Here is a 72,089-nt window from a genome sequence, read left to right as displayed (position 1 = left end):
AGCACATTTAATCAACAAATATAATTCAATATGGTGCCACTAATACATATATCGAGACACACATCAATTGGGAACAACACATCATCGTGATGAGCCAACTAAGCTACATCAAGCCTCAACAACATACTAGAGGTAAGCGACCTCAAGAGTAGAGCACGTTGACTAGAACGTCAACCATAGATAAGGTAGGTCTATTAAGGTCAACAACCTCAGGTTATTCAATCCGGAAGATCTGCACATTGGATTTCCAATCTATAAGTTCTCAAAGGTCTAACAACTGATAACTAGGGTGTTCACAAAATTGTATGACGAACCAACGATCGGATTGTTATCAATCACACAAACAAGTGGTGGTCCAATTTGATCACCACACCAAAAAATTGAATTTCGGGAAACCGAGCTAGACATAGGTTCACAGGGTCACTAGAAGGTATTTGGTACTTAGACAACACTCGTGGATGGTCCCACGCACCGCCACACACGGTGGTAGCCAAGGTGGAGGGTTTAGAAACCCCAAATTTTCAACATTACCTAAATGAGCTCAAATTTACATGGTAGCTAGAGCTCAACAAGGGAAACACTTTTCAAAACTAGGCCGACAATAAATTCTAACCGGAAATCGTCCAAATTCACCGGAGAAAACCGGATTTCTAGGGTTCTAAACACCCAACTCTAAAATGAATACAAAATCACAAACCAAGCATATCAACTTGAAGATAATGAAGAGTAGATGAAGTTTCATACCTTACTCGAAGGAAATGGTTGCCGGAATCACTGGAAAAATGACAAAATCGCCGGAAACCCACGGAACTTTGCTGCCTCGAACTAGAAAAATGGATAAGAAAATGGAAAATCTAAAACTACAGAGATGTAGGGCTCATCAAGAGCTTTCCATGAAATCGCCCCAAAAAGGGGTCAAAATCAGACCCCTCCTTCTTTTTTTTTTTTTCAAAAACCTTCCCCCTGCCCCCCTTTTATTTGATTGGTCATTCTCCATCTAGCTAATTGGTCCTCTTATTTTTGCTTAAATCTGATTAAGCTTCTTCCTTGTGGAAGTTTAATCGATTTAAAATCTATAGTTCAATAACACAACTTCAAATATCCGTAATTATACCGTTATAATCTGGACTCACAAATGGTTTTCGCCAATACGTTCGTGGTTTCGAGATCTATTCGAAAATGCTACTTGTGACCTCGAAAGGTCAACCAGTAAATAATAATTTTCCAAACTTCACTCTTCGTAACTAGTTTAATTGAAATCTAAATTCAAATAAATTAATATAAATTCTCAAAAATAATATAAAATCTCAATAATACAAATACGTAGATTATAACAATGAAATCCAGGAACGGGATTTCACACTCTCCCTCCTGAAAATCACATATCACCACCACTCGGTCCCAAATTGGTACGAATATGTTCTCCTCATTTTGAGCTTCATTTCCATATAAAGATCGTCAATTTTGATTAAGAATTGAAGAAGTTATGAATGTTTAAAGTTTTTCAGCGACCTCCGCGGCTTTCAAGCCATTTTTCGTCCATCTCTGGCCACTTTTTGAACTCCAAACATGCACAATCTTGTTCTACACTTTCCTAGCATCATTTTGACATATTATGGGACAATTTTGGTTGAGAAATGAGTGAGATATCGATGTTTAAAGTTTACCCAGAAAATCTGGCCATTTCTGCAGTTTCTGACAAGCGACCGAAAACAAAAAAGAAAAAAAAAGCCAAACCCTGATCCAAACCCATGACCCGTTGAAATTTGGAGGGAATATTCTATTAACTTTCCAATTAACTTTAACAGAATATTTCGTCTGATGATGGAATATTCCGTTAAAGTTAACTGTTGACCGTTAGTTGACTTTTTTGAAATTTTCTTGAAAACCCTCCTGGGCTAATTTCGAAGCTCCGAGTCCATTTTTGGCATCTATTTAGTGAAATTCTAAAGTTATACCGTAGTTTACTGCCGGGGTGGCTCAATTGACTTTTTAGGGTTAACCGTTGACTTTTTACAAAATTTGTCCAGGACCCTTCTTAGCGTATTTCAATGCCCTGATTCCAAATTCGGACTCCGTTTCCCCAAATTTAATTGTCTTAGTGAAGTTTTACTAATGGGTCCTATTATTATGCTTAAGTGCTATTACTATCGGAGACTTCGGCTACCCTAGTTCGAACGGCTGTGACCTCACAAGTATCTATGAGTGAGTCTTTGCTTTTAATTATTATATATTTATTTCGTTTCCATTTACACATTTGAAAAAGAATTTCCTACATATGCCTAGATTAGACTAATGGTTATAAGAATTAGCGAAATTATGAAATTTACGAAATTGTTCTAAATCCTGCGGGATGCACATGTATGCATATTATCATGGGATGCTATAATTATATTTGAGACCATGAATAGTGTTATGGTTGATTAGAATTATCGATTTACCATTATATGGTCATCATTATATTATCTGTTCATCGTCTGCTACACTGATATTGTACTCCCAAATGTATGTCTTATTCTAATTTTACTGTATTTTACTTATGCTCTAACATTACATGTGAAATGGGTTTATTCCCGCTCACAAGCACACTCTTCCATTTAGGCACTTTTAGGTTTAAATTTACTCACATATTCCACACCAGTACACTTTATGGCTTCGTCACCCTCCAAGTGTCGGCCAGAACAGCTCGATTCAGAGTCCAAGAAGACATTTTGGGTCAGGGTCAGTTTGGTATCAAAGGATAAGTTTGGGCAGTATTGCGTTCATCACACGCATGATGTAAGCATTATTGGTTTTTGAACTTAATGTCGAATCTTGCCACCTCGTCGAGCATGAAAAATGTATTTGCTTTTCTATGTTTTGGGTGACTTGAATGACTTATTAGCCATCTAGAAGAACATCTTGGCGACCGCCTCTAGACTTAAACAAAGAACCTCCCTGCCAAGGAAAAATCCCGATTTGGAATGAATTGTTGGCCCTGACACAAGGTTAATGTATCAATAGTTATGTACCATCGAAGATTTACCCATTAATTACTATCCAGTCATCATTACTATCCCTTATATGATAGGAAATCATAAATAGTTTTTATTCCTTGGCAGTACCCATTAGAATACCACCTATTTGAATTCCTACGAAGTTTTACTTTTGTCGAGATTTCAACAATGTCTTGAGCGACCATCTAGTGCTAAAGTTGTATCACTCGACGAAAGGACATCTGGGGGACAATCACGTTTGGTCCCTGATAGGGATTTTACTACTCATGTGAATGGGCTAAAAACTCCTATTATACTTGCAAGAATCACAAGGTTGTTGTAGTATAAACGGATCTCGTAAGGTCATTCTTCACAGGGATTATTAAATAATTCGAAGCAAACCAAATTCCAATTAGTTATTGTAAAGTAGAAATTGAGGTGATTGATTTTATAACCTACTTAAAATAAAAAACGAAATTAATTAATTAAAATAAGCAATTTGCAATATTGAAAACTAGAAGGAAAAGAAAACAGTTTTGGGAGAAATCAAATTAAGAAAGCACTAGGGTTTCACCATCACCTAGCAATCCTATGAACTTTTACCAATTACTTATGATCTACACATGCCACTTTGAAGATTAGATTTTCCTAATTCATATTCTACTTGGAACCTCCATAGAACGTATATCTAACATGCAACCCGTCCGGACGTTCGGATCAAATCTGAACATGAAAGACTCATTATGCTTTATGAAAATCCTTTGAAAAACCATGCAACCCTTAAGACATGGTGTTCATCCTAAGTGAAATTACAATTATTAATCATAAGAAGCCAGCTTCAATTTCTGGGAACCTTCCAACCAAAATTGCATCAAATTACTTTTCTAAAGATCCTAATGGTGATCGGGCATTAAGACAATTAGATAGTTTTTATCCTGGTGATTAACAATTCAAAGTATGCATGCAATCAATCATAAGCAATTAAATAAAAATCACATATTCATGCTAAGGCTCAAGGCTTCGCCCTAGCAAAAGGAAGTAGTTATGCATATTCATAATTGAAATCATAAAAAATATTATTAAGAAAAGGATTGAAAACACATTCAAGTAGAAAATCTCCAAAACCCTAGCAATTCTCTCTGTCTTCAAAATTGCATAAAATAAAGCGTAGAGAAAAACGGTAGACGACCAAGCAATATATCTGCTAAGCCCCCAACACAAACCCTAAAAACAGGTCCTTTATTCCCCCTAGGATAACTAAAATTAATAATAAAATAAAAATAAGAAACATAACCCTAAATTAAACGGTAAAATTCGTCTAAAATCTGAACAGCCACGTTTTGGACCCATAAGCTGATCCAAAACTGGCCCAATATAGCTGGATTTAATGTTTGGAATATTCTGAACACTTCTCCAAAAGGCCACGAACTCATCCGAGGTCATCTTAGGCTCCAAAAACACAATTTAAGCCCAAAAACGTCATTTTCCAGCACTGCGCATCGCTCCTTTATTTTATCGCCAGAAAATAACCGCTTTGTGGAAAAATCCCAAATTTTGATACAATCAAGCTAAGTGACTCACGAACGTCCTCCAACTAGAATTACTCCAAAATTCGTCCATTTGGTTCTGTTTTTCTCTAGAGGAAGTCAAAAGTCCTATATTGAAAATACAATTCAAAGTATCAAAATTCTTCCAAAATATTAACCACAATATACTAAGAATAGGGTAAAATATATAATATAAAATCTACTCATCAAAATACCCCCAAACTTAGCTTTTTGCTTGTCCTCAAGCAAAACAAGACTCAAACAAAAATAAAAACTAACAAACTAAAGACTTAACTGAACTAACTAACAAAAAAATTCACCTTCGAAGTTGCAATCCATAGAACATGTTAAAAATCAGAACATCTTTTCAAAAGTTCCAACTAATCCCACCACATAGTCTAAGCCATTTAGAATCAATTAGAAAAGAATTCACAAACTTCCTTTGGTGTAAAGTGAACCAACATAGCTAAGGAGACTCGACTAAAACCATCACCTCTCGTCTTCTTTATTCATACTCCACACATACTAACTTCACATATATCTAATTTTCTTTTTCTTTTTTCTTTTTCATTTTTTTTTTCAATAACAGTAGCGGTCGTGCAATGTCGGTTCACTTAAGCTTTCGATCCAACCCATGTAGCGAGCTTTAGGTCAATGACTCCCAAACCACTAGGGTTTTAGGGCACTAGGTGTAGAACACCCCTAAGGACTTATTAACCCGAGCTGAAAAGGCTACAAAAGCAACTAACCACCCTGCCCCATGCCAAAAATCTACCGTTTGACGCGAGAATCACTGCTGATTAGGCAGGACTGGCCCGGTTACTAGGCAAAACCTCGGGTGAGACAATTATTACTTTATTAATAATAAATGACTTGACTTAAAACAAAAATTAAAAATAAACTTAGACTAAAAGTAAGTGTTTCAATCTCACTCCCCACAAACCATGTTGGTGTGATGTGCAAAGTTCAAAGTATAATTCATGAATTAGTGTCTAAGCAACGATAAATAGAAAAGACTCTACTGTGGGATTAATCTTCACCATGTCCATTTGTTCTAACGTTTAAAATAATCTATGGATATTAACTTACAAAGAATAAAAATTCTTAACTGACACAAAAATTAAAATCCTAAAAGTTTACTTTCCCACCCCCAAACTGATTTCACACTTTGTCCTCAAGGTGTGGAAAATAAAACAAAAGCACAATAAATTAAAAAAAAAACACAAGCAACCTAATATCGAAGTCTAACAAACTCCCCTAAAAAACAAAATTATAAGAAAGCAAACATAAAATAAAAACAAAAAAAAAAACTCAAAAGAAACCAAAAACGGAAATAAAAGAAATTGACACACCTAGGTTGGAATTTAAATCCATTGGGCAAGACAAACCTTGGCCTGGTCAAGATGACACACGGGGCCAATTATGTAGCAATCGGAATTGAGCCCATCCTACAAAACAAAGGCCAAGAGTAACATTGGATTCCATGAGATGGTTGAATGGCATGCAGTTGGCATGCGAATTTGAAAATGACGTTTGCGAGTTCTCATGTCAGAAGAAAAAAAAAATCTCTATCAGTCCTCAGTCTTTGTCAGTCATTACCCCAGGGCCAACGGCTCTCTACCTCGCCAATGCAAAACTATCCTTCTCGGGTAGCACGTGAAGCTGAAGATGGGCACACGTGTCGCGCATCCGTTTCACCACTCCTTAAGATTCCAAATAAAAGGTAAAAGATCTCCCATTTCTGATTGTGTGTTGTGAGAAACCCTACGTCCCTCTCTTTAATATCAAAAAGAACGCTCACTCTCTCTCTTGCTCTCAGACCTCATCTCTTTAAAATGAAAAATAGTTCTCATTCTCTCATTTCCTCCCCTCTCTTCACCCTCAGCCGTTCAACCACACACACGTGCGAGGCCTTCTCTCACACAGCAGCACGACCACACGCATCTCCTCCGTAAGAACCCCAAAACCAACGCCTCTGCCATGGCAATGGTAGCACGTTTAAAGCTCAAAGCTTCCCACAAAGGTAATCTTCGTTCATGTCCTAATATTCTCAAAAGCACTAGTTATAATTTCAGATCTTTAGGAGAAAGATTGAATCTCATTAAACCTGTTGGGAAGTATGTTATTAGCAAATTCCTTTATTCGACTTTAGAACACTCCAACCAATACTAGTTTCCAAAATTTCTTTTGGTGTTGTACTTGTCATTTCGATGAGTATAGGCACCAAAGTACGAGTTGTTATAATTATGAAACCACCTCTTAAGACCAATTCCTAACCAATCGTGCAAAACCATCCACCCGAGCTGACTCTAACATCTAATCAGCCTACGATGGCGCTACTAATTAATGATATTGTCAGATATCCAGAAGCTGTCAACCAGAATTCAGGATGTATGATTTCTGATACCAGACACATGCTAGTATCTGAGAGTGATACCTTTGTGCCAGAACACTGATTCACAGGTTCAGGGTAATGAACAATATCAAAATATCTTAAATGTGTTAATTAGCGGCGCGACTGATAGACTGATTAATAGTGATTACCTAAGCCAAAGAAATTAAAATCATGGAAACTTAGGAGCAAGCCTTTTAGGAGGACAGTAAATTCGCAATTGTGTTAATTGTTTTACCCATCTAGGTAATCAATACATTCTCAACCATTCATCCTTGTGGTCACTTCCATCGACAAACATTAGAATTGAAGCACAAGTGAATTTCCCGTTGTAAGAGCAATTTGAGTATCGAGAAAGCCATGAAAACCTATTAGTATGTGTCGTAAGGAAATGAAGTGGTATGGTACGTTTCAAGGACGAATATCTTTGGCTTCATTTCCCAAAATTTTACTGGGGATATCACCAAATTGTGAAGTGAAGTACACCATCGACCCACTTTCTAGTATTACACCAGTTTTCCTTGCCTCATATTGAACAATTTTGACGTCATTGAGAAGCTTAATTACAAAGTTTACTGATTAGGAATTTGCCCAACCAAGAACCAAACACTTTATCTTGGGAACCTCAAACCTATCCACGAAGGTGAAAGACTAAACCTTAGGATCGTACCTAGATTTTAGCAACTCAATCGGGTAACGAAATTGATATGAACTGAAACAATCTACCAATTGCACAAATCCTTATATGAAGTGAAACAATCCCCCAAAGCTTGATAAATTACATGGTGCTTTATTATCACTTGGTTTTATTGGATCTCAATCTGATCACTCTTTGTTGTAAAAAGTGATACTACCTTGGTATTCATTATTGTCTATGTTGATGACATTCTTGTCACTGAGAATGTCACTGACCCTTCATCTCAAGCTTGCGGACAAGTCATTTATCAACTAAATACTCTATTTCCTATTAACACCTTGGGTCCCTGCATTATTTCCTTGGTATTGAAGACAAGAGATCTTTAAAAGGTACTTTCAACTCTCAAACCAAGTATACTCCATATTTATTAAAGAAGGCAGACATGGATGGTGCAAAATATTGTGTCACTCCTATTTTGGAAAATCTTGTCAAGTACAGATCATTAGTAGGTGCTTTACAGCACCTAACTTGGACTAGACCAAATTTATCATTTTTTGTAAATCTTGTCTGCCAATTTATGCATAGTCCAAGACAATCTCATTTTCAAACAGTCAAGATAATACTAAGGTATCTCAGAGGGTCTATTGATCTTGGTCTCTAGTTTTCAGAATGTTCCACAACTCCTTGCATCAAAGCATTTTCAGATGCAGACTGGGTAGACTGCTCTATTGACAAAAGTCCACCGGAGGCTTCTGCATATTTCTGAGAAATTCCACAATCAGTTGAAGTGCTAAAAATCAACCAACAATGGCAAGAGCATCAACATAAGCCAAATATAGATCATTGGCTAACATTGGTGCAAAAATCTCATGGATTTGTAAGTTGTTGGTGGATATTGGCTTCAAACTTCCATATTCTCTTCAATTATGGTGTGACAATGTATCATCAATTTCTTTGGATAAAATTCCTCTCTTTCATGCTTGAACCAAACATGTCAAAATTGATCACCATTACACAAAAAGGTTTTAGCCAAAGAAGTCTCAATTCATTTTGTCTGTACACAAAATCAGATTGTTGATGTATGTACTAAAGCTCTGTCCAAGCTCAAATTCCATTTCCTGCAAGACAAACTTTCTTTTCAAAGACCTCAGTCAGTTATTAAGGGTAGTATTATAAATCATTATTGTGAACACGGAAAATTCCTGAAACGAAAGAGACAAGAACAACGTGCACAAACAAAATATTTGTATTTGATGATTTCGGGTTACAATCTCTCTTAAATTTGATCCTCTGATTCGATCTCCGTAAGGTGTGTTTTTGTGGATGTGTGATTGATCCAAAGGGCCGTTGGGCTTGATCTACGGATGAACGTTCTTCAAGGGCCGTGGACTTGATCTTGAAGGTGGATTTGAGCGGATCTTTAAATGGGCTTTTGGGCTTGATCTTTGAAGAATAGTGATGAACGGATCTTCAAGGGCTTTTGGGCTTGATCTTGAAGAACGGTTGGATGTGTGGATTTGTCGACGTTTTTTATCCAAAGGGTCGTTGGGGCTTGATCTTGGATGAACGGATGATGAACGATGGTGCTTTCTTCAAGGGCTGTCGGGGCTTGATCTTGAATTGGTGGATGGTTGATCCAAGGGCCGTTGGGGCTTGATCTTGGAATAACGATGAACGAAGAACGAAGAACACTTTCTTCAAGGGCCGTCGGGGCTTGATCTTGAATTGGTGTATGATTGTTAATCCAAAGGGCCGTTGGGGCTTGATCTTGGAAGAACGATGAACGAAGAACACTTTCTTCAAGGGCTGTCGGGGCTTGATCTTGGAAGAACGATGAACGAAGAACGAAAAAGGCTTTCTTGATTCTTCGGGAACCTGGATGCTTGAGAGCTTCAGAGTTTCAGAGCTTCAAAGCTTCAAGGTGTAATATGAATTGGTTCCCCCGAATGAATGAAATGGGCTTGTATTTATAGAATTTTCCAAGGCCTAATTTTGAATATAATATCCCAGATGAAATAGGTCGTTTCTGCCAGGTGTTGACACATGTCCTATTTGATGACTTTTCCAACTCATTTCAATTTTCGTTGAGTCGCACACTACGTGTAAAATTTATGTAATACATGAGCGTTGACACTTTGATTTATCGGTCAACATTTATTTACCGAAATTTCGATGTCTACAAATGCCCCCACTTCAAGGCGCGTTGTGTACATGTGCTTGTCGCGTGTAGGAGATGCGTTTTGAAGTCCCTTACTGTAGACGTCGATCCAAGGGCCGTCGAGGCTTGATCTTGAATTGGGCTGGAAATTTCTTCAAGGGCCGTTGAGGCTTAATCTTGAATTGGGCTTGAGATTTCTTCAAGGGCCGTTGAGGCTTGTTCTTGAACTTTTGTTCGAAATTTCTTCAAGGGTCGTCGAGGCTTGATCTTGAAGGTTGAAATTGGACCACAAGGAGCTTCATGTGGTAGATGATCTTTGGCTTGGGTAGTGGGTGAATCGGCACATATTTGTTGCGCTTGTTGACTTTCCACAGCTTTGATCTTGAACTGGGTTGGAGGATTTTCTGGATTCCTCCAATTGTTGATTTTCCACAGCTTATTCTTGAACTAGGTTTTGATTCAAGGGTGGTAGACACTTAATTTTGAATCAGACTTGTGATTTCCTCAAGGGCCGTCGAGGCTTGATCTTGAATTTGGCTGGAAACTTCTTCAAAGGCCTTTGAGGCTTGATTCTTGAAGGTTGACTCGAACACATGACAAGCAGGCACGAGGTGAAGGTGACGACTTGTTGCTCTGTTCAATCTTTCTAATTCACACCTGAGCAGTTTGGTCAACGGTATGATCTTCAAGATTGATGAACTCTTCTTCCAGTTGGGGACTTGATCTTTAAGGATTTGATTCAAGGGTAGTGAAACGGCATATGCAGCTCACAACGCCTAGCAAGTCGACCAAGAATTTGAGGGTCAAAACGAGTCCACCGTCCAGAGTGATTGCACCCTGATGATATGAGATAATTTTGATTTTGACGAAGTAGCGGATGAATCAGCACGTGCTTGGTTGCACTTGTCTCCACATGCTTCAAGGTATCATTTTCATTTCCTTTATCTGTTCCTCAGGCAGATGCGGCATCTTTTCGAGTTCTTCATCTCAGACTCTTTCTGCTGAGTTAACTGTGCAGGCTGCATTCTTCTCTGCTTGTTTCTTCAGGCAGATGTGGCAGCTTCTCGAGTTCTTCAGCTCGGACTCCTTCTGCTGAGTTGACTGTACAGACCGCATTCTTCTCTGCTTGTTCCTTCTGCACGTTGTCTTCACATGCTGCAAGGTATCATTTTCACTTGCCTTATCTGTTCTCCAGGCAGATGTGGCAACTTCTTTGGAAATACAGCAGCAGTGGGAGACGAGTACTCGAGAGCAGTGCTAGGTAGGCAATCAGGGAAGGGTTCCAAGCAGTCGGTTCCTTACCCGAGTTTGAGTGGAGGTTCCGGCATATTGTTTTCTTTATCCTTGTTTTTGCAGGTAAGAACAAGGACAAAGGAAAGGACAGAAAGAGTGCATGATATGAGATACTCTTGCTTTCTACCCTGGTGATATGAGATACTTTTGCTTTGGAGTCATTGGCTTGCAGAGGTACCCCAAGGAATAAGGAACACTGAATGACTCGAGAGGTTTCGTTGGGAAAACATTTTTGGAGATGAAGAAAGGCTCTGTATGTATGCCTTGCTATGGAAGGTGAAGGTGAACAGTTATAGGAGGTACCTTAATACCTGTAGAGGTACTATTCTTTCACTCGTGTCGGCAACCGTTGGATGATTGAACAGTAAACTTCACGTGCTTTCTCCTTCACCGAAAATCCTCGACAAATTGTCCGTGATTTGCGCAAAGTTGAGTGTGCATATGACAAGTGTTGACGAGGCTGAAAAAAAACTGGCACTTCTTCGATATCTGGGATCGGCGCTTCGACAAATTACCCGTGATTTCCGCAAAGCTGAGTTTACGTGTGATAGGTGCTGACGCGTCTGGAAAAGCAAGATGCCTCTCCGATTTCTAAGCTTGCCTCTTCGATTTTTAAATGGCCTCTTCGAATTCTGAGCTCGCCTCTTCGATCTCTGAAATGCCGTCGAGTGCTGATTTTATAGAGGCACGCAGTTCGTTTCAAAGCACACTTCGCTTGTGAAAACTCCTTTCTTGCACTTCTAAGATCTTGGTTCGTCCAACCTCTTATTTCTTCAACACTTTGAAAATGTCTGGACCCTCCGACCGTCGTTTTAACTTGAATCTTGGTGAGGAGGCAGTCCCGCCTTCTCCAGACAACATATGGCGCCCATCCTTCATATCCCCTACTGGTCCTCTTACCGTTGGGGATTCGGTGATGACGAATGATATGACCGCTGCGGTGGTGGCCCGGAACCTTGTCACTCCCAAAGATAACAGACTGTTTGCCAAACGATCTGATGAGTTGGCTGTTAAGGATTCTTTGGCTCTCAGTGTGCAATGCGCAGGTTCCGTGTCTAATATGGCCCAACGCCTATTTGCCCGCACCCGTCAAGTTGAATCATTGGCGGCCGAAGTGACGAGTCTCAAACAGGAGATCAGAGGGCTCAAGCAGGAGAATAAACAATTGCATAAACTCGCACATAGCTATGCGACAAACATGAAGAGGAAGATTGACCAGATGCAGGAATCTGATGGTCAGATTTTACTTGATCATCAGAGGTTTGTGGGTTTGTTCCAGCAGCATTTGCCTTCGTCTTCTGGGGCTGTACCGCGTAATGAAGCCTCAAATGATCAACTTTCGGTGCCTCCTCCTCCTGGGGTTCTGCCTAGTACTGAGGCTCTGAATAATCACCCTATGGTGCCTCTTCGATCTGGGGCTCCGCCGAGTATTGAGGCGCCATTTGATCAACCTTGAAAATCCCCTCCTGTAAATTTTTTTTTTTTTTTTTTAAGTATGTATAATGCAAATTTATGTAAAATTTCCAGAAATAAATAAAAACGGACTTTATTTCTCTCGATGCATTGGTTTGTTTTTTTTTTTTTTTTTTTTTTTTTTTGTAAACATACATATATTATGCACACATACATACATATTAATTTTTCATGTGGACTGATCCACCATTCTTTTTTTTTTTTTCACATGGTGCCAGGGGCACCAAGACTCCACCAAATTTTTTTTTTTTATATTATTTCTCCTTCTTTCCAGCTTGACTTTAAAACAATCAAAACACGCTAAGTGGAGCACCCAAAACCTTTACAATTATTATATATATATATATTTTTTTTTATTCTTTTATTTTTTCTTTGCACATGGTGCCTGATGCACCCCCTTTTTCACGTGGTGACAGCACCACTTTGCTTTGCTCCACCACTTTTTTTTTATTTTTTTTTTTTTATTTTTTTTATTTTTTTGTATAAATTAGGATGCTTGGCTGAGGGATTTTGTAGGGAAGGACGAAGACGGACGGAGAGCTGGAGTTTGAGGAAGAGCTTCTCGGCCGGCTAGTCGTTTGACAGCGGTCTTTGAAGTTGGTGGCAGCTGCGAGGCAAGAGACGGAGGAGGAGGCAAGAGAAGAGCGGTGCAACCTTGATGTCGGAGACTTTGCCGTCGCCGTTGCTGCTTGGAACTGATGGGCAGAAGGGGAGAGCTAACGGTGGTGAAGAAGAGCAGGCTGCCAGAGATTGCTGCACACCGCCGCTCATTGCGCTGCTGCTGTGGTTGCGACTGAACCATCTGACCATTCCATGCAAGAGCTGAGAGATTGAACCCCTGCAGCAGGCTCATGTTCGAGGCAGGATCATGACCACCCCCAACATTGAACGGCTGAGATTGATTCAGAGATTGAAGCCCTGCAAGAGATGACAAGTACCCATGAGAAGCACCAAGGTAGTACTGATGGTGAACAGCCAAACCACCGCTCGGGTTTTCCGTGGATATCCCAATGGAGTCGCCGCCAATTCCCAGAGTGTTTTGCATGTCCTGCCCTTTCTGTGGTGGCATCTCAGTGTCGTCCAGCTTCATCATTTTATAATACTTGTCATCAGTCCTCTCATTGTTTGCAAGATTCAATATCTGCGAGAACGACATCAAGCCATCCAAGCTCCCTCTGTCGATACCCTCGCTTTCAATCCAAATATGACCTCCCATGGTGTTTACAAACCGTTTGCAAATGGCAAGTCCAAGTCCTGCATCGTTGTTAATTTGATTGGATCCATTTCGGGGCTGAGAAAACTTGGTGAAAAGATGAGGAATATCTTCTGGGAGAACCCCACAGCCAGAATCCTTGACCTGAACTCGTAGGTAGAAGTAACCATCAGTTGAAGCTGGATAAAACTCCGGTGGTTGCCAGTCTCTTGAAGATTCTGATTTTTTTTTTTCGCAACAGATGCTGTAATTGAAATACAGCCCTGCTTTGTGAACTTCACAGCATTACCGGCAACGTCGAGAATAGTTTGCAACAGCCGATTCTCATCTCCAACGGCATACACAGGTAAGTCTGGGGATTGAATCAAAGTCATAGACAACTTCTTCACAGATGCGACGGGCTTGTTCATGAGATCCGAGTAGTTCCGTGAGAGATCGACGAAGACCCGAACCAGCTTCGATTTCTCGAGCTTCAGCTTCCGCGCACAGCTTGCGTACGCTAGGGCTAGGGTCCGATGATCGTCCGCCTGCTTCCGGATCTGGTCTAGTCGGGGTTTCAGTGGATCCGATTTTAGAGCCAGCACGGTCCTTCTCGTCGATCCAAATTCACCAAATGAACCAGAATCGAAACCCGAGTCGCCGAGATCGGAGGAGAATAAGGGTTTTGATAGGCGGGTTAGGGCCGCCATGGACGAGAAGTAGGAAGATCGCCAAGAAGTAGGAAGATCACCAGGACTACCGGGGATCTACGAGACGCCATGGCCTCCAACTGAGGGAGAGAGATAGCAGAGGAGATGGTGTGTAGATCTGGAGGTGCTTGAAGGTCAAGATTGGGTTGGTACCTTTTGTTATCAGTCTAAATCGACGGCGGCTTCACCAGTGGGCTCGCCGACCGACTCGGTCTTGTACATTTTGCACTCGTTCAAGTTGATCGAGCTCCATGTACTCCTGTGACGGCATGGCTGCTACTTCTTCAATTGAGGGGAGGAAGATCCGATTGGGTGTTGAGGGAGAGACGAGTGAAGATGGGCTTTGAGAACCGGGCCCGGATTTGGTCTATGGTTTTGAAGGGCCTGGGCTGCATCTAATGGCATCAACCGGTTCTGGGCTCCTGGGCCTATGCTCGATGACGAACCTGTTGTTCGTCTACATGTCCTTCTGCTGCTAGGCCGAGACAGACATATATATGTTTCCTTTTTTTTTTTTCTTTTTTTTTTTTTTTTTTTTTTTTTTTGTAAATACATAATAACATATGTATTCATTTTTTTTTCTTTTTGTAATAAAATTGACTCTATTTAATAAAACACATTTTTTTTTTAGTTTTGATGTGACTGAACTTGAAAAATTGAACATTCGAGCTGCCTACGTACCCCTCCAAAGAAGAGATCAAGTCGTAACGTAGTTCAAATACATACATATTTTTGGTATTTTCTTTTTGTGCCGTTTGCAGTTTTAACTCATGCAGGCAAGGAGTGTTGGTGTCGTTTGCAGTTTCAACTCGTGCAGACAAGGAGCGTTGGTGTTGCCTTTTATGCTCGTGCAGACCAGGAGCGTTGGTGTCGCCTTTTATGCTCGTGCGGATCAGGAGCGTTGGTGTCGCCTTTTATGCTCGTGCGGATCAGGAGCGTTGTGCCATGCAGTTTAGGCTCGTGCAGGCGAGGAGCCTTGGTTCGTGCAGTTTAGGCTCGTGAGAACAAGGAGCATTGGTGAATTTGTCAAGCAATTTTGGAGAGGCGTTCCTCACAATCTTCATAGCAAGGAGCCTTGACCGAGTGATTGAAGAAGTCTTCGGGCAAGAAATCACGCATCGTGATGGCAACAGACGATCTTTGTGTCGTAATTTCATCATCTTCAACACGTTCACGTTGCTTTAAAGGTTGACAAGAGCTGTTTTGCCCCCTTTCCGATTGGCGAACTTGTGGAGGAGACGTATGCTTCTTGTGCAACTTCTTAGGAGTGACTTGAGTCCATCCTTCAACTTTGCTTGTCTTGGAGTATGCCCCCAGCGGTTGAGGTGAAAACTTTGAGTCGGAAGAGCCAGAAGTGAAGGTGGTGTAGTTTGACTTCACCACATCGTCAAGATCTAGCTCGATGATTCCTTTTTTAGCCAGCTTCATGATGAGATCTTTCAGCACGAAACATTTTTCTGTCAGATGACTGATGAAGCGGTGGAATTTACAGTACCTTGGACTGTCAGTGCGATTCATCTCTTCTGGCCGTTTGCACTCAGGCAAACCAATCACCTTTTTTTTCCAACAAGTCTTCTAACATGGCAACCACATCAGAGTCGGGGAATGGATAAATCTTATCCTCAAGCTCCTTCAAAGTGCGTCTACGCATCTCTTGATCACGAAAAGCTTCGGTTTGAATCGCCTTGCCTCGTGTGGAGATTTTGACGGGAGCTGTGTTGACCGTCATCGCTTCCTTGGTGGGTTTCCATGCAGCCTTTTCCACCTTTGTCCCAAGAACTTTGTCGTTCTTGTAGTCGGCGATCGGTTCTTTCTTCCCATGATGGGCGATGCTCAACTCCATGTCATGGGCGCGAGTGGCTAATTCCTCGAAGGTCCGTGGTTTAATGCCTTGAAGGATGTATTGCAAACCCCATTGCATGCCTTGGATGCACATCTCGATTGAAGAGGTTTCCGAGAGCCTGTCTTTACAGTCGAGGCTTAGAGTGCGCCATCTGTTGATGTAGTCAATGACTGGCTTGTCCTTCCACTGCTTTGTGCTCGTTAGCTCTAGCATGCTCACAGTGCGGCGGGTGCTATAGAAGCGGTTGAGGAATTCCCGCTCTAATTGCTCCCAGCTGTTGATGGACTCAGGCTCTAGGTCCGTGTACCACTCAAAGGCATTTCCTTTCAGCGAGCGCACAAACTGCTTGGCGAGGTAGTCTCCCTCCGTCCCCGCGTTGTTGCAAGTTTCGACGAAATGTGCAACGTGCTGCTTTGGGTTTCCTTTTCCATCAAACTGCATGAACTTTGGTGGTTGATAACCCCTTGGCATCCTTAGGGCATCAATCTTCTTGGAATAGGGCTTCGAGTAGAACAAGAAGGTATGTGAGCTCTCTTCGTACTGTGTCTTGATGGTGTTGGTGATCATCTCCTGCAGTTGCTGGATAGAAAGAGATCCCATGAGTGCCGCTGCTTGGTCGGGCTCCGGCTTCCCATCGATTTTCTTCACCGGGGGTTCTTCGTCTCCGCCAGCTCCTCCCTTTAGTGGATCATCCTCTGGGTCGGGTTTATCGCCGTCCTGTGCCTCCAGTCGGTTGACTAGTGCTGCAATTTGCAAGTCTTTTTCTTCCACAGTTCGGGTTAGCCTTGCGATTGCTTCATTCATTTGAGCCAGCTGCTCATCGATTGAAGTTGCTCAAATGGTCATGACTTGCATGGCTGAACTGTCGCTTGAATCGGCATCAGAGAGCATGGATTCGGAGTATTTCCTTGGGTTTTCCCCCCTTGGTGCCCTTAGTGAGGCTAAGGTGATCAAAGGCTCGTGCCTTGGGTGCTTATGTTCCCTTGGCAGAGTTGATGCAGAGGTGAAAGAGGCGGCAGAAGTAGCTCTTGCCATGCTTCGAGTCGTGATGCCTAAAGTGACACCAGTTGCGACGAGGACGCTTTTGTTCTTTGCGCCGGTTGCGGGAACAGTTTGCGCCTTCCTTGATGCCATTAATTTTGGAAGTGCGCTTGAATTTCTTGAACGGAGAAAGAGATGAGAGGCAGAGATTGTCCCACTGGGCGTGCCAATTTGTGAACACGGAAAATTCCTGAAACGAAAGAGACAAGAACAACGTGCACAAACAAAATATTTGTATTTGATGATTTCGGGTTACAATCTCTCTTAAATTTGATCCTCTGATTCGATCTCTGTAAGGTGTGTTTTTGTGGATGTGTGATTGATCCAAAGGGCCGTTGGGTTTGATCTAAGGATGAACGTTCTTCAAGGGCCGTGGACTTGATCTTGAAGGTGGATTTGAGCGGATCTTCAAAGGGGCTTTTAGGCTTGATCTTTGAAGAACAGTGATGAACGGATCTTCAAGGGCTTTTGGGCTTGATCTTGAAGAACGGTTGGATGTGTGGATTTGTCGACGTTTTTTATCCAAAGGGCCGTTGGGTCTTGATCTTGGATGAACGGATGATGAACGATGGTGCTTTCTTCAAGGGCCGTCGGGGCTTGATCTTGAATTGGTGGATGGTTGATCCAAGGGCCGTTGGGACTTGATCTTGGAAGAACGATGAACGAAGAACGAAGAACACTTTCTTCAAGGGCCGTCGGGGCTTGATCTTGAATTGGTGGATGATTGTTGATCCAAAGGGCCGTTGGGGCTTGATCTTGGAAGAACGATGAACGAAGAACACTTTCTTCAAGGGCCGTCGGGAACCTGGATGCTTGAGAGCTTCGGAGTTTCAGAGCTTCAGAGCTTCAAGGTGTAATATGAATTGGTTCCCCCGAATGAATGAAATGGGCTTGTATTTATAGAATTTTCCAAGGCCTAATTTTGAATATAATATCCCAGATGAAATAGGTCGTTTCTGCCAGGTGTTGACACGTGTCCTATTTGATGACTTTTCCAACTTATTTCAATTTTCGTTGAGTCGCACGCTACGTGTAAAATTTATGTAATACATGAGCGTTGACACTTTGATTTATCGGTCAACATTTATTTACTGAAATTTCGATGTCTACAATTATGTTGGAGATAAATCTTAATAATATTAAGCTTGTTATTTTGGTTATGTTAGTTGTTAGTTAGCTAGAGTATTCTGTTTTATATTACAAGTGTGTAAATGAGTTGTCTATATACTCCAGATGTAATCTTATTCATTTGTTCATTCAATGAATCATATTTTCCCAATAAAGATTACTTGTGCTCCAAGTAACAAGTTACTTGAGAACTAAGTGATTCCAACGATAATCCATTTACTTTCACAATAAGATTTTACACAAACCAGATCTAATGGATAGTATGCTCAGAGGCCAATGCTTTAACTTTTACCTACTAATTTGTTACAATAAAATAATCCAATGACTGAACAAAAGAAAGCACGCGCAGTATACAGAGTACACAAACAGCAAAAACGAAAAGGAAATGAAACTGAGAAGCAAAAAATAATCAAGGATATATAAAAAGTTGTTAAAAATTATCAGCTAGCAGCCTAGCAGATCACCAGAGGCAGCAGTAGAGAAACCCTAAAAAAATGAAAACCCTAAATAGCAACCCGTGCTTGTGCTTCACACAAAGTGATCCAGATGAATCTTTATCATGATCGCCAGTGGCAGTGTCATCCTCTTTGGGATGGTCGAAACTGGCGGGAACAATGGTATCTGGGACAGAACCATCATCATTGTCGCCATCACCTGCAGACTGCCGGCCGGGACCGCTTGCTGGGCTTGGGGACTGAACGGCTGGGTTCTGTAAACTCTTTGGCAAACCTTGTCCGTGAGAGACGGTGATCTTAAAGTGCTGTCCGTTCTTGCATTGCTCGCCATCATAATCCCCTGAAAAGAAATAGTTCATCCCTTCTCTTACCAAAGGCACTGCCACTGAGACGTCATGTATGGCCATGTTTGACGGGTCCGCGGCCGACCATTGCATCGTATCGTTTTCTAGAGCATCGTTGTAATCGCACAGCTTGTAGGTTGTCAAGTTATATGTTTGCACAACCGAGTGGTTGGTGTCCGTATTAAAAACTGCAAAACAAGTACGTCTATAATCAACACTTTAGTAACCATATATAAAGCTGAGCGAAGCTATATTAACTAGAATAATGTGCACGCTCTTTTTCATAACCAACGTTCAAATTTTCTCACAGTTAACTATTTTAGATTGAATTAGAATATTGTTCGAATAAAAGAAACACTTCAACAAAATTAATGCATAAACATATTATTTCCCGACCGAATACAATCGAAAGATTTTTGTTCTTGTTGTTCATATTTACCAGAATATAATATTCTTCAGGTATTATATGTTGCAGTTGCAGCCCTTCAGGACACTAATTGAATTATTATATGTTATAAATACGCATACCAAAGTGAACGTGTCAGCTCTGGATTACCAATGACTGTACATTCTATAAAACATCCTGTCTTCGTTTGCATATTCTATGTAACATTTTTACCAATTATGTTTTTGTTGAGTAAACCAATTTTTTTTTTAAATATTTTTTCTACTAAATCAGTTCCAAAAAATTTATACACACACACACACACATATATATATATATATATAGTTTCTACGTAAAGATCATCCTATTTTCAATGCATAGTTCTGAATTGTTCACTTTTTAAACTTCTTTCAAAAATGCCAATAATCGGCTAAACCAACAATTGTTTAGTTGTTAGATTGTCTCGGCATTTTCATTACAATTTTGACTAATGAGTCATGATTTTGTGTACATTTAGGATTTGAATGAGGAAAAATTAGTATCCGGTGTTACTAATGTTCATTGACTGAAACATTATTAGTTTTCAAATTTTGATTGAAATTCCCAGCATTAATGTGATAATTAATTTACATGTTTATTGCATTTTTTTAAATAAAAATTAATAATTGATTTAGGGTTTTAATACTCACACCTCTATTAAACTCCTAATTAATTTTCAATTCAAACATTTCCAAAATAAATAAATAAATTAGAATAAGTTTGTACCCATTAGCTTTTTTATAAAAAGATTCTCAATTTTTTAATATTAAATGTACCCATTCATATAATTTTTAATATAAAATTTTTTAATCTTAAATGTTCCCATTCTTAAATATACCATTTTTTTAATATAAAATGTACAAATTTTTTATATTAAATGTACCCAATTTTTTAATATAAAATCCATGAAAAAAATTTAATCCATTTTTAAATTTATATGTGTACATTCTTTTTTCGTTGATTTGATCTGTATCTATGTCAAGTTTAATCGAAGAAATTTACTAATGTTATTAAGCTTTATATCTTCTTCTTTTTTCTGTGTTTTGAAGAATGTATCCATGTTTTGGTACAATAATTTTTTTTTGTTAATTATGTATACACACACACAATATAATAGAGAGTATAATTTTTATATTTTATTATTTTTAATCCCACAAATTATGGGTTATATTTAAAATCTCATTAATATAAACAAATACAAATTTCAATTTTTAATTTTTAATTTAATAGTAACTTACACTATTACATTAATGTTAGGGACTTCAATCAAAAACTAAAAACAGACAGGGTTTTAGTAAAAAAATATTGATAGCTAAAGACCGCATCCAAAGTGTCCATTTGAATGATTATTTGCGAGACTAACTCTTGCATATGAACTTTAAATATGAACAATTCAATCACTAAAATGCATTATGAAAAATGAAAATAACTTTAATAAATGTATATATATATATGCACGAATATAATATATATAGAACTTTAATACTTGATTGGACCAGAATAATTTAATAGGTTTTGACTTGGTTAGTGAGAGATTTTTTACTGTCTCAAGAATACAGTGTGTTATATTACGGTCACTATATAAATTTTGAGATACTTGTTTTAAAAAATTAACAACTTAAAAATAAAATGTTCCTCCACTTATATAATGACATGTGATACCATTTATGTTCACTCACAATGAAAATTTTCTCTTGGTTGGGGGGATAATCAAAAGAACTGAAATCAAAGAGAATAAAATGGTGGTTGTACTAGTACACTAATGCATGTGCCATGTGATGTGTTGGCTAGTTGGTAGGGAACTAAAGGAAGGGCACAGGGGTTTCGGCCAACGTAATTACACAAGGTTTCACAGAAAAGTCTGTGCACTTGATTGCAACTCTAGTTTTGGCCACACGTGGAAGTACGCTACACATGGTAGTTTTGTTTAGGATATGCTTTTCTAAACGTCTCTCTTTGAACTTTGCTTTTTCCACTAACCTCCATGCTATTCTGGGAGAGCAACGTGAGGCAATTCCACTACCATCTTCTAGGGATCCGGTAAAACTTGATGTGGGATTTTAATTACGTTGCCCACCAAAATGGAATTGACTAGTTATTTTCTTAAAATAAAAATGAACTTTTTCAAAGATAAAAAAGATTCACAAAAACATTTCAACCTTCATAGACTTTACTAATTTTGGAGATTAGTAGAATAAATTTCTCAGGAAATAAAAATCCATTAAAAAAAAAAAGAAAAGAAATATTACTGTACAACACCTCAAGTTCTTTAATTTCTTCACACGAAATTTCGACAAACTAAATAAAGAAATATCTCAGAAAAAGAATACTCAAGAAACGATGAACGCATCCATGACTGCCTTTTATTAGTTATTGCAGAGAAATGCAAAAATAAACATAATTTGGGAATGATGAAATACTTTTTGAAGCTTTAACAATAGTTGTTAATATTCTATAATTTTCAATGGTGTTAGAAAAAATAAAATAAAATAAAATAAATCGTAGAGAGTTAGGAAAATTGAGATTAGGTAACAAAGGAGATCCATGGAAAGCAAAACAAGGGTGTCTAATTATGGAAGGAAAGAGAAAAAAAAAAAAGGAAGGAAGGTGGTGCTTACTTAGAAAATCTCCCAAGCTGAATGTCTTGGCGTCAGCCCATTTCTGATAGTTAACAGCTGCGTACCAACCGGAAGAGTCCCCCACTGTGTAATTCTTGTAACCTTCAACAACTGATATTCCTGAAAACGAAAACACAAGAGGAAGAAGAAGAAGAAGAAAACACAAGCTGCTGCAGCTGGACTTTCTCTGTAGGAATATTAATAACTCCATTATCCTTATTGGAGTTTGTGACAACTAACAGAGAGAACCCAACTGATGGATTGATTGGAAGATTGGAAGCCAAGTGATGACTGACGATCGAGAGAGAGAGAGGCTAAGGTTATATTGAAGAATAAAGGGTATCGATTGTATGTAATGTTTGTCATGTTGCCAGCTAGCTACGGCCAGCAGCTGGTGCGTATAATTGTACGTATATGACCTTAACTTTTCTTGGAACTACCAAAAGGTTTCACTCTCTTGCCTTTCTGTCGGTTCCAAATTCCAATCTCAAGTCTCAAGTAATGCATAGTGCGATCTTGTTTTTGTTTATGGGATGCGTGAATAGCATATCTCATTTTACTTCTCACAAATTCTTTGATAATTGATATCCGTTGATCTTCTTCGATTCACCCGATCCGATGGCCAGAAATTAAAAAGGTGTGTGAGAAGTAAAATAGAGTGTGTGGATATCACATCCCTTATTTATTTGGATTCCAAGTGAAAAATTATGGCATAATTAACATAAACTTATATTTGACTTGTATTGTGTGGTTTTGAAAAGGATCCTCGCCGGATCCTTTTCCTAGGGATCTGCAGATCTTATAATCATGACCGTTTATCGTACATCATGAGATCAGTTTTCGTTAAGTACTATTTAAAATGATTTCTGACCGCACAATGTACGATAAACGGTCATGATCAGGTGATCCCCCGGATCTCCAGGAAAATGATCCTTTTCCTTTACTCAATCATGATAAAACTAGGGGTGTGCTATCCACGCATCCCTTTTTACTTCTCACACCTCTTTTGTTAATTTATATCTTTTGATCTTTTTCAACTCATCCAATCCAACAATCAAAAATTTAAAATGTGTGTAAGAAATAAAAAATAATGTGTGGATAACATATCCCTAAAATTATCCAAAGTTATTGTTGAGTTCATAGTAGTAAAATACAAGTTGAAAGACTATGATGTATTGACAAAAAGTAACTCATTTTTTCCCTCAAATTGTATATAATCGTGTGTGATTAAATAATAATAGGTTTTTATCATAGATGGTCCTTAAAATTGAAATCAATCAATGTAGTCCTTAAAAATAGGTGTCGCAAATCAATGTGGTCGTTCTTTTTATCACAACCTTAACCTTAAAAATAGGTGTCCAAAATTCTATTATGTGCTGATGTGGCACATAAATGGGTCATATAAATCCTTTTTCTTTTTATCACAGATAGTCCTTGAAATTGACACACCATCAATATGGTCCCTGAAATTGATCCACACCATCAAAATGATCCCTAAAATTGAAAATCGATCAATTTAGTTCCTGAAAATAAATATATGAAATCAATGTGGTCATTCCATCGTAATTATGTTAAAAAATTTGTTATGTGCTGATGTGAAACATAAATGGGCTCACAAGTCTAACTAAATAAAAAATAAATTAGAAATATGTCTAATAATTTAATAATTAATTAAAAAAGTTGTCAACCTAGAAACTCAATCCCGCATTCACCTCTGATCCCAACCCGACTATTCTACCTCCATCTATGGTAGCCTTTGTTGTCTCTTCTCTAGAGAAAATAAATAAATAAATCCTTAAGACACTCATTTCCACACTCTTCATCGAATTGAACCTGTATCGAGACTACCCTTGGTGACAACTTGGATTGGTGACAACTTTTGTGACTCTACGGTCAATATTTGGGTGATCGACAACCTCACAACCTTAACCTTGGAGAGCTTGTTAGGCGCTTCCCTGGTGATCTTGGTGACGCGGAGAATGGCAAGCTCTTCCTTAAGATAATCTCATTGTGCAAATAAGTTTTTTGGCAACTTTTTTAATTAATTATTAAACCCACATCAACACACAAAATTTTTGACTGAATTGTAACAGGATGACACATTGATTTGCAAACCTATTTTTAGGGACTACGTTGATTGATTTTCAAGTTCAAAGACCATATTGATGGTGGGTCAATTTCAAGGACCATCTTGATGGTGTGAGTTAATTTCAAGGAGCATTTGTGATACAAACTCTTATATCTTATGGGTCCCATTTATGTGCCACGTCAACACGTAACAGAAGTTTTGACGGAAGGACCACATTAATTTGTGACACCTATTTTCAGGAACTACATTGATTGATTTTTAATTTCAGGGACCATCTTGATGGTGTATGTCAATTTCAAAGACCATTTGTGATATAAATCCTAAATGAAAATGCAAATTCTGTAGTTTGATTAAATAGCTCATGTATATCTGGTCTTGATTCTGATTATATACAACTATGATTAGCTAGCGACTCTTATTTTTCCATTAAACAATTAACAAAGTACTACTGGTAATAATATCTAACTTAAATATTTAAGAGTATTTACTCTTTTAAAATGTGAATATGTCTTTAATATATTGTCCATACTTTAATTCTACAGTTGTTAGTCCATATCATATGTCAACGATAATAAAATAAATAAATCAAATTGAAAGAGTGGGTGGGAGGAGGCCTAGAGTGGTTAGTTCAGAGTGGAGATGTCGACAATGAGTAACTTTTAATATTTGATGGATCTAAATAGGTGGGGGTGGAAGGGTTGGGCTAGTGTAGATTATGGGTGGACGGGTGCTCGGTCGTGCAGGTCCGAATTGTGGAAACAACAGGGTTGAGTTCAAGATAGGGCTAAAATATTACTCTCAAATAGGTATAGGGTAGAAAGTAAACACAGGAGGTTAGATATTTTAGAGACTGTTGGGACCTGAAATCTTGGATTGGGCTGAGTTGGTTAACAACCTGGAAAGGACACTGCGAGTCTCAAACCAATGGTGAAGTGCTCAGTCTAGTAATGAGATGTTGATGGTTCTGTCAAGTCCTAGGTGAATTGGGATTGCTTAAAAAATAAAGATTGGATTATGGCTCAGTCGAGTCCTAAACAAAGTAGGATTGTTGGAGGATCAAGATAGGTTTTGATAAGGTTTGATTAAATTGCTTAATGATCAAAACTTATGTCTAGATAAATGAATGAATTAATCACATAAGAGTACTAGGTTCATAATCTTAGTTCAGGTCGAAGAGGGTGGGACTCAGTGGTGATAGAGTTTAGGTGGAAGAAGGATTTGTGAAGATAATTCTAAGTGTTTTTAGATAATGTGGAAGAATTGCAATACTATATGGACTCTACAACTTGGTTCTCTTGGGCATCAAGTAACTTGTCCCTATAAAATACAAGGGGATTTGCAATGTAGAGAGGACCTTCAACACAACACAAAAATCAACACTCTACGGAAAACAATTTCACACCTGTTTGTGAAAACTAACCATTAGCTCAAATTCTGACTGAATAGACGAGTTTGGGTTAGCAATCGACGGACAACAACTGACTAGACAAAAAAGGTTTTCCAAAAGCAACCATATTGTTGGACATGTATGCCACATCGGCACACTAATAGAAAACTTAACAGATTTTATGGTAGGGATCAAAGTGATGTGCGGTAGTCAATTTCAGGGACCACATTGATCAATTTTGAGATTAAGGGAAAAAATGATGAGTTTTGTAAATTTCAAGACCATTTGTGATTAAAAATACACATACACTCTATTTGGATAAGGTAAAAAAAAACTCGAAATTTGCTTTAGACTTGAAAATTTAGGACGGAAAATAGTTTTCCCTCATTTGGCAAACATGCAATGAGAGAAAAGGCAAATTCTACAAGGAAAAAAACGTGGAAATTGGGGATGAAGTTTCCCGAATTTAGTTTCCGTCTAAATAGGTGTAATTTCACAGTTCCAACTATGACAAGAATCACAAATTTATGGGGTGTAGTCAAATTAGGATTTGATAGAATTTGATAGGATTTTAATAGACTTTAAAATCAAAGTGTAGTCAATTAGGATTTTAAAAGACTTTGAAATTATTGTGTAGTCAAATTAGGATTTGAGAGGATTTTAAAAATACATTCAAATCTATAGGTAGTTAATTGAGATTTTAATGGATATTTTTAGATTGATTATAATATGGGTGTATTAAAAAAATCAAAGATTTGACAGAGTTGTAGATTTTGTTAGATTTGTGAGCAAAAATATATATAAGCAAGACAAAACAGAATCTCACCTCAACCCTAGGATATCATTTCAACCTCTAACCTTCTCTCTTCCTCCATATTTATTTTTTTATTCCCAGTTCTCTATTTTTTTTTACGAAATGAAACCTCCGGAGTTTCAAGCAAAGTTTCAGTAAAATAAGGACATTTGTCGAAACTAGGTTCTTAAGCTCATTTATCAAAACAAAGTGCTCTCTATGGCTATCAAATTTTCCTTGACCTCTCTTCCTCTGTTAGGAAGATAAGGACTAGACCATGACTCCATACGTGGCAAATTCATAATGCGTAAAAAATTACGTAGTTTCACAAGCGATGAAACAAACTTAATTACAACTTCAGCATACATGAAAATAATTAAACATCCAAATATTCCCAGATCAAAGCATTTGTAAAGCAAGAGAAAGGATTTCATTCCGTGAAGTATTTGCATATTTAGCCTGATTAAATATCTTAAAGAAATTCATTTTATGTTGAATTGGTGTGTCTATATTGGTTTGGTGATGTTTAGAAATCGTAAGAAATCCAAAAAAATAAAAAATAAAAAATTCTTACAAATTCATAGAAATCTGTAATAGAAATCCATATTAATCTAACAAAATTCATATTGTTGTAGGCATAATTTATTGAACAATTATGGAGGCCAAAGAGAGGGGGTGCAGCAGCATAGAGATAGATGTGTAATTGTGATGTGTGTGTTATCTCATCCATTATGCATTTATTTATAGTAGTAGGGAAAGTAAATTTCTTACCCCAATAGGATTACAACTCTAATAAGATAATCTAGTCTAAGAGATATGGTAGAATCTGTTGGAAGTATGCCCACAAAGCCACTCATTTGATGTAATAGCTTTTTGGAATACTTATTATGTTAAACTTTTATATGTTTAATGGAGGGCAAATCTTATTGTTAATCACTGTTTATTGTATCATGTGTTTAAGCAATAAGTGAATCCAAGGAATGTATTTGTTCTAAGAGATAAGTGATCTAAGTGAGTTAGATTATCGAGACCTTTCTCTTATGTTCATTCCTAAAACGTTCCTAGCCATAGGATTGCCAATTGGGCATTGACAATCCGCTAAGGTTAGTATGTGTTATGTTGACTCAAGCGTGAGTATGACTAGTCTCAAGTGATTTGGTGTTGGACACTAAGACAGACACATAGGTGCTCGAAAGAGTAATCGAGTACACTGAACTACGATCAAATCAGAGTTCGAACATACATGTCATGTAAGAACTCTAAGGTTGCAATATGCAAAGTAGTCCTTTGACCTGAGGCATCATAGATGTCTAATGGTTAGGTCCTTGATCTTTGATCCTGTCAATGGCATTCCCTCGGAGTGTCCACGGCATTGTTGGGGTCAAGCTATCTAGTCATGTAGGCATATGAATGTACAACAAGGGATCTCTAACCTTCCATGGTGGAGGGAGAATACTCTAAGATATGATTCTAAAGTCTTTGGCCAAAGCAAATGAATATGACTAAAGGAAGGATGTTCCAAATCATATTCAAGGGAATCATATAAGAAAGTATCACATTGGATAGTAGACATGAAACAAACTATCACTTAAACTATGTGATTAAGAGTATTGTATTAGAGAAGGACCGTATTGCATTGTAGTTGTAACTGGATAGGTTCTCCAACCAATTCTACTTAGCTTGGGTAACCATAACATGCTGCTAGGCGTCAACCATGGTTTGTGGAAGCCCTAATGGTTAGCAAATACTAATCAATAAAAGGGAGAATTGAAATGTGGTTTCAATTCACAATCGATAGTTAAGAGTAACATCGCCCACTGCCTCGCTAATTAGAACCTAATGGATCGTACACCGAGTAAGGATGTATGTGAAGAAATCAAATGAAATGGATAAGCAATTAAATGGTTTAATTGAAGAATGGTCAAGATTAATTAATTAGTTAATTAATTATACGAAAGGTTCGTATTGGGCTTATATGTTGGTTTTGGGTTTCAGGGCCCAAAAGCGTTTTGGTCCAAAAGGCCCATTATGTTTAAGTTGTATGACAACTAAAACAAAATGGGCAAATAGCCCAATAACACCAAGGAGGCCGGCCATTAGGGTTGGATGGGCAAAGTTTGCTTAATTGCAAGTTTGCCACTCACCAAAGAAATGAAGTATAAATTCAACTTTATAGCTTCAAGGGTTTTCTAGTTGAAATTGGGTGAAAACATGTTCTCCATTTTCTTCCAAGAGGCCGGCCATTAAAGGAAGAAACATCTAGCAATCTCTTCTTCTTTTAATCATCCATATCATCTTCACAAGATACAACCTTGGTGAAGAGACTTAGAGACATCAAGCTTTTGGTGTTTTGGAGAACAAATCCTTTTTCCTCAAATCATCAAAGGAGCACTAAAGGGAGGAAAACACAAGAAGGATTCAAGGAGCTTGGAGGTGACTTGAAGGCCCTCCACTTGGGTGAATCCCTTGTGTAAACAAGGATGAGCTTCAAGGGTAAAGAATCACTAAATTCTTATTTCTCTTTAATGTTGTTAAAGAGTTTATTTTGGTTCACCATATACTAGGCTTTGAAAGTCATGGGTTTTATTGAATTGTTTTTGGATGCATGCCTATATTAATGAGTTAATAGTATGCATATGTATTCAAATGTTCATACTTGTTCTTAGCTAGGACAAAATTTTTCCTTCAAGTGGTATCAGAGCCTAGGCCTAGTTTATGGTGAATCCTTTTGGGTTTTGTGACTTTCATATTTTGTGATTTAAATGTTGTAAATGTTACAAGCTTTGTTCTTGCTTTTGAATTTATAAATTTTGCTAGAAAATTTAGCATCTCAAATGTTGTAGATGTATTTCATTTAAGCATGAATATTAGAACTAAAATTTGGTGCCATGTGTTTTGGGAAATTCGGCCAAATCCAAAGGGTGATTTTTTGGGTTCATGTTTGTCTTGTTAAAATGGTTTTAAAGTAACTTTTGGAACCCCTAAGTACCCTAGGATGTTAGCCATCTTTTGAATGGTGAAAAATTGAGTTTTGGTAAGTGAAAACATTCATGGAGCTATTATGAGTTTTCATGAGTGTTCTTCAATGTTCTTGAAGTTCTTGCCAAGAACATAAAGTTTTGAAGTTTTGATTCAAAAGTTCTATGTTTTTTCATAAAGTTTTGGTTTAAATTTTGATGATTGAGGTTATTGGTGAGATGTGATGAAATGATTTTAATATTTGTCATAATTAGTCATAGACTTTATTTTTTCAAACAAATCATCACTTTCATCCTTTTCCTCACCCACCAAAAACCACTAGCAAAAATTTTAGATTTTTTTTCAAATTTTTCCCAAATGGCCGGCCACCCCAAGTGGGGTTATTTTTGGGGCCTTTTGTGCAATTACATAAAGTTTTAGATACTTTTGTGTATTTGCATTTTAGCCCAAAAAGGTTTACGTTTTTACGTTGTGGCCCAAATGTTGTGGTCATAGTTTCCTTTTGGCCCAAAAGGATGAGAACAAAATTGTTTTGTCTCTTTAAATGAGAATTGGATTTTCATTTCATTTAGTTCCATTTAAATCAATTCTATGGATCCAAAAACCAATTGTTTAAAGTTGTTTTCTTAGTTAATTTGATTGATTAAGAAAAGGGTGATTATGAACCAAAGGCCACTATAATTGAGCTATGTGATTGGCCGATTAACATTATGAATGTTTGGGTTTTAGTAGTGTAGATTTGAATGTAATTTGATTAATTCAAGTTGTTGTAAATGGACATAAGTCCATCATTTGATTTGTGTTGTAAAAGGGCATAAGCCCTTCTTATTATTTCATGTATTCCTTTTTGTTTATATGTATGCAAAATGGAATAGTTGGGTCCAATGCCCAATAGGAAATAACGATTTAATTGGATTAAACACGTAACTAAAATCAACAACTACCTACCTTAGACCCAAGGTCCAACACAAGGCTCGTGTTGGATCAAATTGAACGGTTCATAATCATCCTTAAACCTAATATGACTATAGAGTCCATATGAGGATGCAATGCATTCGTTAGTAGTTCTATATAGTCTCGCTTGTTTCTTCGAAATAGTGGGAGTATTATAAACTACTAATTCATATTAACTTGGACCAATGGTTGTGATAGGCCCAAGTTCTTTTAATATGATTAAAATGTTTTGATGTAGCCCAAAACTACTCCCTCAAAAACCGGATATTAAGTTGATAAGCGAGAGATGCTTTGAACATCTCTTCGTAGGCCTTCCACCGTGGTAGGCTCCAAGCGTTTGTGACTCATGCACCGGCTTCACCCTATCATGGGGGAGTACAAAGTATGTGCTTACATCCAGGAGGAGTCCATAAACATATGATGAGGTGAGTGTAGGCAACGAGGATAGCCGATATCATATCATTGTGAGGCTATTCTTGAACCCCTTCATGAACTAAGCATAGTGGGAATAACTTAACTAAGTGCAATGGAGCCGATATCGTATCATCGTGAGGCAACATTCTCTAGAGGCCAAACTAGATGGGTAATTACAAGAGCTGTAAATGAATAATGCGTTATTCTCTCATCATTATTTTTGCTAGTCGATATCGTATCATCGTGAGGTGGGCTTGGTAATGGTGAGTCTCCCATAACCCGCTAAGAGTTCAATATAACTCTCGAATTCTATTGAGGGATGTGGAATTTGCCAAAAATAGTGGGTGGTACTATTTGATTCAAAGACCCAATCAAATAGTTTTAACCAAACAATCTAATACGATTTCTGTTATGTTATGTAGTGAACGACATGCCTAAAAATATACCCACCATTATACTTGACAAAAGGGGCCTTAAGGGCCAACGTTTCCTTGCTTGGTATCGCCACATTGAGAATGTCTCAAAGGTGAAAGACATATTGTATGTGCTTAAGCAATCCCCTCCTCATGTACCTCCTATGAAACTAGCTTCAAAGGAGGAGTGTCAAAATTATGTTAGACACTATGAGGATGACTTACAAGCCAAATGCTTAATCCTTACTTCACTTAGTGAGGAGCTTATGAAGCTACATAAGCACATGGACACTTCCTGTGCCATGGTTGAAAGATTGCATAAGATGCATGACATTGAGACTAGTAATGTACGATTCTCAAATGTTTGTAGTCTAATGAATGCCAAGATGGCAAAAGGGACATCAGTCCATAAAAATGGACAAAAGATGGAAAAGATATTTAAAGATCTTAAAAGTTTAGGAACTTCCATCGATGGGAAAATGGCCCAGGACTTTTTCCTTGCATCTCTCTCGGATGATTTCACTAAGTTTATTGTAAACTATAAAGTGAATAGATTCGATCATTCTTTGAAAGAGATGATCGACATGTGCTGTAAATTTGAAAAAGGTTTCAAAAGGGACAGTGGGAGTGAGAATGCAATGATAAGGAAAAGGTTGCATAAGAAGAAGGCAAACAAAGGAACATGCTTTCATTGTGGAAAGGATGAACGTTGGAAGAAGAAATACAGGGTGCGCATTGCGAGCCTTATGACAAAAACTTTTGAAGAGACTATTTCTGTCATAGAGAGTGCTCTTACAGTGAGCTCCAGTTCCTGGATATTTGATTCAGGCGCTAGTCAACATATCTGTAATACGATGCAGGGACTAGTGGGGAGCAGATCACTGAGCAATGGGGAGATAGTTGTGCGCGTTGGGAACGGCACTAAAATCTCTGCAAAAGCAATAGGCACCTACATGCTTAACCTACCCTCTGGGGAAGTCCTGGAACTTAAAAATTGTTTATATTTTCCTTCATGTATAAAGAATTTGATTTCCATCTCTAAGCTTTTACGAGATGGGCACTCAGTATTGTTTGACAAAATGAGTTGTACTTTATACTTGAACGGTCGTATTATCTCTCATGGTAATATGATAGAGGGACTTTTTCACCTAGAGACGAATAGTGGGTTGCACTGTATTGAAAGCGGGAATACCTCAAAACCCAAAAGGGCTAGAGAAGAAGTTAACCAAGAAAAGATGTGGCATCTTAAACTTGGACATGTGAACCTTGATAAAATTCGCAAGATGTCGAAAGACGGATATTTCCGCCCATTAGGTGATGACCGGATGGGTACTTGTGAATGTTGCTTGAAAGGGAAAATGACCAAATCTCCATTTACTGGAAAAGGAGAGCGTGCCACTGAAATTTTAGGGTTAATCCACACTGACGTATGTGGACCTATGTCTACTACGTCGAGAGGAGGCTTCTCCTTTTATATCACATTCACCGACGATCACTCTCGGTTTGGCTATGTGTATCTTATGAAGTACAAGTCAGAATCCTTTGAAAGGTTCAAAGAATTCAAGAATGAAGTTGAGAAGCAAACTGGGAAACAGATAAAGATCCTAAGATCAGATCGAGGGGGTGAATATCTGAGTAATGAATTTCTAGATTATCTCAAAGAGTGTGGAATAATATCACAGTGGACTCCACCGGGAACTCCACAGCTTAATGGAGTTTCTGAAAGGAGAAATCGAACCTTGATGAACATGGTTCGTTCTATGATGAGTTCCGCTGATCTACCAGTAACATTATGGGGATATGCTCTATATACAGCAGCTTACTTGCTTAATAGAGTACCTTCCAAGTCAGTTTCACAAACGCCCTATGAGATATGGCATGGAAGAAAGCCAAGTCTTAATCATGTTAAGATTTGGGGTTGTGAAGCATATGTCAAGAAGCTTGAAGCTACTAAGCTTGAAGCGAGATCAGTAAGGTGTTATTTTGTGGGATATCCTAGAGAAACTATGGGATATGAGTTCTACCATCCTGACGACCAGAAAGTCTTTGTCGCCAGAACTGCTATGTTTCTAGAGGAACAATTCGTTCTCAAAGGAACTATAAGCAAAGAGATGGAAATTAATGAGATTAATAATGAACCACAAACAAGCACACGACATATTGACAACCCTGTTCCTAAACCCCTAGCTCCACGTAGATCTGAACGGGTTAATAAGCCACCTAAGAGGTATGGCTTAGACAATGACTTTGATGAATTGTACCTTCTAGGTGACAATGAAACAAATGAGGACCCTAGAGACTACACTGAAGCAATGTCCGACATTGATTCAAAGAGATGGCAAGAGGCCATGAAATCCGAGATGGATTCCATGTATCAAAATCAGGTCTGGACTCTTGTAGACCCTCCTGAAGGTATTGTACCTGTTAGGAACAAATGGGTCTTCAAGAGGAAGATAGGCGTTGATGGGAACGTGGAGACTTATAAGGCTAGACTCGTAGCCAAGGGTTACAGGCAACGAGAAGGGATTGACTATGAAGAAACCTTCTCTCCTGTAGCCATGATTAAGTCCATTCGGATTTTGCTTGCTATAGCTGCGTACCATGATTATGAAATCTGGCAAATGGACGTGAAGACGGCCTTTCTGAATGGCTACCTAGAGGAAGAGCTCTATATGACTCAACCCGAGGGTTTCGTGTCCAAGTCTGAAAAGACTAAGGTATGCAAGCTTCAAAGGTCCATTTATGGACTTAAGCAAGCCTCCAGGAGCTGGAATATTCGTTTCGACACTGAAATCAAAACGTTTGGTTTTGCTCAAAACGAAGACGACAATTGTGTTTATCAAAAGGTCGTTGGGGAAGCAGTAGTATTCCTAGTGTTATATGTAGATGACATATTACTATTCGGGAATGACACTGCAGTACTTTCTTCTGTAAAAGTGTGGTTGTCCAAAACCTTCCACATGAAAGATTTAGGAGATGCATCTTATGTACTTGGGATAAAGCTCTATCGTGATAGATCCAGAAAATTAATTGGATTATCCCAATCTATGTACATTGATAAGGTGTTAAGTAGGTTCCAGATGGAACAATCTAAGAAAGGTTTTCTTCCTGTTGGACATGGAATTCATCTTTCTAAATCCATGGAACCTAAGACTCCTGAAGAGATACGGCAAATGAGTTATATTCCTTATGCTTCTGCCATAGGGAGTCTCATGTATGCCATGATATGCACGAGGCCTGATATCGCATATGCTGTGAGCATTACTAGTCGATATCAATCTAACCCAGGATCAGAACACTGGACAGCTGTCAAGACGGTCCTTAAGTACTTAAGAAGAACAAAGGACATGTTCCTCGTATATGGAGGAGCATCAGAGTTGTGAGTGGAAGGCTATACAGATGCAGATTTCCAATCTGACGTCGATGATAGAAGTTCCAACTCCGGATATGTATTCACTCTGAATGGTGGGGCTGTCAGTTGGAAAAGCAAGAAGCAAAGTGTAATTGCTGATTCCACGACAGAGGCTGAATATGTCGCTGCAGCTGAAGCCGGCAAAGAAGCGTTCTGGATGATGAAGTTCATTACTGAACTTGGAGTGGTTCCAACCATTACATCACCAGTAACTTTGTACTGTGATAATAATGGGGCGATAGCTCAAGCCAAGGAACCCAGGGCACATCAAAAGAACAAGCATATTGACAGACGCTTTAATATCATTAGAAGATATGCTGCCGAGGGGAAAATAAACATCCTCAAAGTTGCTTCAGCCGATAACGTAGCAGATCCACTGACAAAGCCAATGTCTCAAATCCAGCTTGACCGTCATATGGAAAAGATGGGTATAAGATACATGGGAAGGTGGCTTTGAGTGCAAGTGGGAGATTGTTGGAAGTATGCCCACAAAGCCACTCATTTGATGTAATAGCTTTTTGGAATACTTATTATGTTAAACTTTTATATGTTTAATGGAGGGCAAATCTTATTGTTAATCACTGTTTATTGTATCATGTGTTTAAGCAATAAGTGAATCCAATGAATGTATTTGTTCTAAGAGATAAGTGATCTAAGTGAGTTAGATTATCGAGACCTTTCTCTTATGTTCATTCCTAAAACGTTCCTAGCCATAGGATTGCCAATTGGGCATTGACAATCCGCTAAGGTTAGTATGTGTTATGTTGACTCAAGCGTGAGTATGACTAGTCTCAAGTGATTTGGTGTTGGACACTAAGACAGACACATAGGTGCTCGAAAGAGTAATCGAGTACACTGAACTACGATCAAATCAGAGTTCGAACATACATGTCATGTAAGAACTCTAAGGTTGCAATATGCAAAGTAGTCCTTTGACCTGAGGCATCATAGATGTCTAATGGTTAGGTCCTTGATCTTTGATCCTGTCAATGGCATTCCCTCGGAGTGTCCACGGCATTGTTGGGGTCAAGCTATCTAGTCATGTAGGCATATGAATGTACAACAAGGGATCTCTAACCTTCCATGGTGGAGGGAGAATACTCTAAGATATGATTCTAAAGTCTTTGGCCAAAGCAAATGAATATGACTAAAGGAAGGATGTTCCAAATCATATTCAAGGGAATCATATAAGAAAGTATCACATTGGATAGTAGACATGAAACAAACTATCACTTAAACTATGTGATTAAGAGTATTGTATTAGAGAAGGACCGTATTGCATTGTAGTTGTAACTGGATAGGTTCTCCAACCAATTCTACTTAGCTTGGGTAACCATGACATGCTGCTAGGCGTCAACCATGGTTTGTGGAAGCCCTAATGGTTAGCAAATACTAATCAATAAAAGGGAGAATTGAAATGTGGTTTCAATTCACAATCGATAGTTAAGAGTAACATCGCCCACTGCCTTGCTAATTAGAACCTAATGGATCGTACACCGAGTAAGGATGTATGTGAAGAAATCAAATGAAATGGATAAGCAATTAAATGGTTTAATTGAAGAATGGTCAAGATTAATTAATTAGTTAATTAATTATACGAAAGGTTCGTATTGGGCTTATATGTTGGTTTTGGGTTTCGGGGCCCAAAAGCGTTTTGGTCCAAAATGCCCATTATGTTTAAGTTGTATGACAACTAAAACAAAATGGGCAAATAGCCCAATAACACCAAGGAGGCCGGCCATTAGGGTTGGATGGGCAAAGTTTGCTTAATTGCAAGTTTGCCACTCACCAAAGAAATGAAGTATAAATTCAACTTTATAGCTTCAAGGGTTTTCTAGTTGAAATTGGGTGAAAACATGTTCTCCATTTTCTTCCAAGAGGCCGACCATTAAAGGAAGAAACATCTAGCAATCTCTTCTTCTTTTAATCATCCATATCATCTTCACAAGATACAACCTTGGTGAAGAGACTTAGAGACATCAAGCTTTTGGTGTTTTGGAGAACAAATCCTTTTTCCTCAAATCATCAAAGGAGCACTAAAGGGAGGAAAACACAAGAAGGATTCAAGGAGCTTGGAGGTGACTTGAAGGCCCTCCACTTGGGTGAATCCCTTGTGTAAACAAGGATGAGCTTCAAGGGTAAAGAATCACTAAATTCTTATTTCTCTTTAATGTTGTTAAAGAGTTTATTTTGGTTCACCATATACTAGGCTTTGAAAGTCATGGGTTTTATTGAATTGTTTTTGGATGCATGCCTATATTAATGAGTTAATAGTATGCATATGTATTCAAATGTTCATACTTGTTCTTAGCTAGGACAAAATTTTTCCTTCAGAATCCCACAAGGATATCCTAGATATGTTAGGATTTACACAATCACATTCTCAATCGTTCGCGCTCTGTTAACTCTCCAATCTACGACAAGATTTTTGGCTCCTGCATCATCTTCTTGCTTTGTTCTAGGCCAACACCTCTATTCTCTTGTTTCTTAAATTATTTTAGCTTTTCGGGTGAGATGCATCATGATAATCATAGATATCTATATGTGATTTGACATAATTTCGTATCACATACTTGATCGGGATATGGATGATAAGTGAACCGAATTTTATTGTACTACAATCAAGGTTGAAAAATTATCATGATTAGTTTATTTATATTTCTACTAATACGGGTAGCCATGATATGTTGCTAAGTGTCACTTATGATTTGTGGAATTAGATTAATTCATTAATTAATTTCTCTGACCACTTTAGTTAGAACCTAATAGGTCACACACCTATGATAAGTTCTAGTAACATCATACAGATGATGATAAGATATAATTAATTGTTAATTATATTGGATTAATTATATGGGCTTATTGCTTTATTTAATTAAAAGGGGTCAAAGTCACAAGTCCAAGAAGGCAAGTGAAAGTGGGCTTGATGCAAGTCACAAGGCCTTAGGCATCAAACCCTAAGGAGGTGCAGCTAGAGGTGTGTATGAATATACCTTGTGTTTCTCTCATATGTACTAATGCAATCACTTTTGTCCCTCAGAGAAAAGAGAGAAAAAATTTAAGCCGAAAACACTTATTTGCCGCCCAAACCCTAGAATTCCACTTTAGAGATATTGCTATCACATTTAAATCAATCACTCTGTCATTTGCTGGTAGTTTTATCATTGTGGTTACTCTTAGAGGCTTAACACTTGAAAGGCTTCATGTGATCAATCATGAAGAGGAAGATCCCAAGCACGAGGATGATCCTATAAAGCAGCACATGCTTGGCTAAGGTTCTTGTAACTAAATCTCTTTTCCTTTGTTCTTTGTTACATTATCAATTACAACCATCAGATACATAATTGGGACAATATATTGTGTGTTATTTACTACTTTCCGCTGCGTATTAATTTTTTTTCAATTACATTTGTCCCATGAATATGCCTGAAAACCCAACAATTCGATTCTAATTTCCCTCTTAATTTGTTATTGTGTTTAAGGATTATTTCTTGTTATTTAATATAGTTTTGATGTGTGTATTAATGTCTCAATTAAAATAATTTTTTTATGTTAGGATCAATGAATAGATCCCAAAGAAAATAAGTATGCGAACAAAATCCAAAGAGAAAGAAAGAGAACCCCCAAGAAATTGAAAATGAAAGGAGAGGAAAATGATTATTTTAAATGGAAAATAGATATGAAACGTGCTTTGGCTGACATACTTCGCTAAGAACGAAGATCAGGAAACAAAGGAAATAGTGTTTGTAATACTCTGAAAATTAAAAATATAGGAATATGTGGAGTAAATCGAGACTAAATAGATTTATGGTTATGAAAATTTGATTAGAGAAATTTTAGAATTTTGTTTCCGGGATTTATTATAATTTTCATTGAAAATTTTATCGATAAGTGGAAAAGACGAAAATGCTCCTTGTTGACTAAATGTTATTTTATGAGGACGTATTTTATCCTCATATATTTTATCTTATTTCTTGATATAATTGGATAGAGCTCGACCCTACGAAAGCATGGGCGAAAACCATTTGTGAATCGGAGTTGAAACACGGAAATTGGAGGCTTTGAAAGAAAAAAAGAAAAAAAAAAGAGGAGTCTAGAAGCTGCCAGATGGCAAGGTGAGAGAGGAGAAAAATGAGAGATGTAGGAGAGAAGAAGGGGGAGGGGGACCAATCAGGAGAAAGAGGAAATGAGGGGAAATGAGGGAGAAAGGGGTGAGGGAACCGGATCCCCTTCAATCCACCGACCTGACCCGACCATATCTTCTGATTCCGGTCATTGTTGACAATGGGACCGGCGCCAAAATGATCCTTACTTTGAACCCAATCGTTCTCTCTCCCATTTCTACCCGAAAAACTGATGAACTTGGATTGATTTTAAGAGAAACGGCATTGTGGGTGCGATAGCTTTAGCTTCGATTCGTCAAAACCTGAAGCTAACTCTGACCATCACCACCACCAATAGTCTCCCATCAATGTCAGGAACAAACCCAAGCAATGGTTGGGACGTCAAAGTTTGTTTTGAGGTCGAATCGAGAACACCTATATCTAGGGTTTTCGACGGTCCAGGGTTGATTTCATGTGTTTTCCAACTGAATTGGACTTCGCCCAGGTATAAAAGTTGTTCCTCTCATTGAACTCTACTTGCCTGTAAAATTTGGTAATTTTTGTTGTTGTGGTTGTGAACTAAGAGTGAGATGGGTGATGCTTGAATTCAAATTGGTCAACTCTACACAATACAATAACATAAACAAAATAAATTATATTAGTTGTTATAAACTTTAAAAAGCCTAAAAGCCCACAAATACTTTTTTCTATGATGTGGTCCGGTTAGGTTTTAGATATTAGGAACCAAAACCAAACCGTTTTTTAAGCTTGTAGTTTAGTTTCAAATCAAAATCGTTTCAAAACCAAATTGTTCAGTGTGGTTCGGTTCGATCAATATTTTGATTTCGATTTTTGGTTCCAAGCCTTCACCCGGAGTTCTTATGGTTTTATTAGAGCTTAGAAGTCATTTTACAAAAATTTAAATATGTTCTTAAATTTATTTATTAAAAAGTGGACAAGAAAATATGACATGTGATTGGCTTTAGCAGAACTCGAAGTGCATTGGTAGGAACAAGGTCTTAAATATCGATATTATCGGCGATATTTTATTATCGTTTTTTTGAGAGGGGGATATTTTCACATGTACCCACCTTATTTTCGTCAATATATTGGGATAATATCGATAATATCGGGATAATATCGATAAAATAAACATAATACTTCAGTGTGTGTGTGTGTGTTGGTGTGTGTGTGTGTCAGTGTGTGTGTGATGGTGTGTGTCTGTGTGTTATGATAAGTTACATAATATATAATATAAATCCCCAAACGGGCCAACTTTTGACAACTTTTGACAAGACAAAAAGTAGTGGTGGTTGGTTTCATACTCAAAACCGTGTGCCACTTCCAACTCTTTCACATTCGAAGTATCAGATCATCACACCTCTATTACACCTTTTCGTTTCTTCTTCTTCCCTTAGCCCTTTCAGAGCCTTTCCAAAGCCCTTTCAGAGCTTCAACACAAAGGGTTCCATATTTAAGGTAAGTTTACAAACTTATATTTATATTATTGTAATTTATACAACAACAAAAAATTTGTGTGGACCCATACATGTGATCTAAGAACCAAATAATACTTGCATGTTAATTTTTTGAAGTAATTAAGTAATGTTGTATAATTATTCCCTAGGATAATTTTAATATGTTTAATGTTATTTATTATTTTATTATTTTATTAATATTAGGTTTTATTATCAAATTGGATTATTATTCATTAATATTAGGTTTTTTTCTTATCAAATTAGATTATTATTCATTAAATTTGATTATTATCAAATTGGATTATTCATTAAATTGGATTATTATTAAATTGGATTATTATCAAATTGGATTATTATTCATTAATATTAGGTTTTATTTCTCCATATTATTTTTATAATTACTTAAATTCTTACAATCATTTTTTTTACTTCGTATTTAATTCTTCTAACTTTATTATTTAGGTTCTCTTATATAACCGTCATCACTACTATATTTTTTGGCCAAAAAATAATTGCCTAATTTCCAAGAAAAATAAATATAGGTACATTTAAGATGTATAGTGGAGTTACTAAACGTGATTCAACTTGGGAACATGGAGACCCAATAGATGGAAACAAACATGGCACAATTTGCAAATATTGTGGTCGGGTAATGAAGAGTGGCGGAGTGACACGACTTAAGTATCATCTTAGTTGATTAGATCCAGGAAATAATGTCTAACGATGCGATAATGTCCCTCCTAGAAGTGAAGGCATTCATCACCACATTATTAAAAAATAAAAAACACCATAAGGAAAAGAAAACACATGGAATGGAAAATATTCAAGTTGGGCTACGAGAAGAAGTCATTGGCCAAACGGTTAACAGTGATGATGATGACGATGAGGACGAATGTGATGATAACATAGGACCTGAAGAACGACGCAATTTCAAACAAGCATTACGTGCCTCCAAACAGTCAGCATGGGAAAGAGAACACGTTCATAAAATTCCTAATAGAGCACAAGGTTTCGAGACAAGTAGTGGTGCACAAATGAGACGAGGAGCAAGTGTTAGAGAATCACAACCAACACCACCAATAGCCCCAAGTTTATATAAGTCATCCAAAGCATGTCAAAAGAGTGTTTGGAGTTATTTCACTGGAGGTAATGTGAAGGAGGGAATGAGGCGTCTAATTAGCAAGTTCTTTATCTATGAAAATGTCCCTGCTGAGAAGGCATCATCACATCATTTCAAAAATATGGTATTGGGATGTCAACAAGCCGGTGTTGGAGTACAACCTCCCACTCCTTATGAGGTAAGAAACAAATATTTGGAAATGGAGTATAAAGACATTGGCGAGTATGTTAACAGTTGAGGTCAAAGTGGGAAATTAATGGTTGCACAATCATGTGCGACGGATAGACTGGCCCGACCAGATTGTCTATCATAAACTTCATGGTATACTCTATAGGAAAGACAATTTTTTTGAAGTCCGTTGATGCTTTAGACCATATAAATAACTACAAGTATATTTACAAATTATTGAGGGATGTAATCATGGAGGTGGGAGAGCATAATGTTGTCCAAGTCGTGACCGACAACGGTTTTGCATTTGTCAAAGCTGGAAAAAAAGTTAATGAAGCATCATAATGTGTTTTGGACATCATATGCAACACATTGTATTGATCTCATGTTTGAGGCAATGGGGAAGAGAGAGAATATTGCTAATGTCGTAAAAAGAGCTAGAATGATCACAAATTATATTTACAATCACGGTTGGTTGTTGGCAAAGATGCGTGAATTTTGCAAAGGAGAAATTATTCGTCCAGCTACCACTCGATTCGCCACCAACTATATTGCATTAGACAGTATACTTAAGAAGAAAGCAGGGTTGAAGCAACTATTCACTAGTGACAATTGGGCCAACCACAATTTCAGCCGCTTAAATGCAAGTCGTATGGTGGAAAGTATAGTGCTTGATCATGCTTTTTGGACTCAATCAGAACATGTGTGCCAACTGTTTGAACCTCTTTACAAAGTTTTACGAATTGTTGACACAGAAGTGTATCCTACTATGGGGGCAATATAAGAGTTGATGCGTGTAGTGAAGGAGGACTTGGAAAGAAAACATGGTGCAAGGTGGGTCATAAAGATAATTGATAACCGATGGTATAAAACATTATACCACGATTTGCATGCATCAGGTATAAATTATGTCATAATTTGCAATTCATTTCTTTAGTTGCATAAGTATTATTTTTCTTATTAGAGTATGTGTTTCTTTGAATAGCATATTATTTGAATCCTTGATACCAATACAGACCTGGTGTTGGAAATTATGGTACCCTTATACGTGCTATACATAATGTATACTCTAAATTAGACCATGCATCACCAGCAGTTGGCCAATTTGTAATGAGGTATACAATTACTTAAATTATAATAATTACATTGTTGGATTAAACTAACACGATTTATTGAATTCAGCTAACATGGTTTAAAGATATAAGAAGAACTTTTGGAGAACCAACATCAGTTGCTGCTCGAACAAAAATGTCTCCTAGTGAGTGTAAACCTAGTTCACTATCAGTTTATAATAGAATTTGTTGGAGTTATTAGACTTATCAACATTGTTTTTCATTATAGCTGAATGGTGGATCATGTATGGGATTGATGCACCAACTATGAGAAAGTTAACAATCAAAGTATTATCACAAACAGCTTCCTCATCTGCTTGTGAAAGAAATTGGAGTACATTTGCACTCGTACACACAAAGCAAAGAAATTGGTTGGCTCATAGTAGGTTGAAAAAATTAGTTTATTGCTACTACAACATGAAGCTTCAAATTCAAAATAAGGAAGTAGAAATAGATCATGTCGACCGTGGTGATCCACTAGATGTGTTTGATATTGTTGTTGAAGATGATGACACAGAGGGTAACCAACTTTATCAATGGATTAGACATCTTCATTAGATGATGATGAAGGCAACCTAACTCTAATAGTTGCTGAATAAGCACATAATGAAGGGATAAATGTAGAAAGAGTATTAGAGGAGGATGTGGGATCTAGCAGCGTTGATTCTTTCGGAGAACTTTTGCGCCCAAGACCAAGAAACACTGGAATTCCACCTTCTTCCAATCCTACCCAACCACAAGATCTTGCTGATACTAATGATAGCTCTAGTACAAGATTAAGAGACTAACTTACCACCGGAGGTGGGAATGATGAAAGATATAGTGGAGCTGAAGGTAGTGATGGATATGTAAACTATGTTGGACCACCTCCTGAATTTATGAGCCCCTTCACTGGTGAGGCAAACTTCACGCATGCAACACAGGATGAGGACCATGGCAGTAGGCGGGCAGGACCAAGAATTGGTGCCATAGGAAAGGACTATACTCATAGAGAAAGAGGCAAGGGGACTTTGTCAAGTCAAGAAGATGACTCGTTATCTATAACTTCGGACTCTGTTGGAGTGAGAAGTAGTAACTATGATTATACTCATAACCAACCATTTCCCTACCCTTCATATCCCATTCCTGTTGGGATGAAATCGAGCGACTTATGGAAAGAATCCAAGACTCAATCTTCAAATGATTTTGCTTATGGACAACGTCAACTAATCTCGAATCCATATGGATGGCATGTTAACAATTGCATGCAAAACTATTTTGGGGATTTATCATTTGATGACTACTCTTCACAATATACTTACTTTACACATAGAGATGATGAAGATAGTGAAAATTTTGAACCTTATAGGAACTCTATGTGGTACTAAGTCACTCATGTATCTTACCATGCAATGTATAAAGTGTAAAATATTGTACTAATTCATTATATATAAATGATTATGGTGTGTTTAAACTTCTTTAATTAATTACTACATATTTTCTACACTCACAATGTTTGCCAACTTGCTATATAATCAACTTAAATCAGTTAAATTCATCATGCAATGCATTTCCTTCAAATTTTTTATGATAAACTAATAGATAATTGACTAAATAAACATCCTGCAAAGTTTCAATAAAAATTTCCAAGTTTTTCTTACAATTTCCGTGGTTTTTATTCAATTTTTATCGATATCGATAATATCCCGATATTTCCATCGAAATTTTCGTGTTTTTAGACTACCGATATTTCTGATATCATCGATATTTTAGACCTTGGGTAGGAAGCACAATAAGTGGCATAGTGATAAGAGCGCAAACTGCGGCTCCCTAATAAACAAAAAATGTGGAAGATCCTGAGTTTGATGCTCTAAGTTGATAAGTCTGCTTGGCTATGATAACGACCAAGATGAAATTCCCGATAACATATTCAGGTCTGAAAAAAATAGATAACCATGATTTATGATCTGTTGTCATCTTTTATTAAAAATAGAAGTGCATTGGTAGGTGATGGATGTAAAAACAGATGAGAACACTATTGTATTTTGAAAAAAGACGGGAAGCCGGTTCAAAAAAGCCGTATATATTTCCCATTATTTTAGTGGGAAAAAATAAAATAAAAAGAAAGCAAACAGGGGACGGCCGTCTCTTTTCTTCGTTTGCTTTTCAAAAAAGCAACAAAAGTAGGCCCCATCCTTTCTATTCACTCTCTCTCTCTCTGTTTTTGTAGATTTTCAATTTGGATAACCAGAGCAGGAGCCAAACCTGCATCTGATTCTGAATTCTGATCCAAGAATCTCTCAAAGTGGCTCCTTCCCATTATTTATCCCATTAAAGCTTCATCCTCTGTAAGTCCAAGTTTCCCTCTTTATCTTCATTCTTTTTAACAAACCAAAACCCACAACCAGTAATTAAAGGGTTCGCTAGGGTTTCAGCTGGATTGTCTTTCTCCAGGCACGTTGCTCAATTGGGTAAATCAGGAATGTTTTGTTTTCTGTCTTTGCTCATCCCTTTATCTTGTTTTGGATGCTTCTGGTTTCAAATAAATAGATAGATATTTCTTATATATTTTACTTTTTGGTTCTGGGTTGTGATCAGCTAAGGGTTTTGTTTTTCTTCTACATTTTCTGAGCAACTGAATGCATTATTTAGAAACTGATTACTTGAATTAGGTGGTGTAGGTAGATGGGTTCTGATCCACACTTGGTTTTAGGTAGGCAAAGACATTGTTTTTACAATTTCAGTGTGTAAATGTTAATGTGTAGCTTTTGGTGGTTGACACAGTAATTGGTCTGGAGAAATGACGAGGGTAGGCCGAGATTTTGGGGACACAATGCAAAAGGATGCTGTTCCGGCGGTGTCTGCTGATGTGGTTTTTGCTTCAAGTCGGTTTCCTAATTACAGAATTGGAGCTAACAATCAGATTGTAGAGGGAAAGGATGACCGAAAGGTACTGTCGATGAAGGAAGTTGTAGCCCGTGAGACAGCACAATTGTTGGAACAGCAGAATCGCCTTTCCGTCCGAGACCTTGCCAGTAAATTTGAGAAAGGGTTGGCTGCTGCTGCTAAGTTGTCTGAAGAGGTTAAATGCTTTCAAAATTATTGGTTCTTTGGTAGAAAGTTATTATCGTTTCTGACTGAATTGTTAATAGTGTATTATTTTTTCGTTTATGATGGAAATCTGATTTTGAATGCTTAGTATGTTTATTTCACTGTAGACTGTAGTTAATCTCATTCTAATTTTTTTTTCAGTTAAAATAATTTGGAAAAATTAGTGTTAGGAAATGATTGTAGGCAGTGCTTCTTTTGTTCCTGTTTTGAAAAATTTAAGCATTAACATCCAAATAAAGTGGATGATTGTGAAATTCTAAACAAATTCAGTTATTGAATACAGGCTAGACTCAGGGAGGCAGCTTCTTTGGAAAAACATGTCCTTTTGAAGAAGCTTCGGGATGCACTAGAATCACTAAAAGGACGTGTGGCTGGTAGAAACAAGGATGATGTAGTGGATGCTATTTCAATGGTTAGTTCATTTTTCTTCCTTTTCTTTTTTTAATTACTCTGAATTGTTCCTTTCAGAAAACTTGTTCCACTTGTCACACTGTTCGTTGGGCAATTATTGCTGTTATAATGTAAAACTTATGAACCTGGGTACCAAATGTTGTATTGACTTTTTGGCTGGACTTCTTGGTTGCAAAAGTATAGGATAGTGTCTGTTTGTACAAAAACCATGTTAAAAATCTACGACATTGCAATTTCAAGGGTAAAAGAATCTCCTTAAATTAAAAACGTGTAAGCCATTTCAAGTTTTCCCCATCTTGACCTTCATGACATGCACTACCAAGTGACCTTGTTTCATCTTTTCCGACTTTGTCTTAAAGGAACACCAATCGATTTCATGTGAACTTAGCGAATCTCAAAATTTTGTTGGAAAAGCAAAGCAAAGGCCAACTTTTACCATGGATCTTTCAACTTTTCAAACATTTCATATCACAGTTGTGTTACATGTTATTTTTGGGATTTCTGAATGTTCCTGTTTGAATGAAATTATCCGGAACTACCTGATGCAAGTGATAGATTGAAACAGTGGGCATACCTGATGCAAGTAATATTTGGTTAAGCATTTAGACCCAACTATTGTCAGGTTTATTTTTTTTTTTTTTTTTTTTGAAGGGGGGGGGTGGAGGGGGGAGGGGGAGGGGGGAAGGGTTGGAAATAACTGGTGGGGGTTGGGCTTGGGTCTGGACAAGTTTAAAACCTCTATATTAACTCCTGCAGTATGTGTACAGGAACATGTTCCTTTTTTATTTTTGAATTCCTGATATAAAATGTAATAAGACGTCATTATAATTTTTATAATAACAAGAAAAAGAAGACAAATATGTAACTAAATGTGAAGGCTTATCCACATTATGAGTGAGGGGGAGAGGGTGTGGGGAAAAACTAAAAAGCGAGCGAAGATACGAGAGAAGATTTATGGGAGTTTACATCCCTAGAAAGAAGCATTTGATGCCATTATTCGTATACCCCACTAATATAATAAACTAATAGTCTAATATGCTTGGAACTAATGGATGCTATCAACGTTGTGTATTGCAGAAATTGGTATAATTTCCCTCCCACCTTTTAGTTTCGCCTCTCTATCCAAGATGCTGCCAATGCATTCAAATCCCTAGAATTTAACTTATTTATAATCAAATTACATTATTACCGGTCGAATCAAATGATTCCATATGGAACGATATTAATCTATTTTATTAAAGGGTTATCAATTTATTTTTTGGACTTTAATACCTTCGGGCTTGTTGTCTTATGGAATTCAACTTTTCCAACCATGTTTTCTCATGATAGACTTTTATTTTCCATTTCTGAGTATGTTTATTCCTCTCAATAATGATTCATTTGCCCCACTGTTTTGCTTTTCTTTCATATAGTTATTATTTCTGCTGTCTTTAAAAAAAGCAAATACCGACTAAGAAGTTATGATTGCTTCTCTCAGGTTGAGGCCTTAGCAGTTCAGTTGACTCAAAGAGAAGGGGAGTTAATACAAGAAAAAGCAGAGGTGAAGAAGCTAGCAAATTTTCTTAAGAAGGTAATGGTTGATATAAGTTAAATGATAAGTCACTCAAATCAGTTGTCCAGCTTGTGGATTTTATAGGACAATTCTTTTGGAAGTTAATATTTGTCCTTACATGTCTTAGTCATTAAAAAGATGTAGGAATTTGGTAAATATTGATCCAACTTGTGTGGTAAATTCTCCTGTGTTAATGTTTGAGACTTGGGAGTACATTGTACATATCTGATGCAGTCTGATACAAACAAAGGAAGAAGAGGTCTAGTTGCTGCTTTCTGTATTTTTCCAGATTTGGCAACTTTAGAAATTCAAAAAATGTGGGGTCCTGTGCCATGGTGATGCATCTTGTATCACATGGACCAAGGTGCATTGATGAGTCCATTTTTAAAGAAGGATGGGTCTTATATGTTTGCTATTTTCGAACTTTTTAAACTCTACAGTCAAATTGGTTTTCGGTATGAGTCATCAGGTTAAAGCTAGACCTCTATTAGCACATGATATCTAAAGAATTCATGAATTCCTACACATGAATTTACATTTTTATCAAATAGGTGACTAGAAGTTTCTAGGACTTCCAAAATCTCTTTTTGAGTCGCAAGTAATTTTGTGGTCCATATATTGAGGTTGTGGGGACTGCTTATCCGGTTTTCTACTCCAATTCTATAAATGGACCGGTGCATTGTTGCATACCTCCACCAACACTCATGTCTGTAAGGGAGGTCAAGAGTTCGATATGTTTCACTTTTATTGTTGCTATAAATTACTCATCAATCATTTAGCTATATACCACACAACAATTGGTCTTTAAACATTTCTCATTTGTTTGTCTAATTACTTAAATGATTTTCCATTTTGAGTCTCTTTATCCCTTTGCAGGCTTCAGAAGATGCTAAAAAGCTTGTTGATGAGGAGAGAGCTTTTGCTCGTGCTGAAATTGAAAATGCCAGAGCGGCAGTACAGAGGGTGGAAAAAGCCCTTCAGGAACAAGAACAAATGTCGCGAGCTTCAGGAAAGCAGGTTTGTGCTACGTGTGAAAGAGAGTGAAGATTGATGAGAAGAGAATAAGAGAAGTTTATGGGAGTTTTCATTCCTGGAAAGAAGCATTAAATGCCCTTATTCGTATACACCTCTAATTTAATAAAGTAACAAGCCTTGGAACTCATGGATTTGGTCAATGTTGTCTATTACAGAAATTGGCGTAATTTCCTTCTTACCTTTAGTTTTCCACCCTCCCCTCTAATCAAGTGGCTATGTGTGCTTTTTACTGAATTTTTTTTTTGGGGGGCGGGGGGGGTTGGTGGTGGTTTGGAGATATTTAGAACCTTGTTGGCATTAAATACATCAATGCTTCATTGATTGTTATCACTTTTCTTGACATAAGAATGACATTTATGGACATAATTGCATCTTTCATTTCATGTTCTATTTGCTATTTTATGTTGAAACATGTGAGTAGTTTTAGTGCATTATGTCTGGTGACTAGTATATAATTTATCTTGGACATGAGCAATTTTTGTATGCTATTTAGGACTTAGAAGAATTGATGAAAGAGGTTCAAGAGGCTAGACGAATCAAAATGCTGCATCAGCCAAGCAAGGTGACTTTTAGATCATTCGTATTGATTTTGTTTACAATTTTAAATGCAAGTATAGTGTTGGTTATTTTCATGAGGTTGTGTGGTTTACGTAATTATTCATTCTTCCTTTCTGCTTTATTGTAAAGAGTTTTTAAAAAGAATTCAAAACATTTGGTGCTCACAAGTTGCTTTCTTTGCATTTTCATTCAGAATGTCTTTCTCTTTGGTCTAAAGGTTCTTAGTTCTAAGTTCTGTTTATTTATTTTAAGTTGTAACTATATAATGATTAATTGTATCGGTACCATTTCTGGTCAATTATCTGTACATTAAAGGACATATAGGTTGATACTGTTCTTACTTGTTCCGGATGGTCAATTGTATTTATGGGATCCTTTTTATGTTCTGATTTTGACAGATTGAAAGTCGTACATACTTGGTATTTTTGCAATTTTTGAATGCAAATGTACATGATGCAGGGGAGTGTAAAAAAATGTTTTAAAGGTTAGGAAAAAGCTTCTGAGTTTTATAGATGCCATGAGGCTCAGTTATCCTGTTGATATTTACTAGGCTTGAGTAATTATTTTTCCTAAGGAAGGCCCAGTGGAAGCATGGCACTTAGTCTCTCAGTGGTGTTTTCTAATCTAAATAAGGAAGTTTACCTGCGGAAAGGTATAATTGTTATTCTGGAGGTGGAAATCTTTGCTGCTTCTTTTAAGTTTTGACAACCCACAATCCGTAAAACTATAAAAAAAATTTTAAAAAATTAAAAAAAAAAAAAAAAAAAAAAAGTAAAAAAATGATTTTTTTGATTGATGTAGATTTGAGGAGATAGAGGCATAGGGCCAAAGGGGTAGAGAAAGACCTAGGAAGACTTGGAAAGAGACTCCAAGAAAAGACTTGGACTACTTGGATCTAACGGAAGACATGGCACAAAACCGAGTGCAGTGGCGTTCTAGGATTCATACAGCCGACCCCACTTAGTGGGATAAGGCTTTGTTGTTGTTGTTGTAATTTAGATTTGAGGAAATTACCCAAAGTCCATTCCGTTTTTACTGCCCTGTCTTCTCCTATGCCTAGGATATTAGGGAGTTATTTGCACAGTGTTTGCTTCGGTTTAGATGGAAGTATTATTTCCTTGTATGGATTTTATGGCAGAGAGCATTGTTGGTCTTGTGTGTCAGGCATTCTCCTTCGGTTTTAAAGCTAAGCTGTTTAATGTGTTTCAGAGTTTGGTTCTCACTCTGGGGCCTGGGCTTTACTGTCCACATTATTTAAGGATAGTTCCCTTCATGAATTGTTTTACACTGGAAAGCTGTAGTACTCTATAGGTTGGGATTGGGATTGCACTCGGTTGATTTTATTCTGAAGTTTTTGAATAACTGAGTATTGACAACTTCCCGATAATTCCTTGTACGCATATTGGTTTAGGTTTTTTCATTGGGTTCTTGTGTTTCTTCTGTTTGCTTTAAGTGTTTCATGGACCATTTTTCCATGCTTCCTGTATTTCTTGTGTTTTCCCTTAGTAAGTTTTTCTTATATAATAAATAAATAATAAAAAAACTACTGAACATTTTTTATTTTTATTCATGGATTACATGAGAGCAAGTTTTTAGAGACTACTTTTCTTTTTAATAATGAAACCACTTCTGCATAATGTTTGGACTTAGTGACTCTCGCTTGTTTCTTTATTTTTTGTTTTTACGTTTAATTTACTATTTAATACTTCTTGTACATGATTACTGTACACCCTTTTCTGGCTCTGTTAATAATCTTTACGTGTAAGAATATCTTGAAGGATTGATCATCGACTTGTAGGTAATGGACATGGAACACGAGCTTCGAGCATTGAGGGCACAACTTACGGAGAAGTCTAAGAATTCTGTTCGGCTTCAAAAAGAGGTTCGTTTATTATTCTAAGTGCTTTGCGTTTTTTGATATATTTGACTTTTGTGATGTTCTTTGATGAGTTTCCATTGCATAACATATGTCAATATGCTGATTCTGAGTGGTTCAAACTTCCATGCAGTTTTTAGTAGTAGATGTTAACATTCAGTTTTAGGCTTGCCTAGTCTTTTGGGTTCTGGGCAATTTGGATTTGCGAGATGAGGATCAAATATGGGTTTTATCTTATGTTAGTCTCTGATTATTTTAGTTCTTAATGCAACTAAATCCCTTGAGGTTTTAGGCAGCAAGAAGCAATTACTTTTTTGGAACAAAATATGAAGAAACCCGAAGAATAATTTTTTAGATATAAGAACACAAGTTGTTCTTTTCTTTTTGAGGAAACTTGATGTGAATTTTTTTAGTATAGTCTGGTTCTCTAGCAAAGCAATTAAGGATTTCTCTGTCAGCGAGTACTAAATGCAAAACAAAAATAAGTAGATCGTGAACCTCCAAATAGGATAGAAAACTTTGCTTATTAGCAAATTTTCTTTTTTTATTTTGTCCGCTTCATGTTCCAATTGAACTTGATTATATAATTAAAAGAATTATATTCGTAATTTTCGTCTTCTTTTGATTATATAATCGAAAGCTTCCCATATATTAATTGCCGAATAAAGCTAGAAGGAAACGGATTTTCTTGGTTCGGCATATTTCTGGTCAACCAGGTTTACATCAACTCTTGCTCCTTTATTAGATCAGTGTGGATTTATGAATTTAGACATCTAAAGTCTAGTAGTATCAGTACTCCTTCGTCATGGCAGAATTTAGAAATTTGGGACTCTAGTTAAAGAGTTTTGGTCCCAGGAATGCTTTTCCAGATCATATTTGGATCAGGCTTTAAATGGGCCCTTTTTTGGTTTGATGGGTTTTAAGTGCTGGTAGATGGCATAAAACAACTCGATAAGTGAGCTGAGACCCATCCCCAAGCTTCTGGAGTTATTTTACTTATTCTAGTAGCCCATGGTTGCCTACAGCTACAGGTCTTAATACGTTTATTTTTTTCTTTCTAAGATCCTAATACATATTGTACAGAAAGCTAGCTGGCAACACTAAGCTTGCCTGTGCTCTTTGATTTCTTTTTGGAAATTGTGTCTACACTTAATGAAATGCTAAAGTTCTTGCATCGATTATTAGTTGCTTAATTCACCAAGAAAATAAAGTAAAGTTCTTGCATCGATTATTAGTTGCTTAATTCACCAAGAAAATAAAGTAATCTCCTTTAATCATAGAAAATTGGTAAATTGGAGAATGAGTACTTAGTAATCACACAGAATATGTTCATGTTCTGAATGTTTACATAGCATGAAGTATCATAGAGTTGGGGATCGGGGGATAGTATGATAGTTGACTGATTTTTTAGCTTGTACACTTTATTTCTGACGTCTTCATTATGTATGTTTCAGCTGGCAATGAGCAAGAGGGGCTTGGAGAAAATTTCCGAATTATTTGAATTAGATGGCCCTGAAGTTTTAGGGTCATATTTGCGGATTCAGCCTTGCTCTGGTGATGCTCCAGAACTCTGTAAATGTTTGATTCAATGGTATCGCGTATCATCTCAAGGTGGCAAGAAGGAGTCTATATCAGGTATATAGTCTTTTTTATGCTTACTATTGACTTTGTGAAGAAGGGCATGATAATAATTGGTTCAGTGTTATATAAATATGGTGGTGTCACAAAATGTTCATTTGTATTCTTTTCATTTTGTTTGGTGTAGCTCCAGAACTTTCTTTAGTGTGTGTGCGCGCACTCTTGCATGCTTGCTTCTGTGTTTATATAATAAGTACATGAAATTTAATAAACCAATGCCAGGTGCACGTAACCATGTTTATCATGCAGACATGCATATACTTGATTGTCTTTGATATGTTTAGCGTTGCTTTATGGTTCTGGACTAATTGATTTGATTTGTGTATACATCTTTATTCTTAGTAAAGAGGAGCTAGCCTTAGGCAATCAGGATGGCCTCTAGTTTCAGATTATCTGTCAGATTTCTAACTAATCAATTGCGTCAATCATGTACTCACTCAATAACTATACTCAAGCTTATGTAGCATGCACATCACTAGCTAAAAAGTTCACCCTAGTACTGAATTTGGCTAGGCTTTGCCCAGTTTAGTGTTGGGCACTCTGTTGAAACCTTGATTTATCAGCTAAACTTCAATGGTTAACATTGCTGGATGGCATATGAGCTGAGGCCTATTTGCAACATTATTGTTCCAGTGGAAGAAATATTCTCGGCTTGTCTCTCTAAGCTTGAAGGATCGAAGATTCCTTTTACACTCTTTACCATGCAATGCTGCACTAAACTGCCTATTGTTTCAGTGTCATTGAAAGCTCCGGCAAAAGAAAAAAAACGGAGAATGACACTTGTTAATATTTGTTCGTTTTGAAGGTCATGATTATTTTTCTTTTAGGTCTTTTAAATATTGGGACTGTGCTTGTTGTAGGACAGATGGCAGGGACCCTTTTAATTTTTCATGAAGAGTGGCTGAATGGGATTCACGACCCTCTTTTATTGTTTAAGAATAGATGGTTGAGTGAAGTTTAAAACTGATACCCTTAATATTTGTGTGTAATTATTTTATACTTCACCATTTCATTAGATCTATTAATACTGATTGTTAATATATCTGTGTATTTGTTAAATATATCTGTGTATGTTTGTATGTATGAATGTGTGTGTGTGTGAACCATGTATTCTACCATATAGGAACTACAGCAGAACGGGATTCCTGCTAAGAAGGAGCTCGTATGTATATGTGTATATATATGATCAGCTTCAGATGAGGGATCCCTCAAATAAGTTGAGGACATCTTTGTAGGGCCTACTTCAATGATTTGAACAGGCTTGTTTTTATATATTCAAGACATCCCTTTCCACGTGTATGGACTATGTGTGCATCAATTATATTGAGTAACTTGGAGCACGTGTGACCAAATTTGGCCTAAAATGTGGATGAATTTCTTGCTGTTAAGATCTTTTTACAACCAACCCATAACCAATTTGCTGTCAAGATCTTTATTCATTTCTCATTCAACTTTCCCTGCACCAGGAGCTATAAAATCAGTTTATGCCCCAGAGCCTTTTGATGTTGGGCGAGTCTTGCAAGTTGATATTATTTATGAAGGACAGAGGCTAACGCTGACAACTGCTGGTCCCATTGATCCTGGTCTGGTTTACATAACTGATTTTTGTCTTTCATCAAGTTGAGATTTTGAATTACTAAGACATTGTGATAGCCGTTTATTTCATTTGTTCAAATCTGTCAACATGTATATCCTTTTATGATCTAAACAAACTGAATGGGGAAGGGGCTGATTTCTTTGCTATCATCAGCTGCTGGTTTGGGAAGCTATGTGGAGGCACTTGTACGGAAACATGATATTGAGTTCAATGTATGTTATGTCATCCAAATCTTTTCTCAGAATTATTGGTTTGTGCACCGTATTATATCTTCAGCCAACGTTCGTGACAAGAGTTCAGGTTTTATGCTTATATTATGAACGATTTTACTTATTTAGTATTATTATGGTAGATCTTTTTTTCAGTGTTATAGGAAAGTATCAGTTTCTTAAAAACTTTCCTATCAATCATGTTTGGACTGACCCTTTGTTAAGGTCATGTGAATTGCCCAGTCCATGTTGAGCTTTTCATCTAGATCAAATGCTCAAAGTTCCATATATGCCTTTTGGAGATTAAAATGAAAAAAGAATAAACATTTGGATGAAAGTTCGGTGTCACTATGATTTCCATCAACTTTTCAGTTTTCCTCTCTTTCTTGGTGTCTTAAATGGCATTTCTATTATCTAGCATATTTGCTGAACTGTGCAGTCACTGTTTTCATTTGTTCTTATTGGTAGCTGAAAAAAATAAAAGATTTAGTGTTATTTTCATCACCTACAATCATCCATTGCCCCCTTAGACGTTTCTTTTTCTTTTTGGTTGCTTTGCAGGTAGTTATTACCCAGATGAATGGGGTCAATCATCCTTCGGAATCTATTCATGTATTTCATGTTGGAAAAATGAGGATTAAACTTTGCAAGGGAAAAACTACAATTGCTAAAGAATACTTTTCTCCCTCAATGCAGGTATTAGAGATTTTTTCTTTGTTTTCCACTTAACCCTTTTAAGTAACCATACAGTTATTTGTTGTAACATTTACCATTCAATCTTAATCTCCCCGAGTCTTCTGTTGCATCTCATCATTAATGCATCACATATGCGGTTTAGGTGCTCTAATAAGCAAAGCCATGAGTGCAAAAATCGAAATGTACTTGTTCTACTAGCAATTTGTTTGTTGTCATTGCAACTGAAACCAGAATAGAAACTGCACTCCAATAGACAATGGGTTTTGTATTAAAACGTTAGTTGTGTTCCTTTATTTTTGTCTCGGTGATTTTAAAACATGACTGCGAATGCTGTTTGCTCATATGCTTTAGCTATGCGGAGTTAGAGGAGGTGGGAATGCTGCTGCTCAGGCACTGTTTTGGCAAGCGAAGCAAGGGCTTTCTTACGTGTTGGCATTTGAATCAGAACGAGAGAGGAATGCGGCCATCATGCTTGCCAGGAGATTTGCTTTTGATTGTAATGTATGTAGAGTTTTCTCCCTGCTGTTTCTTGGTCCCTTGTTATATATGATTGACGAAGAGATTATAAATATTAAATGCGTAATATGGCAGATCATGCTAGCCGGGCCGGATGACAGAACTCCCCTGGGAACCTGATGGGATGTCGACCGGTATCTTAGTCCCTAAATGTAATTACTGAGCTTCCTCTTGTATTATAAGTTTGTAATAGTAAAATGCGGCCTTGTTTAGCTGTGCGTGTAGGCGCTGACATGTTCATTTTTTCGTTTCGTTTTACGACATGAAGGCATTTTTTTTTAATTTTGCCTTATTGTTTGAGTGTAAACAATGCTCTTCCGGGCTTGGGATTGGGGGTTGATTTGAGTGCAACACCTTTCGTATGCCGAGTGATTGATGTAACATTTTGTTGATTGATTTTGGTAACCTGAGATTGGAAGCCCTTCATTAATGGATCTGTTTTGTCATATGATTTTGCTACTACAAAGTAGACTAAGAGGGGTGGGTTTGAAACTCAGACACGGCGTGGTCCAATATGTGGTCCAATATCCTAGTTGGTATGATGTCAGGTTTCTTCATATGCATCATAGGTTCAAAATTTCTCCCTCTTGTAAATTAATGTAATAGTTGCAAACATTTCTCCCTCTTATGTCTTCACTTTTCATATATTACCCTTGTCAACTTCTTGTACATTTTTCTTGCACTTGCGTCGCATTAGTCTCTTTAAACATCAAATCAACCCCTAAGTTGATGAGTTTTGTTTTGTCTGAGTAGTGCAGATGTGACTTATATGATAACCTATATAAGCGTCACATGCTCATCATGTCATCGTTTGATGAAGGATCAAACAATTAGTCTCACCAAATTAGACTTGGCAAAAGGGTTGTGTTTACCATGCTTGTATCAACCCTTATCTGTATGGATCATATCGTGTCTACTCATTAAGCTAGACGGTAGAAATATTCAAATCCAAACCCGACCCGCAAAAACAATAGGTAAGCTGATCAGGCATGTTCACCAATAAGAATGGTATATTACTTCAACGAATAATCAAGTAAAAATTTCGTACTAAATTATTAAACATTAGCATCTGATGATTCAACAATAGTACAATACAACTCTCTGGGAGCCTCAGATCATTTCTAATGGAGATAGTCAAAGGTTCAAAAGCTAAAAATTGACCTAATTTGTCTAGAAACTCATTTCCAACTAATGGGAGTTATAATTCTATGGAGCCCACCAACGCATTATTTGGCTCAAAAGGGCATCAAGCTGACCAAATGTAGCCCCCTCTTAACTATTTTTTAGAGCCCACCTCTTTAGTTACAATAATTTATTCAAATTCAACAGTTAGATTTGAAATCATCTAATGTTAGTTTAAATAAATTAACCAATGAATTTAAAGTATAAATGTAAAACTGATAAATAATTGAGGGGGTTATGTTTAGCCAATTGTGTTGGAAATAGTACATGAATATGAGTATAATTTGACACGTTCATTTAGGTTTTTTTTTATTTTTTGCTGGGCTATAATTTTGAATGGAATTATGTTGAGCTCTTTCAGTTGGAGATGGACTGAGATAACATAAAGCTGGCCATGACTTTCTTTTTGTAGGTAAAGTTACCGAAATAACCTTTTTGCTAATAGGTTGAAATGGGTTTGAAGTTTCTTTTTTTTTTTTTCATTTTGCACCACAAAATAATAAAAATGTGTTAATTTATGCATTTAGTGTAGACCTAACAATTTCATACATGTACCGCCAAGGGCGGAGCTAGGACTTTTTTTTCTTGTGTGGGCTAGCTGAAATTAGTACCACAAAATTATATATTCATTTTTTTTTTGCCTATATAAAATTATATAATAATCAACATGAAACAACAACGATGAAATATAAACTTTTCTCAAAATCGTAATCTAATCGACAAATTCAAGGACCAAATAAATAATTAACCTACTAATTAAATGAAGAATAGTAAATAAAGATATTAATAACATACCAAATATGACATTCATTGGAAAATCTCAACAAAAAGTAAGGAAGTTGCGGAGCTAAGGGTTTAGTGATTGATTAAAAAAAATCTTTTCTTTTTCTTGAGTAAGAAGCACAATGGCTAGATTGCATAGGGTAAAAAGTCTTTATTTTTTGTCATACGATAGATTTGTTAGATTAGATGTTAGATTAGAGAACCGAAGAGATTCAAACCCATGCCATGGTACAAAAGCAACACTCCTCCCTACCACTGTAAAGGATGGGGAATAGAGAGAACTCATTTTATTTTTAGCATAAAAGTATTATTTATTGCCGATCATGCACTAAGTATACGTTAAATATTAACATGTATTAAAATGAGTGGGCTATATAGACTACATGCATTAGAGTATCTCCAATGAGAGGGACTTTATATGGGACTACACAAGTAGTGGATATAGCCCAATTTAGAGCTCCGATGAATCTTTAGGGTTCTAAAAAAGAATCTCTCCCAATAGGAGCCTATATATCTTTCGGTCTCTATATGAGGCTATATATTTTATTTACGTAATAATTTAATTACATGGTAAATTTATTTTTGTCTTAACTTTTCTTAACTTGATTTTTGGAGTGTTATCTTAAATTTTAATTTATGAGCATTTTAACCTTAAAAAATTCAATTCCTGACAAAGTTAGATTTCATCACTTATGTACTGTTGTAGGCTCTCTTATCTCAATTTCATATGTTGGTTTGTTTCTGTGAAATCAGACAAGATAAGATTTCATTTCATAACAACCATTGGATTTGATTATCTTATCTCAATCTCATCATTTGGTTTATTTCTCTGATTAACACATTCTCTAAAATCAATCAAGATTTTCATTTCAGAACAATCATTGGATTAGATTATCTTATCACAATTTAGTTATGTTATTTGTCTATATTTTCGATATAGGTCTCTAAACTACCAATGTTAAATTTCATCACTCTTTTATGAATTTTTCATTCTAGAAAATTAAACTCAACTCAAGGCACTACATTTTCTTCTAATCAATCACACAAAAAATAGTCGTTGTTTGTATATGTTTTCTTAATCAAACAAATGTTGAAAATAAACCCTTAAAATCGTAAATGGTTGAAAAATAAATCCTTAAAATCATGTTTGGGAATTAAAAATGGGGGTCAACGGGTTGATTCAGTGATCCTCACATGCCTATTTTGAAAATCGCCCTAAACCTAATAGTGGAAAATAATGGCCGGAGCCGTCTATTTTCTCAACAAAACAAAAAGTCATTTAATTATTGAGTAATGTTATAATTTTAATGTTTAAGCGAAGAACACGATTCGCGTTTGGATAATAGAAAACCAAAAATGACATGGTTACTACTGGCGTCGCCTTAAAGTCGTAAACAGACTGTTTACCGTCGTCAACCTCTCTCTCTCTCTCTCTCTCTCATCTCTTAGCTACTGAACTGCTCCAATACCATCCAGTTTTTCACTTACTGTGAGTATTCAGCAGGTACTGTTTAATTCGTAATTGGATCGGATTAGGTCGTGATGAACATTGAATCATTGATTTTCTGCTTTAATTGTGCGGCCCCATGAAGAGTTTGATTAGCTTGATTTTTATTTTACTTTATTTTTAATGTGAATTGAGTCTCTTGTTCTGCCATGCCATTAGCCTTTTACAGTCTGACTCTACCTTGCTGCAATTCCTAATTTTTGGATATAAGAAAACTCGTCAAATGTTGTGAAATTTTGTAATGGTTTCTTAGAAAGCTCAGGAACGACTGCACCTCTCTCTGAGGGTGAACTGAGCTTGTAGTGTTTTCGTGGTTAATTGAGTAGTGCACATTTGATTGATTTGGCATTTTAGTACCTGGTACATCTACTGGGGAACGTCAACCCTTGAAATGGATTTGATTAATTCTGGGGCGGACTGGACTGGATGTTATCAACTGTAACAGAGGGATAACCGTTCCAGTATTTTTAACACTACGCTATGTTTCCTTCTGTTTCATGTCGTTGGATTGATATTTAACCGATTTTCTGGTGAAACTTTACGGAAAACATATCATGCTGGTCTGTGACAAAAGATTGATTGGTGGGTTGTTCTGTATTATTTGCCTTCTTAACTATGAGCTCATTAGGGTTTCAAATTTACGTCACAAGTGTTTTCCCCTTTTGATTTGGTATCTCATACATGGATGACTTGATAGGGGAGAAAAATCACTGGGAACTTGAGTTTTTTAATTGTTCCGTTCATGGTTGATTCCTACTTAAGCTAAAACCTCCCCTTTCTGATAATTTACCAGAGCCATCAGGTACTGGAATTCTCTCATTGTTTATCTTTATGACAGATAGATTTATCACTTTGGTCTGTCTTTCGTTTATGATCGATAGCTTTATCATTTAGGTCTGTCTTTTGTTTATGATCAATAGATTTAAGAAATTATGAGATAAAAGTTGCATCGTTCTTCAGAGCTCGGGGATTCTGCATTTCTGCTCGAGTCCCAGATGGAGATGGAGATGGCTGATGAGGAGAAAAATCTAGTGGAAATCTTAGAGGAGGAGATCCAAATTGACATGGCCAAATATATCAACTATGTGAGTGCCCCACAGGCGGGTGCCATTGCAACATTTTCGGGCACCACGCGCGACACTTTTGCGGGCAAAACAGTCTTGGAGCTCAGATATGAAGCATATGTTCCCATGGCAATACGGTGCCTAAAATCCATTTGTTCATCTGCTAGATCATCCTGGAATCTCCTCTCCATTGCAGTTGCCCACCGCCTGGGCCCCGTTCCAGTTGGTCAAACAAGTGTTTTCATTGCAGTGTCATCAATTCATCGAGTTGATGCATTGGATGCTTGTAAATTTGTGATTGATGAGATAAAGGCATCAGTTCCAATATGGAAAAAGGAGGTTTATGCTAATGGAGAGGTTTGGAAGGAGAATTCAGAGTTCCTAGAGCGGAGGTTGGATCTCGGGAAAAAAGATGACATGTGTTATGAGAAGCAAGTCGAAGCTGATTCCGGAAGGCATAGCAGGAAGAGCTGTTGTGGGGCTAAGGTCAAGGTCACTGTCACTGAGGAAGGAGACGGAAAGTCCTAGAGCTGTTTGCAAGGCTTTTTCTATGTAATGCATTTTTACTCTTCAAATACTTGTATTTCTGGGTTTTGATTAGTTCTTCAGACTTCTCAATGTTATCAAGCAACGCTGGATTACAGACATAAATAAATGCGGTGACCAAAAAGTTTTTTTTTTTCCTAACCCTAACAGGGTATGCATCACAACTTTTACTCGAAGAAGAATCATTCATGAGCATAGAAATACATTAACAGTATTTTTGAGTCGAAAATATTACAATAGATTGCTGCAAGCAAGGATCATAACAACAAAATGATCTCAAAACATTGGTTATCCTACAGCAAGTGTTCAGAATACGATAATATTAATATTCAGAGTGGTTCGGCAGAAAGGCCACTGGCTGGTGAAAGAAGAGCAACCGCGCTACGCTTCGGGCTACAGAACTTCTTATGGACTGCCTTGAGCTTACTCTCTGCAGCTGCCGAATGAAGGGTTACCAGAACCTTTGCGCAATCCCTGTTCCAGAATTGAGAAAAGATCAATCCATGGTCATGGACTAAAAGATTATGAGAAAACCGAGAAAGATTTACTAAGTACTTGAGCTCGTCTTCTGAATATCCAGTGTAATGCTTGAGAGTTTCAGTCCATAAAGGGCTCTCGTCAAGGGTGCATCGAGCAGCATAAACAGCAGACGCAGCGATCATTGAAGGGCAGTACAGAATCATACTGGTATAGTCCATCAAGCTCAATTCAGCAAGAAAAAACACCATATTCTCCATCTACATTACATTAGCACAAACAACAATCAACTTATTAAAATCCCAATCCAAGGTTACTACGACGAACTAGGATGAAAAATCACATCATAAAAGTTTTTAAAAGTCTTACATCGTTATCAGATGGTCCAGATGCTTTGATGTAGCGAACAAGGAAGACGTAAGGTGTGGGAACTGTTAGACACCATCCCAGCTTTCCCAAGATTGCTTTTTCCATGACCAACACCTTTTCTTTACCATAAGCATTGTCTGAAATGCAAACAAAGTCATTAACCTGCACATTTTCACATTACCACAGACAAGATTAGGCAACGATACATAACATAACGTCGGAAAAAATACATAACAAAAACAATCACACTACCTCAGGCGCCCAAATTTCTTCGTACTTGCTTGCTAGAAGCATTGAGCTGATACCAACTAACTGAAGCTCCCTCCTCGGCACAAGTTTTACTGAAAGAAATCGATCTACAATGTTTACGGTAAGATAGAGGGTTTCTGGCGTGAGTTCAAATTTGTGATGAACTTCTATCAACCAGTCTACAAGGATTGATCTCATCTTGGCATTTATTTCAGGCTGTAAATCCATGTACTCATGAACGCGGTTCTCATCCTGCATCAGAACGAACCATCCAATGAGAGAGAGGGGGGGAGAGAGAAGGATGAGTGAGCTCTGATTGATTGAAAAAAGGAAAACAGAAAGTTCAAGTAAATACTTGTGAGAGCTTGTAAAACTGGTAGATATCATCCAAGTATTCTACTACTGCCAACTCGTTATCAGCATCAGCTGTATCGATGTCTAGTTTTAGATCCTGTAGCTTACTAGTCAGTCCAGAAGCAGCAGCCTGTGGGAAGAGAAACTGAGTGATCGTATACAGAGAGAGCAAAAGTAACGAAAAAGGTTGTAAAAAGTGAAAATTACTTTGCTTCGGGCACTGAGAGTTGATGTGAAGGCCCTGACACTCTTCCTTGAGGCCACCCCGTGCCTGTTGACACCACTAATCTTGTCATTTTCAACCACTGCCACAACCTTGGTTGCATTATCGAATTTGGATTTCCCATTAACTGGTTGTGTGATGGGTTTCTGAAGATTAAACAACGGAACTCAGCATTTAATCAATTGGAATTACAAACTCTAAAACACAGTTAAGATTGACAAAAGAAATAGAACTAAAAAGATGGGTAAGGTTATAACCTTGGTCTTATCCGGTGCTGCTGCGGGGGCTTGACCATGGAGGTTACCAATATCTCTAAGAACCTGCCTATTTTTCCCCTCTGCTGCCACCTTCTTCTGCTTACCTCCCTCTGAGACATTTAAACATGTGAGCAAAACACAAAGGAACAAGGCCAGGGAACGAAAGAAATCGAAACCGTGATTGACAGAAGAGAAGAAGAGAAGAGATTAAGGAAGGTCGTGGTACGGCACCTTTGTGGGGTTGTTGTTGTTGCTGTTCTTGTTGAGGCACAACAGCGACGGCTTTCGAAGCCATTTCAAGATCTTGAATTTCTTGACCGTTACCACCAAAAACTCCACCCAGACTCGAAAACAAGGACGACAGAAACACTTGGAGACGACTGCTGCGCGTCTCTCCGTCTTCTTCGCCGTTAATGGTCGCCACCTTCTCCTCCACTTCTCGACTATCTGTTTCTTTTCTCTTTCGTCTTTCGTCTTTCGTCTTTCTCCAAGTTTTGTCAGATTGTGGTTGTCATGGTTTCCTTTTGAAGCTGCTGAAGCCTGAACCGACGCTTCTCCCCAACGGTCTTATTCTCATCGACTTAAGGCCCTTGGATTTCTGCCCCCGTCTAACGGCTACGATCCCCTTAGCCCTTGCTGCTTTCTCACTTTTCTCTCCTTTTGAGTTTAGAATTTTCTAACCGTTGGTAGGATTAAGATGGTAACGGTAACCCCACTCCCCAGCGTGCGTGAGTTTTTTTTTTTTTTTTTTTTTTTTAAGTACAAATTCCAATGAGTAGAAAAGGCCCATGTCGTCAGAAAGCCCAAATCCAGCCCAAAGGAAAAAAAAAAAAAACAACTGAATTTTCTCAGGACATCGATAAAGTTGGCTAGTGCTGTTAACACAATATTTTTCACATTTTATTCTTGTTAATTTTTATCTATTGATATTCTTCAATTCATTTGATTCGACGTCGAAAATTGAGAAGGTGTGCTAAAAGTAATAACTGGTGTGTGAATTACCCATAAACTATTGAGTTAAATTTGGTGAAAAAAAATAGAAAACGAATGAAAAGCTCCAAAATTGGGCTATATTAATCTTAAGGACAAAAAGTTGTCATAATTCCCAACATATCCTTGGAGCTAGAATTCTTCAAAGCAGTTCGTATGTTTTCTATAAAGCAATGCAAATGGGAAAAGGATCAAGCCCGCTCATCGTACATCGTGCAGTCAGTTTTCGTTAGGTATTATTTATATTTAATTTAAAATTTAAAATTTAAAATAATTTCTGATCGCATGATGTACGATGAACAGACATGATCACGGGATCCCTCCGAATCCCCAAGAAAAGAGAAGGAGACAGCAAGTGTCATTTATTTTTAGAAATAGTACAGTAATTGTAATTTTATGTAAAGAAGTTTTGTAAGCTAGAAGACCTATTTGTGTATAAATGAGGGCTTTCCTTCAAACACCAGAACACACACACCTACACACAAAGAAAACACAAGCATACAGAGCAACCAACCTCCAGCTTCTAGCCTTCTTGTAAACATCCGCTGTGAACTTTTATTCTTGTAAACTTCCATACTTTATAATCATCTTTTGTATATCAATACAAAAGTAAGTGTACATTGTCACACCCGAATCCAAGATTAAGTCTAAACCCCGATTAGGACGTGATTCACACTTTAATTAAATTACCTAATCTAAAGTAATTAGAATGTGAAGATTGAAATAAAAATATATAATTATAAATAAGAAGAATCAGTGGAAACATGAACTCTTTTAAAATATTTTTACATTCGAAATTACAACTTTTGGGACTACTCAATGATAACACAAATAGTTTCTTATTCCAACAAACAAAAAACAACAAAAGAAATCCGAAGACGAAGAAAGAAAGCAAAATAACAAAAAGAAGAAGAAAACATCCAAACTGCTTCATCTATTTATGTATACACATTGTTGCACACTTCACTCAATATACACAACTAGTTCTCCGGTCCATGACCTCCACAAATTTAATTAGGGTGGAAAAGCACAGTAGGGACCTAGACCTTCAATAAAAAATGGAGTTTAATCAATAATGCAGAAAGAAAGAAAAAAATATAAACATGTCACTTAATCCCCTAACTTGAATTATTAATCACTTAAAACTTGTATGTCCTATAGTATACTATTCTAAGTGAAAAGATAATCAAAATCACCCAAACCCAAAGTAATCCTAAATTACCCATTTTTGCTAGTCGTCTTGCCAATGTCTTTGTCACCAGTCCCGAATTACTCTAACAGAAGCTTGTGCATATGGCCTGACCTGGAAATCTAGTACCTACCAAAAATCGGCTCAACTAGATAAAAATCCTAACCTCTATCCGAAATTCCAACCTTTTTTTTTGCATCAAAACTATTTAATCTCACAACATAACTATCATATTTTCATTTGATCTTTCCGTTCGACAATAAAAAGCAAAGAAATTCGAATATGCATTCAAGCAGAAGACAAATTAATTTAACAAGCTCAACAATACTAGCGAAATACTATTCACAATACGATCGATAGTCTGCACATATAATAAATAATTGAAACAAGACCATATTCTAAATCACATGTACATCAACATTTTCTGATTTATGTACAAGGAATTGGTATGCACTACTATTAGAAGCATAACCAATGAATATACAATTAATGATTTTTGGACTGATCTTAACCTTTTTAGGATCAGGGACCGCTACCTTAGCTAGACACCCCCAAATTTTGAGATATTTATAAGAAGGTCTATGACCTTTCCATAACTCATATTGTGCCTTATCTAATTTTCTATGAAGTAGTTTGTTCAAAATATGATTAGCGGAAAGCAACGATTCTCCCCACAAATCCTGGGGTGTTCCAGAGCTTATCAACATAGCATTTATCATTTCTTTCAACGAATGATTTTTGCGTTCAGCAACACCGTTCTATTGAGGTGAATACAGAGCGGTAATTTGATGAATATTTCTTTTTTTGAGCACAAAACTCACCAAAAGGTGCTACATATTCACCACCTCTATAGCTTCTTAAAATCTTAATCCTTTTGCTAAGTTGATTCTCAACTTCACTCTTATAGTGTTTAAACATTTCTATGGCTTCATCTTTGCTTCTAAGCAAATATACATAGCAATATATATTGTGCAATAATCAATAAAAGTAATGAAATACTTTTTACCACCCCTAGTTTGCACAAATTTTAAGTCACAAATATCATTGTGAAGTAAATCTAGAGGTTCTGTATTTCTTTGTATAGAATGAAATGATGTTTTAGTTAATTTAGCTTCTACAGACGTTTCACATTTGTGATTTGCATGAATGTTAAACTTAGGCAATAATTCCACGTTAACTAATCTACGTAACGTATCATAATTCACATGTCCAAGTTTACCATGCCAAACATTTAGGGACTCAAGAATATAAGCAGAACTAATTGTGTTCTTATTATTAATAGAAGGTACAATAGTCATTACATTCTTCTTGAAAAGACCATTATTCAAGTACCCTTCCCCCCTCCCCCACATACATACATCCCATTCTTAACAAGTACAAATATGTCAACCTCAAAGACCAATTTAAATCCATTCTTGCTTGACAACGCTCCAATGACCGAGTTTTTCCAGATATCAAGCATATAAAACACAAAATTAAGAGTAAGTCATTTTTCATTTTCCTTAACCTTCAACTTTAGAAATAGATGAATTTCCTATGAACAGTTGTTCTCCTTGGCTCACTTGTTCATATGTTGTAAGCATTTTTCTATGACTGGTTTGGTATAGGATATCGAATTGAAATCCTTGTCCCGATTCCCAAACCAAGATTTTCGGGATTCCCAATTTCAAGACCAATCCCAAACCAAATTTTCAGGAATCCCGAAATAATTTTGGGCTTTTGGGCATTTGGGCTTTTCAGCTTTTGGGCTATAATAGTGGGTTTGTGCACTGTGCAGTGTGCAGAATAGGCTGAATAGCTAATCTGCATAACTTGTGGCTTGCCTGTAGAAATAAAATCAAACCATAATAGTGGGTCTGCGTAGTGTGCGGAATCAAGTCATTCTGTGTAGAAATAAAATCAAACAAAAATCCTTGTATATAGCCTTTTCTACTACACATGCATGCAACAAAAATAAATTAAGTAACAAATCCAAAAGCAAAAAATTAGTTACAAGCCAAGGTTTCAAAATAAATTAAGTAACAAACCCAAAAGCAAAAAAATTAGTTACAAGCCAAAGTTTCAAAATAAATTACGTTACAAACCAAAAGTAAAAAGAAATGCTTAAAGTTTATGAAGATTGTTAGCCTCTTCGGCCCCTTGATCTTGTTGATGGTTGTTCCCCTTGATGTTGATGGTTGAGCCCTTCCCCTTAAAATGGGTGGTCGTGGAGGTAGTGGTTGATTTTGACATTGTTGAAGTTCAACTTGAGGTGGTCGAGGAGGTGGAGGTGACATTTCATTTTCTTGTGTTGTATTCTCCTCACCTCCCAAATTAGCTGTGCCTACAACAATAAACTACAAATCATTTAGATTGAATTATTGTCTAATAGATAATAAATACTAAGAAAATAAAAGAGGAAATTAAATTGTTTACTTACTTCTTTCTAAGCGTTCAAGCTCTTTGTAGAAATAGGATTCATCGAGTATAAGCTCCTTATAGAAACAAAATTCATTTCCTCTAAGACAATCACTAGTACACATTAAAGCCTCAACCGTTTTAGGTGTTAAGGAAGCTCTAAAAGGATAAACAACTTTCCCACCAAGACTAAAGGCATTCTCACTAGCAACGGTGCTACTAGGAAGGGCCAATACATCCTTAGCAACTTTACTAAGAGTTGGATATTGACCACTAATTCCTTTCCACCAATCCAAAACATTGAAACCCTCATATGTTAGGCTTTGATGTGGATCTTTGAAGTACATATCTACTTCATTGGCTATCTCATTTTGTTGTGCCTCCGTTCTCTTTCGTTGGATCTTCCTTGTCATCCTTGAAGCAACATCAATATCTACTATCACACCCCCTATCATCTAGTACAACACTTGATATTTGCTCCACATTTAAGGTAGCTCTACTACTAGTACTACTACTAAGGACCACTCCCTTCTTATATGCATTATACAACTTGGTTACATAGCCTTTAAACCTTACTTTCTCCTCCCTTATTTTGTCCCATCTATAGCCGAGCTCTTCTAGATTTGTCTCCAACATTTCATATTTGTACCTCGGGTCGAGTGCTTGGGCTACAAAGAGAATAAGATTCACCTTTTCAATGTCACCCCAATATTTGTTAAACTTGAGCTTCATGGAGGTAGCCATACTTTGCAAAGTGGCATTAGAGGCGTTTAAATTTTGTTCCTCTATCTCCACTTGCAAGGCAATCACCATGCTAAGTATTAAGTGTGACGTTGGAATAAGTGTTGCACTCAATGTCAAGGTGGCATTATAAATTTTTTTGAGAAAGTGAGCAAAACTCACTGACCTCTCCCAATCATCCACCTTCAGAGGACCCACCCGCTTGGCCTTTGTTGTCACCCCATCAACCTCTTTCGAGACCTCCTTTTAAGGTAAGTAATAAAAGAATGACACCCAAATGCCATCTTAGATAACACTTCTTTAAACTTGAAAGCACTATTAAGTATTTCATACATGGCATTCCACCTTGTGACAATATCAAAACGGATACTTGACATCCTATCAAATCTCAACAAGACACAATATTAAAAGACTCCAACCTTGTTGGAGATGAGTGTATAAACTTCACACAATTTCTTATGGCATTAATCTCACAACTAAGCTCTGCCATTCCTGTTGGAAATGTGCCCTAAAACCAATCATATGATGATACTTTACGAACATTTCACAAAGTTAAACTAATGTAGTTTAAATATAAAGGGCAAAGATTATTGTTTGAGCCGTCTCATATAAATGTTATATGCTTAAACGATAAGTCCAAGGAATATGTGATTGGGAGAATGCAATCTAAAGAAGTTAGATTCATGAGACCATTCTTTCGTAGACACATCCTAAACGTTCCTGATCATAGGATTGCCAATTGGGCATTGACAGTCCGTTAAGATCAGTACGTGCTATGTCTTCTCTCAGGGAGAGTGACTAGTCTCGAGTCATTGGTGTGTGTGACATCAAGACAAGTACGTAGGTGCTCAATAGAGAATGAGTTCACTGAACACGATCAACGAAGAGTTCTCATATTCATGTCACATGAGAACTCATGGTTGGGATAATGCAAAGTAGTCCTTTGACCTGAGGCATCACAGTTGTCTTGTGGTTAAGTCCTTGATCTTTGATTATGTCAAAGTCACCCCATCCGCGGGTGTCCACGACATCGTTGGGGTTAAGCCACTTAGCCATGGAGGCAATTGAATGCGCAACAAGGGATCTTTAACCTTCAAACCGTTTGGGGGAGAATACTCTATGATATGATTGAAAATCTCTGATTAGAGTATGAATGAGATTTAGGAAGGCGTTCCAAATCACATTCAAGGTAATCATATAAGTAAACGAATCACATTGGATAGTAGACATGAATAAACTATCAAACCAAACAATGTGGTCAAGAGTATTGTATTAGAGAAAGACCGTATTGCATTTGTAATCCTAAACTGAATAGGTTCTCAACCTCTTCTGATTAGCTTGGGTAACCATGATATGCTGCTAGGTGTCACTCATGGTTTGTGGAAGCCCTAAACATGTATAATCACTAAAGGGAGAATTGAAAGTAAGTTTCAATTCACAATCGGCTTGAAAGAGTTCTAATCGCCCACTGCCTCGCTAAAAGGAACCTAATGGATCGTACACCGTGTAAGGTAAAGATTGAAGAAACAACGGAGATGAGTAAGAATAATTAAATGGTTTAATTATTTATGGCAAGGATTAATTAATATGTTAATTAATCAAACGAATAAGTTCGTTAAAGACCTTGAGATAGTTTTGGACCTTAAGGCCCAATGGGCTTCGAACGTCAAGTCCATTGACTTAAGTTGTATGACAACTTAATGAATAATGATTCACAAAGGCCCAAATATTCCAATGAATCCCTATGGCCGGCCATTTAGAGATGGAGTGGGTTTTGGACTTATTTACAAGTTTGCCACTCCAATGAATTAAGGTATAAATACGACTTTATAGCCAAAATTCATTTAGGGTTTCTTTTGGAGAAAGGATGAGAACACAAAGCTTTATTTTCTCTCTAAAGAGGCCGGCCACCCTAGAGGAAATTAACTAGCAATCTTGCTTCCTCTAGGTCACTCATTTCTTCATCAATCCATCCTTGGTGTGGAGACTTAGAGGTTCTCAATTTTGGGAACTTGGAGAAACCTATTTCATCCATCCAAATCCATAGATCTAAGATGCAAGGAATGAAGGCCCTCTCTTTGGGTGATTAGCCTTTGCTTATGCAAAGAGGAATTTACAAAGGTATAATTTCTCAACTCACTTTGATTTGAGTTGAGTCTTGGTTCACCAATCTACTAGGCTTTGAATTTCATGGTTAATGTTTTGTTTTTAAGTGCATGCAAGCATGATTCCGCCTTTTAATTGTTAATAGCATGCTATAGATGTTGCTTAAATGAACATGTTTTTACAAATATTTCCTTCAAGTGGTATCAGAGCCTAGGTCTAGTAGTTGGTGAATCCTTTTGGGTTTTGTATTTCATAGTTTTGATTTAAAAGTTGTAATATGTTACAAGCTTTATTCTTGTTTCTTTGAATGTAAATTTTGTTAGAAAATTTGCCATCTCAAATGTTGTAGATGTAGTTCATATGAGCATGAATATTAGAGCTAAAATTTGGTGCCAAGTTTTTGGGGATTTTCGGCCAAATCCAAAGGGTGATTTTTTGGGTTCTTGTTTGACTTGTTAAAAGTGTTTTAAAGTGACTTTTGGAACCCTTAAGTACCATAGGATGTTAGCCCCATTTTGAAGGGTGAAAATTTGAGTTTTATTGCTTGAAAACATTCATGGAGCTCTTGGTGTGAAAATTACTTGACACACAAATTAAACCCTCTTTTTGACAATTGTAGTATAGATGTAAGTAGGGTATCGTTCTAGGCCGGGGATTAGGAGGGATTGCTAATCTATTCTAAATTAATTCAAAAATATTAAACAAGACTCAAGGACACAAACTAGGCTAAAAACTCTAATAACTCGAAACACACGTAGAATGACTCAAAATAATGGAAACAATCAAATTAGACACTAGGAACTGCAATGGACGGAAATTTAATTAAAAGACTAACAACAATGAAAACTAACTAAATAATATAATTTAATAATGGGGGGGTTTGGTTTTGACGAGAAGTAAATTAAACTTAAATAAATTACAGAATTGACAAAAACATGAAATTAAGGTGAAAGGATAGGTGACGGACTAGCTAGAGGGTTCTTCTCCACACATGACACATATGCAACCTAAATTGATTTTCAGTTGTTCTTTCAATAAATTGTAAATCTCAACGCCCCAAATTAACCGTGAATTGCACTAATTAACCCTCAGTTTTTCCACAAGTTATTGGGTTGGATGATTGCATACGACAACCCAAAACATTCCCTACAAGTTCCCTACATGAATTGCATAATAGAGATACAAGCAAGAATCATTAAGTTCTATGAAAAACATAAGCATTGACGAGACACTCGTTACTATGATTTGCATGAAACTTATGCCAAGAATTTACTTAACGTGATTGTGACTAGCAACCTTCACTACTTGTGAATATAAGTTCATAACGATTAGGTGAAACTCCCTTATATTCTAGCGTCAAATTCATGCATGTAAATTAAGTATGCATTCTTAATCGACATACAAAAATAAGTTATCAATTAAGCAGTTAAGCAAATTAAATCACAACTCAGAAATCACAACTGAAGGTAATCAATTCATATTACAAATATATTCATGGCTTTGAATTAACCTCTAGCCAAAATAAATTTAGTTACACATTATTAAAACAGAAATAAAATAGAAGTTTGGAAAGATTTAACCGAGAGAGGAGAGTGCTTGCTGCTTCTGTCTGTCTTCCTCCCCGAGGCTCACTGCCCTCCCCTGTCACGCTGCGCAAAGCAGTTTTTTATATGTTCTTTCCTCTGAGCTCTCTTGGCTGTCCTCACCTCCCTCTCTTCCTCTGACTTGCCCCTCCTATTTTTCCGTTTTTGCTGCTGTCCAGTCCTCCTTATTATTTTTCTGTCCGTTCCCTTCTCCCACCTACTGTCTCCCCGTACTGCCTTTC

The 72,089-nt window shown here is 37.1% G+C and overlaps 4 protein-coding genes across 8 annotated transcripts; 2 read left to right on the top strand and 2 right to left on the bottom strand.

Annotated features, from left to right (window-relative positions):
- Positions 1-18,585: 18,585 nt before the first annotated feature.
- Positions 18,586-22,619, bottom strand: LOC126614281 (blue copper protein). The gene is made up of 2 exons (XM_050281863.1): positions 22,231-22,619; positions 18,586-19,376 (listed from the first exon to the last, which is right to left on the bottom strand). Exons 1-2 carry the CDS (start codon positions 22,439-22,441, stop codon positions 18,850-18,852), a joined length of 738 nt encoding a protein of 245 aa, XP_050137820.1. The 5' UTR covers positions 22,442-22,619; the 3' UTR covers positions 18,586-18,849.
- Positions 22,620-44,799: 22,180 nt separating this feature from the next.
- LOC126615788 (stomatal closure-related actin-binding protein 1) lies at positions 44,800-56,276 on the top strand. Of its 3 annotated transcripts, none has more exons than XM_050283683.1 (13): positions 44,804-45,102; positions 45,416-45,713; positions 46,026-46,154; positions 47,631-47,723; positions 48,582-48,722; positions 49,234-49,302; positions 51,097-51,180; positions 52,629-52,809; positions 54,279-54,395; positions 54,563-54,621; positions 55,180-55,314; positions 55,666-55,815; positions 55,906-56,276. In XM_050283683.1, the coding sequence occupies exons 2-13, from the start codon at positions 45,432-45,434 to the stop codon at positions 55,948-55,950; spliced, it is 1,485 nt and encodes a 494-aa protein (XP_050139640.1). In that variant the 5' UTR covers positions 44,804-45,102; positions 45,416-45,431; the 3' UTR covers positions 55,951-56,276. The 3 variants fall into 3 exon arrangements, with proteins under 3 accessions (XP_050139642.1, XP_050139640.1, XP_050139639.1); XM_050283682.1 differs by having other exon boundaries at positions 44,805-44,979; XM_050283685.1 differs by lacking the exons at positions 55,666-55,815; positions 55,906-56,276 and having other exon boundaries at positions 44,800-44,979; positions 54,563-54,709; positions 55,180-55,260.
- Positions 56,277-59,084: 2,808 nt separating this feature from the next.
- On the top strand, positions 59,085-61,045 carry LOC126616142 (molybdopterin synthase catalytic subunit). 3 transcript variants are annotated; one of them, XM_050284141.1, is made up of 2 exons: positions 59,085-59,284; positions 60,263-61,045. In XM_050284141.1, exon 2 carries the CDS (start codon positions 60,298-60,300, stop codon positions 60,892-60,894), a length of 597 nt encoding a protein of 198 aa, XP_050140098.1. In that variant the 5' UTR covers positions 59,085-59,284; positions 60,263-60,297; the 3' UTR covers positions 60,895-61,045. The 3 variants fall into 3 exon arrangements, with proteins under 3 accessions (XP_050140098.1, XP_050140099.1, XP_050140097.1); XM_050284142.1 differs by having other exon boundaries at positions 59,085-59,299; positions 60,223-61,045; XM_050284140.1 differs by having other exon boundaries at positions 59,086-59,299.
- Positions 61,046-61,077: 32 nt separating this feature from the next.
- LOC126616141 (G2/mitotic-specific cyclin S13-7-like) lies at positions 61,078-63,474 on the bottom strand. The gene is made up of 8 exons (XM_050284139.1): positions 63,073-63,474; positions 62,842-62,951; positions 62,569-62,730; positions 62,363-62,491; positions 62,011-62,259; positions 61,759-61,920; positions 61,468-61,649; positions 61,078-61,386 (listed from the first exon to the last, which is right to left on the bottom strand). The coding sequence occupies exons 1-8, from the start codon at positions 63,134-63,136 to the stop codon at positions 61,242-61,244; spliced, it is 1,203 nt and encodes a 400-aa protein (XP_050140096.1). The 5' UTR covers positions 63,137-63,474; the 3' UTR covers positions 61,078-61,241.
- Between the last annotated feature and the right edge of the window lie 8,615 nt (positions 63,475-72,089).

Source organism: Malus sylvestris, chromosome 3 (genome assembly GCF_916048215.2).
Source record: "Malus sylvestris chromosome 3, drMalSylv7.2, whole genome shotgun sequence".
NCBI classification, from domain to species: domain Eukaryota; kingdom Viridiplantae; phylum Streptophyta; class Magnoliopsida; order Rosales; family Rosaceae; genus Malus; species Malus sylvestris.
The sequence above is the reverse complement of the archived record's forward strand: the minus strand, read 5'-3'. Positions and strand labels throughout refer to the sequence as shown.

Coding starts and splice junctions, on each gene's coding strand:
- LOC126614281 (XM_050281863.1), bottom strand. CDS start 22,441: ATGGAGTTATTAATATTCCTACAGAGAAAGTCCAGCTGCAGCAGCTTG. Junction 19,377..22,230: donor CAGCTTGGGAGATTTTCTAA/GTAAGCACCACC, acceptor CTTGTTTTGCAG/TTTTTAATACGGACACCAAC.
- LOC126615788 (XM_050283683.1), top strand. CDS start 45,432: ATGACGAGGGTAGGCCGAGATTTTGGGGACACAATGCAAAAGGATGCT. Junction 47,724..48,581: donor TAGCAAATTTTCTTAAGAAG/GTAATGGTTGAT, acceptor ATCCCTTTGCAG/GCTTCAGAAGATGCTAAAAA. Junction 54,622..55,179: donor AACATGATATTGAGTTCAAT/GTATGTTATGTC, acceptor GTTGCTTTGCAG/GTAGTTATTACCCAGATGAA.
- LOC126616142 (XM_050284141.1), top strand. CDS start 60,298: ATGGAGATGGAGATGGCTGATGAGGAGAAAAATCTAGTGGAAATCTTA.
- LOC126616141 (XM_050284139.1), bottom strand. CDS start 63,136: ATGGCTTCGAAAGCCGTCGCTGTTGTGCCTCAACAAGAACAGCAACAA. Junction 62,260..62,362: donor AGTTTTACAAGCTCTCACAA/GTATTTACTTGA, acceptor GTTCTGATGCAG/GATGAGAACCGCGTTCATGA. Junction 61,921..62,010: donor AAGAAATTTGGGCGCCTGAG/GTAGTGTGATTG, acceptor GAAAATGTGCAG/GTTAATGACTTTGTTTGCAT.